Here is a 72,089-nt window from a genome sequence, read left to right as displayed (position 1 = left end):
TTCAATACCTCAAAATCTTTTCCTTTTTTTCTGAAATAGAACAAGAGGCACAAAATATGCAGGAGTTTATCATAGTTGAAGTAGATGATGGTGAAGGAATTCTCCATGTGGAAGCTTGTGGACAGTGACCATGGTTAGAGAGAAAGAGAGACAGAGAGAGAGAGAGAGAGGAGGGGCTGCTTCACTACCAAGCATGTGTTTGTGGTACTTAAATATGAAAAACCCAGCAAGTTCTTTTATATTTTTTCAGTCTTTAGTTTTATCTGTGAAGATCTGTAACTGCTATTGAAAAGGTGAAATCAAATTCTTCAAGCCAGTAGCAGCTTGCATTTGTAGAAGGTGAGACTTTGAACCTCATTGCATGTTTTTCGTTTTCTATTCTTCCTTTTTGGGTTTTTTGGAAGTTGTAGGTTAGGATGTTATCCTTGGCTTTGCTAGGCAGCAGATACTAATTAGTCTAGCTATCTGTGTACACCTATCAGATTAAGAACTTACCTTATTCTTATTAAGAATTTGGCCACAGCTTGTCTAATCCTCATTTGAGAAGGTTAGAATTTTTTTTAGAAAATAAAAAAAAATAAAAATAAAAGATTTTATATTAATAAAAGGGTGAGGCATCTACCTTGCGCAGATCTTCCAACCCCTCAAGAAACCTGGTGGTTCCATTCACTTATTCGCCCCCCCCCTTCGAGGCCTTCAGTTGGCTGCTGGAACTTCAGGCTTGCTCCCCTGGCCCTGAACAGAGTAGGTCGGCCAGATGGCCCATTCTTGATAAGCTTGTCATGATGATCCTCAGTCCTCCTGCCTAAAGTTAGTTTCTTCGGTCTAACCACGTTCTTAAGTTGCTTTCCTTTTTCTGATGATCGAGGCTAGGGTTCCTTCTCTCTTCGTGGCCTATTGTTGGTTTCCGGGGCCCCGCCCCCACGCCATTTGGTGACTTGGAAATAATGATTGTATAGGACCCTTTTAATAACCCATCAAGCATTTCTACTCCAAGAAATACTAAAGTAGTTTTGGGTGTTATTAGAAACAGAAAAAGTTTTATATTAATTTGGTAAAACTTGTTTCTAGAAGCAAAAATAGTATCTATTAAGAAACAATCTCAATGGGAAAAATGGTTGAATGATTTCATATGAGAGAACCTCAAATATATAGGCAGCATACATCCCATGCTGTTAGGTAACTATGAACAATAAAAGAAAGGTATAAACATAGAAATACAATACATGGAAATGTTTGTATGTAAATATAATAGATGCCTAGATGAAAATGTTTGTATGGAAATGATTTAATAGAGAAACCTAATCAAGCCGAAGTCAAATTAGGACATTGATGAAATGGAAGGATGAGATGGTATGGAAAGAATTCAAATGAGAAAATGAAATGATATGGAAAGAATTCAAATGAGATGATGAAATGATAAGGAAATAATTCAAGTTAGAGACAATTAGGGAAAGGACTCCTTGTCACGCCTAATAGTATCAATAGAAGTTTTATTGCAATAACTGGAAATAGAGAAGATGAATGCAAGAGCAAGAATCCTTTTCGTAGAGATAAGGGTTAAGGTCTCAACAGAAATAGAGAAAATGAAAAGGAACTTTGGTCATTGTAGATAGAAAAGATGAAGAATTGAGCAATCTCTATCATTAGAATTGAAAAAACAGCAAATGGAAGAGTTCCATCGTAATATGAGAAAGTTTTAGGAAGGATCTTAAGTTTAGGATACAAAATTCTATGAATCCCTTCTTTAAAATTGTTTTACTTAAACCCAGTGCGCCAACTTTTGCTTCTTTGTTTAACGCAAATGCATCAATAATAATTTGTTGTTGCCAAAAGTGTTTTTTGAAGTAGAGATTTCATAAGTTTTAATTTATATTACAAAAATCATTATAAAGGAAACAAATTTTCATGATTTTTTATTTTTCAAAACAAGAAAAATAAAAAACTGTTTTCTGATGAATTATCAAACATGTCATATGCTTTTTTTTAAATTTTTTGGAAATCCCAGTGGAGATTCTACTAATGATATAGTAAAAAATTTAGTTATTACAGTGAACTAGAATTGCGTCTATATGATCCGCAAGGTGTAAAGACTTTGACCACAAAAAGTTAAAAAAAAAAAAAAGAAAAAAAAGTCAAAAGATAATTTAAATATAAGGCAGGTTTTGAGAAAGTTACAAACTCTAGCCTCTCTCACTTGGAGGTTTTAGTCTTTTTACCAAGTGACACACCCTGAGGGTTAGCTGGAAGGTATTTTTTAGAAATACAAAAACTTTGTAACGTTTGAGAACCGTATGGTAGTGGAACGAATCATATCTCTTTTTTTTTTTTTTTTTTTTTTTGGTAAAGAAGACATTTATTGAAGACTACTGGAGCTAGTACAAACATTGACTTCTTCATTGCATATCTGAAGAAGCCAAGGATTGGTGTTATGCCAAACAGTCGGTAGCTCAATCGAGAGGGCCACCTTAGCCAAGGAATCTGCAATTAAGTTGCAAGACCTTGGAATGAAAACAAAAACACAAGATACAAACTCTGTTTGAAGCTTATGTATATCATGATAGATCTGAAGGATTTCATGATCTGGAGAGGAAGCATTAATTTGCTTAATCATGTCCAAACAATCAGATTCGATTATAATCTCTTTGACTCCACATCTAATGGCTTGGAGGAGACCCACTCAAATAGCAACTGCTTCTGCAACTAGTGTTGACTCACAGTTGATTCCTTTAGAAAAGGCTGTGATAAATTTACCTCTAAAATCACGGATGATACATCCCACTGCTCCTTTCTTTGAATCTTTGGACCATGCACCATCACAATTAATTTTAAAAACATGCTGAGGTGGAGGAGACCATTTGCCAACATTTGGATCAGACATTGATACTTGCTGCCATTCAGAACAAAAGGAGTTACCTTTTATCCTAGCTACTGCAATGAATTCAGAGAAAGCACTGTTGGCAGCATTCAACACATCTAAGGGTGAGCTGTCATTCCCATTAAAAATGAGCTCATTTCTAGCCTTCCATATAAACCAAAATAAGAAAGTGGCCATAGAGAATCTCTCCTCCGCAAATCTTTTATTTTCCTTAAACAATGGATCCCAACAAGCAAACCATTATTTCAAGGAAAAATTAATCATTTCCTTGAAGCAGAATTAATAGCGATCATCGAAGGCTTTAGGTTGGCTTGGAGTTTGGGGTTTTGTCAGATTCAGGTCGAATCGGATTCTAAGGAGGTTGTTGCTCTCCTCGACCCTTGTAGGCATGCACAAGGGAGTATTGTTCGCCTCATTGAGGAAATAAAAACCCTTTCAGGCGTTAATGGAAGGGTGATGTTTGTTCATCTTGGTAGAGAAGCAAACAAAGCTGTTGATTGGATGTCTAGGGTGCAACTTTGTCCCTTAGACCCATGGGCTTTCTTCCCAGATCCTCCAGCTGGGTTAGAAGGAATTCTCATGGTGGATAGAGAGTCTTGTTTAAGTTAAGTTTTCTGTTTGTTCCTTTGGGTTGTTTAACCCCGTCTTTGTACCCCAAAAAAAAAAAAAAAAAAAAGAAGAAGCAAACCATACCCTAAATGAACGAATCATATCTTGGAAATTAGAAATAGAAACTTGTAAAAATTAGAGGTGCAAACGAATTACTGAAATTTACTTCTAAATTCGCATTTGTATCTATTTAGGGATATTGAATCTATCTAATTACTAATTGGATGTAGTATGATAAATACTCCTTTCTAACTGATTATTATCCGTCCGATGAAATAATCTGATGAGGTTACCTTTTTTTCTTCTTCCTATTTTTATAAATTTTTACTTAAGATATATAATAAATACTTTTGTAGATTTTCTACTAAAATAAATACAAAGGAAACTCATTCTGTCAAATATAATCTTCACAAATAAAATAGTAAAGATGTCAATGGTAGTTGAAAATTTACATTCAATCTATATTCTTACCCATTTAGAAAATCCCATTTGAAAACAATAATCATCCAAATGTCATCCAAAAAATGTGTTTTAAAAAAAAACTACCGAATTGCACCCGAATTTGACTGAATCCTTTTAAAACTCGATAGGATATTCTTCGAATCCGTCTGAATATAATAAGATACGGATATATGGTATTACTACTATTCAATCCGAATCAGATCTGTTTAGGGCCTGTTTAGTTATGCGAATCCAGATATTTGAAATCTCTAGATTCACAAATGGGAGATTTTTACCCGTTTGGTTGTGTGAATCCATAGATTCATGAAATCTAGAGATTCACATTTTTACACTAAAAACGTGAATCTGTAGATTTATGGGTATGAGGTAAAATCCAGAGATTTCACCCCAACTATCAAAGTGTTAAACATTTGAACCATAGTTCAATAAATATTTTTTTAAGATGAATCTATAAATTTCATTCCAAAAATTCAAGATAACAAAACAGTTAATTTTATAAACCATAATTCTAGAGATTTGAAGTCTATAAATCCACAGACTCAAGTAACCAAACAGGCCCTTACAGCCTTGGTTAAATATTATAAGCTTGAACCGCCTGATGGGAGTTGAACCCATGATACCTTCACAAACATCCAAGATACGAATCATAATCCGTACAGAATTTCAAAGGTTGAAGCTGCAGGTGCTTTTGTTTAATCAATTGGAAAACAAATATTATATTAATTTTAAACTAAAGCTGTTTTATTAGAAATATGCTAATAATATGATTTTGAAATGATGAATTCATCCAATCCAGATCTTTCATCTACAAGGATAAAGATTTGTGTTTTCCCAAAGGGATAATTACTATTGCCCCCCTATACTTTAATTTTATTACTAATGTATTCCCTGTATTTTGCAAAATTACTAATCCAACCTTTAACTTTGTCTATAATTACTAATGCCCCCTACTGTTAAGTTCCGTTAGTTTACTGATGATGTGGCATCTCCATATTTTTTAAAAATCCCAAAATACCCTTTTACTTATCTCTTTACTTATTTACCTTTTTGTCAAGTTACAGTAATACCCTTAATTAATTGTAGAGAAAAAAATAATCATAATCTGTTTTACTCTAAAAAAAAATCACCAAAATAAAGAAATAAAATTAAAATAGAAACCGAAGAGGAGGGAGATAGAATTCAACTCAAATTTGGAAACTGAATATCACCTACTTCGTTAATTCCTTCTCTGGCAAGATTTTGTGGTGTCGTCAATGGTGGGTTAGTAAAGTGGTTAAAAGTCTAAACTCCCATGGGGAGGTGTTACGTTTCGTTTCCAATATTAAAAAAGCACCAATCCCCCCCCCCCCAAAAAAAAAAAATTTTGTGGTTTCCTTCCCTACGTATGCTAGAGGAGAAGGTGGGAAACCAAATCGAATTTGAATTTTGCCAATTTCTTTAATTCAAAATAAATAAGTTTAGTGAAGGTGGAAAACCAATATTTTTTTAATTCAAAATAAATGAAGTTAGGGTAAAATTGAAATTTAATCTGGTTTTTATAAATGGGGTAGTATCGTCTTTTGATTTCTTAATTTTAATGAAGGACAAAGTGGACATTACATATTCAAACTTAACGGCTACTTAACACCGTTATAAGGAAGGGGGGCAACAGTAATTTTGTAAAGAACAGGGTTTTATTAGTAATAAGATCTAAGTACAGGGGGGCAACAGTAATTATCCCTTTCCCAAATTCTAAGCAACCAAATTCAATCATAACTCACAAAAAGTATTAAGAAACAATCTCAATGGGATATAGTTGAATGATTTCATATGAGAGAACATCAAATATATAGGCAGCATACATCACATGCTGTTAGGTAACTATAAACAATAAAAGAAAGATATAAACATAGAAATACAATTTTTGGAAATGTTTGTATGTAAATATAATAAATGGAAATGTTTGTATGAAAATGATTTAATAGAAAAATCAAATCAAGCCAAAGCCAAATTAGGATATTGATGAAATGGAATGATGAGATGGTATGGAAAGAATTCAAATTAAAGACAATTAGGGAAATGATGAAAAATCATCTTTATCACGCCTAATAAAAAGGGTCAGATTTGGGCAATAATATGATCCGTGTCAAATTGTGAGTTACAAAAAATGAACATAAAGAATCAGGTAAGTCCCTTTTTTTTCTTCTATTTTATGGGGTTATGGTCATAACCGTATGTTTCATGCCTCATCTCAAATAATATGATATTCTCAAAAAAGGTGAAACCATATCATATATATATATATATAAGAACTAAAATCTTTTTATTATATTTTTACTCTAAGAGGGAAGGCTAAGATATTATTGCTTATAATGGTAAAAAATGTAGAAGAACACAAGAAAAACCATTCAACCTCTGTCGAATTTGAAAATCTTATTCAAATCATTAGTTTCCATCATACATTTAATTGGATTGTAAAAAATGTTTTGACACCAGTTATTTTTGTTAACTAGAAAAATGAATGATTAATTTTGTAAACATAAACCTAATAATAGCTAATTAAGTAATTTTTTCAAGGAAAAAAAATTTTATATATTTTTAAATTTGATAGGGTAACCAACGGGGGTTGGTCCAAGTGGTAAGCAGCTTAGTCCGCTTAAGCAAGGTTCCGGTATCGAAACCTTGTGGATGCAAAAAATCTCCGCTGGAAGACTCACCCACCACAGTCAGGTGTGCGACCCGGGTCGAACACCGGATTAGTCAAGGCAAAGCCTTGAAAACTGAGGTTGGCAAAAAAAAAAAAAAAAATGATAGGAATGGTTGACTCCCCCCCCTCAAAACACAAAAAAAGGAGGAAAAAATGTAGCCTGGTTTGATAGTTCAAATCCTCTCCACCTAGCACTCTAGTTTGACTTATGGTACCAAAATCCATATCATCACCTACTTAAAACCGATTGCTATAATACCAATTCGAAATCAATATGAATCAATCATATCAAACAAATTTAACTAAAGCATAAAATTGTAGATGGTTTTATCCCTTGTTTGTATTATCAAGAATAGGCTCATGTGTGAGGGTAGGGAAATGGGAGGAGGGGAAGTTGAGTGGAGACGATTTGCACTTTGCTTAACTTCAGGGTACCAGATTCATATCATCACCTACTTAAAACCGACAGATATGATACCGATACATTGTCAACATAGATCAGTCATATCGAACAAATTTAATAACGGTTTTATACCTCATTTGTGTTGTCTTACCAATACATTTTCGGTCTAACTGATAATCTTCAAAACAATACATTGTTAGTTTATAAAGGAACGATCCTCCACCCTCAAGCACTACCCTAATGCCCTCCCCTCTTCCCCTAATTACACATTCAATAGATGGACTCACCTCTAAATATTGATAAGGTGAATAATCCTTAAATGTACGATGAAAAACATTAAGGGTAGTATTATCTTTTATCTTCAAGAATAGAGGAACCAAATTTCATATAGAGTCTATAAACCATGAAGAGGAAAATGGAGAGAGTTGGGATCTTCACTGTGTTTCCCTGACACATTTTTATAATAGCTCTGCCTATGATTTACCAAACCTCAAAGATTCTTCAAACTACCGACCGAAACGGCCGGGGTGTTTGGGTGTTTGGGTGTGGGGGTGGGGTGGGGTGCGGGTTGAGAAGTCCCCTTCCCGTGTTTGTTACTCACATCACATGACAATACGTCCCCCCCAATCAATGCGTAAATTATTATTATTTTCAAATCCAATGAATTAAATAATATAAAAAATTAAAGCACAGTGAATCTTTTTGGGTTTCAGTTGCAGATAAAAAACAGATTTCATAGATATAAAAAAAATACTAAAAGGTAAAAACAAGAGAAATAGAATATAGAAATCAATTTTGCTTTCAAAAGGTGGGACTTGGGAGTTCAGAAAGGAAATCTATCGTTTTCTCTCTTCAATTGTCGCATTTGATGTTATTCAGAGAGGAAGAAATTAGGGTTTTCGTGATTATTATCAACAACTGACCTGTCCCTGTTGTCCCTACTTGTTAAAAAAGGTTTCTGGGTTATTTTATTTTTTGGGTTTTGGATGTTTGGTTCTTAAAAAGTGTCGGCACTGAGAGAGTTGGTAATGAGTGTGATAAATTGGGAGATCTGGAGGTGGTGAGTGTTGAAGCCTAAAGATTTCCATTTGGGTTTTTTTTTTTTGCTGTTTGTTCTGGCGGAATGGCTGTGGATCCGAAGCAGATTGTGGGTGCTATCCTTACTTTCACTATGTTTGCAATGTTGGCGAACATGATTAAGGAAGATCATTTTACTCCGCCTTCGTCGTCTAATGTAAGTACAATTTGAAATTAGAACTTGAATTGCTTCCTGGATCTGTGCATTTCTCTTACCTTGATCTGATTCTAGTTTAACTAATGCTTTTCATGTCTGTGAAGATCTTATTTTGACACAAGGGAAGCTTAAATTTGCAATCTTGTGGTTTTATTTAACCCGGTTGTCATCTCTGCGTTTTACTTGATGTTATGTTAATGGAATTTTTGATTTTCTTGTTTAATGTTTGGAAATGGACACGATTGCTATTACCTAATCTGTTCAAATGGCATATGCATTGCAATGCTTCCGCCATTCAAAGTTTTCCTGTTAAGCACTCATTCTGTGGGAATGATGCAGAGGAAGTTCTATGTAGATGAATGTGATATATCATTTAGACATAGATCAATTATATCTAACTTGTGACATCAAATTTCTCTTCTAATGGACTGCTATGAGTTATTTGCTTCGCTTTATGTATTCATACAGTTGGATCTTTGTGTTTCACTATTGTTTTCTCATGTTTCATTGAAGGGGAAACTTCCAGGACTATCAGAGGTTGACTTTGATACAATCAAGATCTCAGAGCCGAAACAGGCAAAAGGTTCTAAGAAGAGTATGGGACCGTGGTTAGAAGATGATGTAGAGCCAAAACCTTGCTGGACAACGCCAGAACCGAGTAAATTCTTGTCTTGATTATAACTTAGAACCTTCTCAATTGCGACATACTCTGATTAATCTAACCTACTTTTGTGTCTCTTACAATTTTTCCTCTTTGGGCTTGCAGAAGAGGCAGAGAGTTCTGCATTTGTTACGTTCTCATTGACACATGGTCCAGAGTACCACATGTCACAGGTATTTCATTCCATTCACTTTAATAGTAGTTATTTTGTTCATTCTTTCTTGCTGAAGTTTGTATTTTCTAAAAACAAAGGCATCCACTGAAGTTATTGTATATGCAGAACTGAATCCAGTGTTTTGAAGGCACAATTATTTGGTCCATCCAGGGAATTGTAAAAATCAACCTGGTTTGCTGATCATATCAATGTACTGATCTACTGTATCGTGTTTCATGGTACAATGATGATTAAGAAAGAATAAAAATAAATTTTGGAGTTGTATTATTTACCAAAATTAATTTTTCCATTTGTGATGCTACCATCACTTAACCGTGGCTCTATTATGCCAGATATTTTTTAATTACTGGAGTTGAAGTTTTGACATTGAAATTCTTGATGATTTAGTCAAATAGCTTTCGGTTTTGGGTTGTCATAATTGTCATTAATCTTATCAAGGGTGCATCATACTTCACTTGGCTTTTCTTCCCTGGCATCAGTATCTTCAAAATTGAAAAGAAATTTCCGAACAAATTCTGGCACTGAAGCCCAAGTAATTTTGGAAGCCTTGAAAGGTGGAGAAGTGGTATAATGAGCTGCAAGAAGCTCTATAACAGCTGAGTGTTATTCTCTGTGCACTCAGATCATTGGAGGGAATCACCCGCTTTCCATCAACTTGTTTCCTTGAGAAAAGAAAGCCAAATGAAGCTCTCTTCCCAAATCTCAAGAAATTAGAAAAGGGAATAGGAAAACAGATTTGGGAACCATCAGAAATAGATACTTCCAATATACCAACCCTATGTTAGTAAATTCAGATTTGGTATCTTCTAAATTAGAAGACTCAAAACTAGAATATTCCAAATTTAGAAACTCTCAGAAAGTAGCAACCAGAAATCAGTACTGGGCAAAATCTAGTGACTGCTGAAAACCAAAATTGAAATTAGTCAAACAAAATAATAGAATTAGAACCAGACTTGAAAGTATTAGTAATCGGTTGTTAGCAAGTGGTTCATGACATAAAAATAAATCAGTTGCTAAAAACCACAAGCTCCTGAGTCTGATACCCCTACCCCTACGTATGCTTCTTATAGTGAAGGCTGCAGGAGAAGCAACCCGATTCCTGAGCGCGGTTCCAAGGCAATGGAGATTTCGTAGTGGGCTTCCAAGTCCCCTAGGAGTAAAAAGAAAAATATAGGCAAAAAACTAAATTTTGTTATTGATTTCTTACATTATTCAGCCCTCGGGCTTTGGTGTTTGGCCTTGTGTCCTCTGTTGTTTCTTGGCTGGGCTTTGCCCTTGTCCACCTGTATACTCCCCCCCCCCCCCCCTCTTTTTTTTTTTCTTTTTCTTCTTTCTTTTGGTAATGAATTATTTATTCATCCAAAAAAAAGATCAGTACTTCATGTTAAGTTGAACTGGGCTGTTGCAGAACAAAACAGCATTAATTCACCTGAAATTGCTGGCTGAACTGAGGAACATAAACTAATTGAACCTGCTTCATAAATAACAGAACTGTTAGAAAGCTGGATCAATTGTGCTTTCTGGCATGGGTAGGATTGGAAACAGAACTATTATCAGTACTGGAGAGGAACAATGTATAGAACTACTACAGGATAATACCTAACAGCATGGTGTTTTTAGAAAACAGAAAATTAATTTGTGGAGAAAAAGAGGAAGAAAAGAATGAAACGATATGACTCTGGAATCACCACTCATCAGACGTACCGAATCATTACAGTAGGGGCTGCAATCGATCGACCCAGTACCAAGTTTTGGATCACCGCAGAACAATTGAACAAAAGTCATCTTAGTGACTCATAAATGATTCTTTGAACCAAAGAAGAAAAAAAGGCTCATAAATCATTCTAGGCTATGATGCCCTTATATTATAATATCATGTTGCTGTAAACTAAAGAAACAGAAATATGAAGTAGAAGAAATTAAAAACTGGGACTTAATCTCATGTACCTAGATGTTACTCATAATATCATCCAGTTAAAACCATCTTCTATTAATAACCCAAAGTCCTGGTTACCAATTGAGGCTTCAATGTCAAGCCCTTTTGGCCTGAGCTGTGTATCCATCTAAGGATGAGCCTGGTGCTGAAGGCTGCCACACAAGCAGATCTTGGGGGGCACTTTTCATACACAGTCTTACCCCCAGCAATATTTATTGAGAGGCTGCTTCAATGCCTTAACCTTAGGCTACAGCGGTGATCCACTGACCGTTGCACCAAGGTCCACCCCTTACAACTGCGTAGCCAAATCTGATCCAAATTTTGAGTCCAGTTTCTGATCTGGATTGAAAGAAGAACAGAAACAGGGCTAGCAATCTTACAGCCAATCCATCAAGCGTAGCCCAACAAGCCAGCCAGCCAGCCAAGGCCTTTGATCCTTAATATTAGTCGGCCAGAATTGAGGCACACTACTATAAGTAGATAGTCCATGCTTGAGAGGCTTCTACTAGTTTTTCTACTAGTTTTAGTTAGTTTCATTTTTTTTATACATTCTATGTTGTAGTAGTTATTAATTCAGGGACTATTTCTATTTTGATATTTAACTACACAATGGCTACTGTTTTGTATTTAGCTTCTAATTACCGTATAGAGATATCCTTTCCCATGCAAAGAGGAACTGGTTACTGTTTATCAATAAAAATAAACAGTAACTGGATTTGAGTTCAAAGAAATTGGCTTCTGCCTTTGTGTGCCCCAGGATACCTAGGGTTGATGATAGATTGAGAAAGGTCATAAGTGAGAGACCTAGTTCACATCCCCCCTTCTTTCCTTCTATTATTTTCTTCTTTTTGCCATTTCATATCTATTACGTTTTTCCGCTACTTTAGGTCCTGCTGAAGCTATCGAGTACCTTTTAGGGGTCTTCAGTTACTGTACTGCTGTGATATTGCAGAAGGTCTATCTGCTTTTATCTACCCTATGGAATCTTATCTTTGAAGTTCTGTTCCAGCTACTATCCATAATATGAGAATTTGCTGAAAGCTTCGTACTATATCCTTTTCGGGTATCCTGACATGAGATGCTCTGCGAGTTAATATCTCAGAATGTGGGTGAGATCTCTGATAATCTTGAAGTTCTACTGAACTTGTACTTTGAGAAAAGCTGCAGCCACCGTTTGACCTGGTTTCTTGGACTACCGAGATCGCCTTGTAAACTGAATTCTCAGACCATGCCAACTGAATATCATCTCTTGTGGTTGGAGTCTGTTTGTTTTCATGCTTGCAAACTGTGTTACATGTTTTTTTCTGGGCCTGGAAAAGTTCTAAGAATTTATACTGATCAAACTTAAAAATAGGGATTGGGTTTGCTGAGATTCTATAATGTGAGGGGGGAAGGAATTGAAGGAGCTGGTTTGATGAATAAAGCTTTTCTTTTGCAGTGTTTGACATGCTACACACTTGTAGCAGATTGGAACATTGTTGGTTGTGTGGTTGAGAATTCCAGGGAGTATTTCAGATACAAACCGTGCTACATTCCAGAATAAATAAAACTAAATACCAAACAACATTTAAATCTTGAAACTCTAAAATAAGAAATACCGTTTTAATGAAGCTTTGGGTGGAGCTGTAGGACAGTCCTGGAAACAATTCAGAAAAGAGATCAGGTTGTACAGTAAGTCTATGACAGATAGAGTAGAAAAGCAAAGAATGTATTTGAAGAGAGAACAAGGAAGTCTACATGCTAAATTTCAAACCCAGTATATCAGCTACTAGAGAAAATGTGTAGAAGATAAGCAAACTGGAAGTTTAGTGAACGTAGTTATCCAGCAACAACTGGAGACGGGGAGGTGAAAAGAAAAAAAGAAAAAGAAAAAACAGATAAACAGAAGAATTAGATAGAGATAGAGTTCAGAACAAGAAGAAAAAGAGAAAAAGAAAAGCAGTCTAATTAAATAAAAATACAAGTTGTGTTTGCAGGGCGCAAAATCTCTTGCAAAAGTCTTTTTTTTTTTTTGGTTCAAAGGGGCTTTATTAAGCTGGGGGATGGGATATTAATAATGCCTTAGCGAGAGTCGAACCCACGACCTCTTCACTAAGAGGTGTTGGTTTCAATCAATAGAACAGCTCTGCGTTGGCCAAAAGTCAATTTTTATTATCATATATTGTCTAATCAATGGTGTTTCTACGCATATAAAACCTTCTAGTTTCTTAAAGTGATTCATGAAATGACACCTAATCACTCTCTTACGCTGATTTGACTAGGACTCAAAACAGAACTGAACTTAATAAACTTAAGTGTCCAATTCTAGCTCAAAACATTGACTGCAAATCCTGTGTTAGCATTCCTTAAAAGGAAAATGATACAGATCACTATGAGGCTCACTAACGAAGACATTACCGGGATCTACATGCAGTTACCATTACTTTCTCCTGTTGCATCTGTGATTTTATATGTTTTTTGGAAATCTGCATAGGTTAGTCCTTATTGCTTGATTTGTTTCTGTTGTTTCAGGTTGCTGATGCAGTGGTGGTTGCTAGATATTTAGGGGCAACACTTGTGCTCCCTGACATCAGGGGAAATAATCCAGGTGACAAAAGGTCAGTGTATGATAGAAATTGTATCATGGCAAAGTCTTGCTTAAAGGGTATACCCAGTGTACAAAGCTCCCGCCACTATAGGGTCTGGGGGAGGGTTATAATATACACAGTCTTACCCTGCTTTGAGAGTGTTTCCTCACTCAAACACATGGACTACTTGGTCATCATGCAGCAACATTACCATTGCACCAAGGCCTGCCCTCATAGCAGTAATGTTGCTGATGTACTATAATTTAGATGTGCAGTTTTATATGTCTCTGTGCTTGTCAATTTTTACCTTCTTGAAAAATTACGGTAGTAGTTTTAAACAAGTACATTGAAATTACCATCAATAAGTGGAGATCTATTAATCTTCTGCATGGGTTGTTGAATGTAAGTCAGTTTTCAGAGGAACTATTGAGCCATGCTTCTTCAACCCTGGCATGGCTTCTCAGAAGGAAGCCCATGTGGATGGCCAGGTAGGGAAAGCATGGTAGAACAGTTCTCTTGATGCACCATTTGGTGGCTTCACCTGATTAATTGGAGTTAATAGAATTCCTAATTTGATATTGTTAGTTTCTTATCTGTTTCATGCTTTTGGATGCATGTTGCACATGTGGATGTTTTTGAGGACGGGCATTTTGGTCTCCTACTCCCACCCCCACCACCAAAAAAATTGAAAAATATAAAATTTCCAAGACAACCTTTTTGTATTTCTTATTTTGTTCCTTGTTTCTTCTTTCATTTTTCTTTTCTTTTTTTACCTTCAAATTGTCCCTGCTTGCATAGCGCCAAGTCTACTAAGCTGTTGGTAATGGTCTCTGAAATTAAAATTATTGATATTCTTCCAGGAACTTCAATGAAGTTTACAATGCTGAGAAATTTGTTAAAAGCTTGGATGGTGTGATAAAGGTCACAAAAGATCAACCTGCTGAAGTAGCTGCAGGAAAACTTGCAGTAGTGAAGGTTCCAAACAGGGTTTCTGAAGACCACATTGCTGAACACATTGAACCAATACTCCAAAAGAAAAGAAACATAAGGCTTGTGACTTACTTCCCTTCTGTAAATATGAGAAAGGCAGAAGAGAAGAGGGATTTGGACTCTGTTGCATGTTTGGGTATGTTTGGTACTCTTGAGTTGGAGCCAGACGTCCAAGAAGTGGTTGACCTGATGGTTGAGAGGCTAAGAGCTTCGAATCGCAAGACAGGTGGTAAGTTCATTGCTGTGGATTTGAGGGTTGACATATTGGAAAACAAGGGTTGTCAAGGAAAGACTGACAGTGGAAGGAAAAGCTGTTATGATGCGCAAGAGATTGCAGTATTTTTGAAGAAAGTTGGCTTCCAAAAGGATACTACAATTTATTTGACTCAGTCTAGGTGGCATGATAGCCTTAATCCTCTGAAGAAAATCTTTCCAAGAACTTATACAAAGGTATTGAAACTTCTTACTTTTGTCCTGTTCTGAGAGTTTGCCTTGATCAAGCATGTGAAGCTTTTGTTTTTATTGCTCTACATACAACTTGACACTTCTACTTGACACTTCTGCATTTGTTGCTTTTGTACTTTCCAGGAGAGTATAATACCTGGAGATAAGAAGAATAAATTTCTCAGCTGGGATACTTCGGAAATTGAGAAGGTTCTCGACTTCTATATCTGTTCTGAGAGTGATGTTTTTGTGCCTGCCATCTCTGGGCTGTTCTACGCCAATGTCGCTGGGAAGAGAATTGCCTCCGGAAAGACACAGATACTTGTTCCATCTAAAATATCCAGCTCTTCTGCTTCTCCTGACAACTTTATTTCCTCTTATGTCTCCAAGAAGAACCACCTTGCACACTCATGTTTCTGCTAAGGTTGCCTAAGTATCAACTGGTGGAGAAGTTTTGAATTCTTCCTTTCAACATATAGCTCTTCAAACATCTGCAAATAGGCAATGCATCAGTTCTCTGATAACTGGGTGATTTGGTTTGTGCTTTTCTTTCCTTAAAATCTATGCCAACCCAAAACCTAGTATTCATGTGGAAGAGTTCAATTGTTCCATAGATCTCATATTTATACATTCACTATACAAGTCTTTGCATTTGTGTTGTGCAACAGAACTTGTATATGTGCATTATTTTGTTGTGTGAAGAAGGATTTGGACAAAAATCCTGAAAACCATAGTCTTCTCCTGTTTCTTGTTGAAACCAACAAAAACTGTACTTGTTTCAAGATAGAATAGTGCTTGTGGAAAGTTTTGTTTCATCACCTATGTTAAAATATATCACAGTTTCAAAATTTGGAATCAGATTGATCAAATCGACAGATCTTTGAATTGTACTGATCTCAGCCTATTTGACTAAAAAAATTTCTTGGTACAGAATTCTAGAATCACAGGATTTTTATATGCAAGGGCCAATAGGCCTTTTTTTATTTATTTATTTAAAGCCACTAGTTATGCAAATAATACAAAATAAGGCATCAAATCACTTTTATATATATATATATATATCTTTGCATACTGGTAAAATATTAACAAGATTGGATAAGAATGAATAACAGAAAAATGCAAGGAATTAAAAAAAAAAATTTAAAAAGAAGAAGATGATTTTATAGAGAATGAATCTAGACAACTGATGATCAGTTTAGTCAACAAGATTAATCCAATAAAATCTTGAAAAAGAAAGCAGGGAAATTTGTCAGTTTGAACAACACATCAAGGACATCATGATGTTGAGAATAGTAGTCTCATCATATGAAAATCATAATTAAGTTTAAGAATATGTCGAGGGCTAGTCATCCACCCCTTATTTAATTAATTAATATGATTTTTGATACCTATGGATCTTCCAACATGAGAGATTTTGTATTGGAATTGTGAGCAATGGCATATTCATGAGCATGTTCTTGTGACCTTTTGGAAGTGCGTGGGTGGGTGAACTTCCATTGGCATCGTCCTTTTCAATATGATCGAGCAACTTTGGTAAGTTCACGCACCAAATGGTGAAAAACACAATGTTGGAAACACGTTGTAACCTCTTAGATATCTCTTATCAGCTCCACGACATACCTAGGAGCTTTTTATTGATCCAATATCATGGCGACAGACCCCCCAAGAGTCTGATCGGACCTGGACCACTAATATGGCATGCTTAATAGCCAAGACTAGCCCTTTGCGGATAGCAACTCACTCCATGTGAAGGATATTTTTCTCATGAAAACCACCGCAGCCGTAAAGAAAACATTACCAAGTGAGTCTCTGGCAAGAATACCATAGCCACCTCAATCCTCAACAATGGAACCATCACAGTTTACAGCAATCCAACCACTGAGTGGTCTGTTCCAACGGAGCGCACATAGAATAGGATGATAAAAATATGCTTGAATAGGATGCTTCCTAATCGCTTCGTGCACACTCTTCAAAGAGTACGAGATGGTGACGGTGAAATATTAAAATATTAATTTTCAAAGTTGACGAAAGCAAAGGACTTTTTTTTTTGGGGGGGTGGAAGGGATAGAAAATCATTTTCCATAGACATTATTTTCTTATGATGAAAACAACCATTCACTTCAAAGTCTAGGACTCTAAAAAAGATCCAATGGTTGAAAGTCGAGTTCTTTAAAATTGAATTTTTTTTTTTTTTGGTGGATGGATATTCATTGGCAAAAAGGTTTGATGAACACGGAACACAAAAATTTATCAGGTGAAATGGACCATCTATTTCCTTGCGATGGGACAGTGTCCCAATCACACAAATGGTGAAACCATTCGGTCACACAACATTCCGAGCGGTCCATTCCTTGTAAGAAATAAACTTGATATTGGTTCCTTGGAACACCGAGAATCAAAGAACCACTTTCCAACAAGTAACTAAGAAGTGAAATTTTGTCAAACTATTCTTTCGGCACGGTATAGAATCTTTTGAAATCAGAAAATCAACAAAGCTGAATTTTGAATTTTATCAATTTGGACTTAGATATTGCATCAATGCATTTACAATATAAAGACAGAATGCACAAGATTTGAAAGTAAACGAATTTGATCCTTTCAACCATCACCATCAATAGTAATCTTTTAAAGGCATTCGTTTGACAATAGGATCTAAAAGTTGAAAATTGTTCCCTTGTTTACTTTCTTGCATATTTTTCTCTTGTGCAGTTAATATGCTTTTGGCTAGGTGCTGTAAGATCAAGTTATTGTTAGCATTATTATTATATTTTCTTGAAGTGGGCCAGGTGCTGTATTGAAAGAGCATTAATCAGAATTGTGGTTGGTATATATATACTTTTAAAACATGTCCATTCTATAAGATTAGTTCTTGAATAAAATTATTTTCCATGTTTTTATATTAAAATACCATTCTTTGTTTGAAATGGACATTCGATGTACCCATCACCGAAAATATCTTTTAAATAAGTCTACAATTACCAATGGGGGTTGGTCCAAGTGGTAAGTAGCTTGGTCCGCTTAAGCAAGGTTCCGGTATCGAAACCTTGAGGAATGCAAAAAATTCCCGCTGGAAGACTCACCCACCACAACCAGGTGTGCAACCCAGGTCTAACACCGGATTAGTTAGGGCAAAGCCTTGGAAACTGGGGTTGGCAAACAAAAAAAAATAAAAAAAAGGTAAATATCACTTACTTCCCCTCTTACAGCAAATATATCAAACACCTCCCCTTTGTTAACTTTTTCAGTTAAATTTAACTTTTATCGTTAAATACTTTTTTAAAACCCCAAACTACCCTTGGATAAAAATATTTTTTTATTTTAAACCCTAAATTGCCATAATCACCATAATAGCTAAAATACTAAATTACCCTCAATTAAAATAATTATTAAAAACCAAAACTAAAATCCAAATTATCTTTAGTTATTAAAAGCCCAACATACCTTTTTTTTTTTTAAGTTTATCAAACAATTAAAAAAACCCAAAATAGTAATACGTGTTTAATTTTATAAACATACCCTTTCTTTTTTAATTATATTTTTTATTTTACTTGGTAGTAGTATTTGTTTTTTCAATTGTTTGATTAAAAAAAAAAAGGCATCTTGGGCTTTCAATAATTAAAGATAATTAGGTTTTAGTTTTGGTTTTGGTTTTTAATAATTATTTTAATTGAGGGTAATTTATTATTTTAACTGTTAGGATAATTACAATAATTTAGGTTTAAAATAAAAAAATATTTTTAGCTAAGGGTAGTTTGGGATTTTAGAAAAATATTTAACGGTAAAAGTTAAATTTAACCGATAAAGTTAATAGAGGGGAGGTGTTTGATATATTTGCTAGGTAAGAGGGGAGGTAAGTGATATTATCCAACTAAGAGAGGGTGTAAGTACTATTTGTCTAGGTAAGAGGGGAGGTAAGTGATATTTATCCAAAAAAAAAAAAAAAGCCTACAATTTGAAAAAGGTAGTTTTCAAACGAGGATGTAGAGTGGGAGAGCACGATAAAGATGTTCACATTTTTAATTTTTTTTTATTATATTTAGATATGAGTTCACATTCAACAAGAAGGTGATTCAGACTTGATTCAGACTTTCAAGTTTCCCTAAGCATAAAATGTAAAATGTATTTACATAAAAGTATAGGAAGTACAATTATGTACCATTGCAAAGGTACGGTTCTTTGGGATTCAAAAGTCAATATATACATTGGATAAATTCAATACAAAAGTCAACTCTTCATTTAGTGAGGTAATATACTACCACTGTGGACGGTGATTGATGCCCCTTGTTTATTTTATTATTATTATTATTATTATTAAAATAAAATATTCCCTTAGGGTTAGATATTTTAATCATAATTTGGTCAAATCATTTTTAAAAATATTATCTAATGTTCTATCAACTAACCAAAAATATTTTCCATCAACCTATTCACGTTGATTACACCCAAAGCAGTCAATTAATATAACTATTTAAATATACAGCAGGTGGTTCAGTTGGCAAAAGACCAATGCTTTCATGTTGGACATCAGAGTTTGTATCCCTTTGAGGTTAGGGACAAGCATCACCTATATTAATTATATAAAGTTTTACAATTGAAATGCATCTAAGCTGGCTGACAACAGGATGGAGATTTTGCCACATATACAAGAAACAATCAGCGGTATGGATCAAAACTCGGGGGTTTAATTATAAATATAATTTTTATTTTTATATTCAAGAGTTTTTAAAGTTTACAAATTTACAAATGGAACCCCTCATCGTTAGAAACCACTGCCTCCAACGGCAATCACCCACCACCCAATTGTCACCTAAAAAAGATGAGAGAGAAAGAGAGAGGAAAGAAAATACATTGACTGTTGAGCGAGATGGTCAGTGGAGGAGGAGGAGGAGCTCGAGTCTTCGCCAGAGATCGGAGAAGAAGCATAAGTTAAATTTCCACCATTGGCATTTGGCAGTAGCGTTGCCGCAAATAAAAATCCCCACAATTAAGGTTTGTTTCCTTTTATTTTATTGTTAGTAATTGCTTCAAAATTTTCTTTTTGATAAAGTTAGTAATTGCTTCAAAATTTTTATAATTAAAAATCCCCAAAATGGAAATGCAATACAGTGTAAATAGGAATGTTGGTATTATTTTAGGGCTTGTTTGGTTACTCGAGTCTAAAGATTTCAAATCTATGGAGTCATGGTTCATAAAAGTAACTGTTTGATTAGCTTGAATCTTTGAAATGAAATTTATAGGTTCATCCTAAAAAAACATTTATGGAATCATGGTTCAAATGTTTAATGCTTTTATAGTAGTGGGGGTGAAAAGGTAAATCTCTAGATTTCATGAATTCACAAAACTAAACGGGTATAAATCTCCCATTTGTGAATCCTGAAATCTCTGGATTCATGTAAGGCATATAGTATTTTTTTATTATTGGTTTGCCAAAAACCGGTTTATAAACCGATGTTCGACCGGGGTCGCACACCTTGCTGTGGTGGGTGAGTCTCCCAGCGAGAATTTTTTACATCCACAAGGATTCAATACATGAACCTCACTTAAGCAGACCAAGCTGCTTACCACTTCGACCAACCCCTGTTGGTTATAGTATTTTTTTAATAATGTATTGGAATATGATAAAATTTTGTTATTCTTGAGGAAAAAAAAAAAAAAAAGAAGGTATACCATAATATCTGATATATTTTGAAAATGTAATACAATTTTGATAAAAAAAAATAATAAAACAAGATTTTTTTAATAAGAAATGTTTTTCTTTTTTTTTTGGGTAGAATTAATAATTGCTTAAATGACAATGGAATATAGTTTTAATAGGAATCTTGGTGTTATTTTAGAATATGAAATTTTTTTAATAATGTAATGAAATATGGAATTTCTTTTCATTCTTGCCCCTATCTATATATATATATTATACTTTTTGAAAAGGCAATATGATTTTGGTAAGAAACATAAAATATGATTTTTATTAAAAAATCATATTTTTTTGTTCTATTTTACTTAATAAATAAATAAAAATTTTCTTCTGTTAGAGATGAGGGTTTCTCCAATGGATTGCTAGAGAAGCAACTCTACTTAGAGCATGACATTAGCAATGATGGTATTATTGAAGATTTCAGTACACATATTCATTTATTCTTCTTTGGTCTTCACTAATTCATCTTTTTTTATGTATTGTCGCTTTTACTTGTCGTTCATCCATGACATAGAAATTTATCGGTGTCTATTGTTCATCATGTGCATCCTAAGAATAATATTGTGTTCTATGCACGCGACGAATCAAAAGAGGAAGCATTGAGGATTGAGAATGACGATCGGAAGAACTATAGTGCCTATGGGGCGGTAAGGAAACAAAACCATTCTTTCCATCCAACAATTAAATTTGGAGTTTCTAGTAAACTTATTAGATGTTTTAAGAATGGCTCAACTACTTATCAGTGAGTAAGTTGCATTTCCTTTTCTGAGTTTGAGATCCATGTTGTTCGTCATTGAAAGTAATTGTATCCTCTCTAATTTATTTAATGACTTAATATTTAGCTTTAGATTGATATCAATGGACGATATCTTTGTTAATTTCCGACAATGAGCAAATGTTGTCGTTTAAGCTTTATTTGTTTGTGTGATAATTTTTTCAGGTTTATAGATGTTTATTTCCTTAATCTCTTGTTTGAAATTGTTAGTCACACATTTTGATTGTAAATGCATTGCTCTACCAGTCTAGATCACTAGGAGTTGATCGTCTTGCATTTTAAGACTTCTTTTCTTGAGTCATACCAATTTATTTTATTTTGTTTGATCCATTGTGTAATTGGAATAATTTTAATTCTCTCAATTTAGTATAATGTTTCATCATCGCTTAATTTTTTGGCAGGTTAATGTTTGGTTGGAAATTTGGAGCATTTTATTAATTATTTTGAAATATTGTGAAAAGTTTATGATCATGGGTTTATTCAAACGGGTGCTCAGTAACACATATTTCATTCCCTATCTATACACCACCATGTGAGCCTCACTCTCATCTCGTCCATTCTTACATTGCGATCCAAAAATGACCTTACTAAAATCGAGAAAAAAAAATTAGTGAACGTTGAACTCCCAATCTCCATGTTGTTTTTTTTTTTGGTGAGATAGATTTCTGAATAATAAATCAAGGGTAGAAAGTGCAAATATGATCCAAGTAAACTCAATTGAAGTTATTATTAAGAAAATCTACAAAGTGAAGTAAAAATGTGATTCTCTATTGCATGCTTTGCATATAGTTTAGTCTGCAATGTTGTTTCTTAAACTGTCTTGTCATATATTTGTCGAAAATGTGATCCTAATAAAAGGCGTTTTAGTTGCAATTTTTTGTTCCCAAATCTGAATTGATGGTAGGGTGCAAGTTTGATTTTTCAATTGAAAAGGGTTTCCTACACAAGTCCTGCTGATTATAAATATATAGAGCATGACTGTAAAGTCTATTTTACCATCCAATAAGTAAATATGTTCAATCATTTTTTATTAGCTTTTTCTAAGAGAGAAAATTGGTTGATAAATCAATAGATTCCCTTCAAATTATTGCTTTTCCTACTTATCTCTATGGATTTATTGCATTGGTTGCCTATTTTTGAAAGATGTTTGTTTTCAAACTTTCGATATAAACTTTCTTATGAATTATTTATTAGGTTGTTGTTCTCATGTATCATCTCTCCATGCTTGAGTTATGTTTTATTATTTTCTTCCCTAAAGCTTCACGAGACATCATAATCCAAGAGCCATCTACAACATATGCACTCAAAAGTCCCCTCTTGATTATTCCTATCAACTTTATGACAAGTATAGTGAGTCCTTCAACTAATGGATTACTTAAATGATGTACTTTCTTCCACAAATTTTGATTCTAGGAAATCCATGTATAACATTGGAAAACCTATTGTGTGACTTCCACTTCTCCAAGCAATATAGACAACAAATGGATTACCAAAACTCGGCGTGAAGGTTGGCATGATGAAATTTTGAGGAAGAGGCATATTCATGATTTCATCTGAAAAGGGTTCCCGATCAACCACATCCAGATCCTCATCATGATCCCGATTCCTCCAGTTTGCACTCCACCTCCGCCATCCTCTTATGAAGGCGATTTTGCCTTGCTTCATTTCATCGAATTCGGCAATATCTTCCCTTCTGGAAACGCGTCCGAGCGACTAACATCCTCAATCGGGTTGGCTGTGGATGACTTTCTCCTTGGTTCTCTATCTCCTCTCGACGACTCCTCTGGGGTAAGGATTTTGTCTTAGAAGGTATCGAAATACGATCTAAGGCACGATCCTGGTCCCGTTTGGTGTTCTCTGACGATGGTCATGACCAGTATGAATTGGTCTCTGACCCTCGGCTTGTCTACCTCTTGGGACGCCCCTCCTCGGTCCGGATCCTCTTACAGTCTGGAAAGCTCTTAGCAGCCTTCCCGCTTGGGTATTTCGCCTTGGTCCCTATTCAACTCCAATTTGATGAACCAAGTTTCGCAACACCCCTTGCATCTTGAGCATCCCCTTTCGAAGTTCATCTACATCTGTTGTAGTAGCATGCCCCTGGGGGCCTTTAGACGTATCTTTTCCGTGTGGATTTCCTAGAATTAGGTTGTCCTCGGGAGGATCCCGTTCCATGGTTCGTCGAGCGTTCGACCCCTTCTTCTTGACGTGTTTGATCGTCCAAGTGAGTGTTTTCATCAGCATTTTCTTGCCTAGTATGTCCATTGTTTGCTCCTCGCCTTGCCGTGACTTGAAAATTGTCGATTCCCACAAACGGCGCCAAACTGATGCGTCACAGTTATATTGATGCTGCTCCCAACTAAACCTCCTTTCGTGTCGAAGACAATAAGTCCTGCAAAAAGGATTAGATGTGGGCCAGCTAGAATACCAGGCAACCGCCTCCGATGGCTAAGATAATGAACAGATTAAGGTCCCGTGCAAGGATTACACAAGATTATGCTCAGGATGTATTGGATGCTTACCGGAGGGGAGTGTCTTGGTATTTATACTATAAGTATTACCTTTTATGTACTTGGTAAGTTCACCCGATGAAGGTTGTTGTTTCTCCTGAGATTATGCCTCCTTGTCGTTGGTCCCGTTTGATCGGTGACTGGAGTTGACCTTCTCCATTGAGAATGGTTGCCATATTAGTCCAACCTACGTTACACCTTGATCAAGCTAGTTGGTTCTTGTCCCGACTGTGTGGTGTGTGGACCCCGGCTAGGTCTGACCTGGTCGGGTAGGAAACTTCCGTATCTATTACCTAATAGTTTATAGTATAAATTCTGATTCAAGCATCCCCATATTATATGGTTGAAAAATCATGATGAACATGAACCCACAATACGAGGAAGTAAGGCTGAATGTACATAAACCCACAAAAACGGACCTTGCTTGGGTCCTACGCAATAAATGCACAGGATCATCAAGCCATCCACTTTGGGCGGTGGGATCGGAATTTCGGTCGAAATTTCGGCTTGATGATCCTGCGCATTTCCAAGCTTTTTCGCACAAAACCACATGAAGACACTTTGCTGTATTCCCATCACATATCGGGATAAGGTTAACAATAAAATCAGATATGTACGGGTTCTACATCTCAACATGATTAATGCTTTTGCATGTGAAGGTACCACATAACTACTTAGAGTTAGTCAATCTTAAGATCTATGATCCATAACAATTAATAATGTCTTTAGCAATAAAAACATCATTAATTTCAATTTTATCTCATATTTCTTTTTTTTTTTTCTCCACCTATCAAGTCATTGAGACTTTTTTTTTCCCCGTTTTTGGTCAAGCAAATTTTTTGGATTTGAGGTCCATCCGGGCCAACTTGCGTGCACCATGACTATATCTTCAAGGCGCTTTTTATATGATTAATTAATATAGGCGGGCTTCGCCCCTAAAAACAAGGAAAAAAATATCCAAAAAACGAGGTGGAGACTGACACCATACATCAAAGCCTTAAGTCATTGAGAATGCATTTGTTATGTTAATAGGTATTTGTAAAAAGGTTTGTTCTTTCATTCTTAAAACAGGTGAGAATGAAAAATGCGATAAGAACAATTTTTATAGAATATGTAAGATATGTTCTATTAAGAAAATAGATACTTGATTACCACGTCAAAAATTTCTAGTCGCAAACCCTTTCCATAGAAAAATGACCACCTTCACAAGCTTTGATGGTCATAAAAAAACACATTAAAAAAATAATAATAACAACTTACTCTTTGTCAACGTGATCCCAACTATATAAGAGAATATGCACGTACCATACGATACTAGCCGATATACTAGACCTCAATCTTCTAATTAAAGTTTAAAGTATCCATCCCACGATACCATATGATACTAGCCGATATACTAGCTGATACGTATCTATTTTTGACACAACCGAAACAATACATCTTGATATGTCTCTTTATTTATAAATTGCACTAAAATACAATACTAGATACGGGACGATATGTCTCTTAAAATCACATGACCCGATACGATACTTGATGCCAATACTTTAAACCAATCCATCATAGCTTGAACGTCAATCTCAGCTACATGTCATTGGAATCTCTTTACAAGCTTAAAATTGTTTCCTTGTTTACTTCTTGCATATTTTCTCTTCTATGATTAATATGGTTTTTGCTACGGAGATCTAGAGTTAATATCAATCCAATATTAGATCAAGTTCTTGTTAGTATTATTATATTTTATTGAACTGGGCTCTGCTGGTGTATCGAAAGTATATTAGTCAGATGTTTGGTCAGTATATATGATGGGACTGATATTCACTCCACTTCTGATAACTCTTTGATGTGACTTGTAAATGGACCTCGATGTGATGTTAGGACACATGTCACACATTTACAAGGAAATGGACTGGTTGAAGTACTAAATGTTCATTTTGGGAGACTAATTTTTATATAAAATCATTTTACTTATTTTTATACTGAGACATCATTCTTTGTTTCGAAATTGGCTTTTGACAAACCCTTGGGAACATTTCCTAATTAGGCCTACAGTCTAGAAAATCTAGTTTTCGAACAAGAATGTGAGGTGGGAGAGCAAGACAAAAAGGGTTTGAGAGGACGGACGGGGTGCGGGAGACCTTCATCATTGGACCATTATATCGAGCTTTTGTTCCCCTAAAAAGACATGCCTTACATGTTTTGCAACATTCGTTCTTCAAACCATTTTTAACAAATGCTTATCACCAGTTCTTTTATCCTCTTGTAGCAAAATTGTTATTCACAACCATTACCAAACGCATCCCTTACTATTCACTGATCACCCTAACCATTCAGGTAACACATAGATGGATACTAAATCCCTTGCTTATAGAGAGACTTCTCTTTAGCGTAGGACTTGTGAGAAGCACTCTCTTAGAATGCTTTGGTAACATTCTCAGAAAACAGTTTTGGCATTCTTTTGTTCTTAGAGAATAGGAAAATAGTCGACACGTGTTTCTTAAAATGGTTATATTTATTTATTTTTTATTTAAGAACAGATCAATAAGAGAAATGGCTGGAGGAACGAATTTGCAGAACATGTCTTTCAGTTAAACAAAAACTTGATACGATTGTCCTAACATTGAAGGTCTCTCGCAACCACCCCCACCCCCACCCCCACCTCGGTTTGCAAATCCCCTTTATTTTATTCTCACACTTCATATCTCTTATTTATTTTTTCTTTATTTCTTTATTTCTTTTGGTAAAAGCACTCGATGCCCTCTCTTTCTTTAGTAAAATAAGAATTTATTAATATTACTGTGTATTACTAGCCAGCTTAGAACAGACTAATCCATCACAATTCAAAACAATCCACCCTATAGGTGGGGTATTTTTTTTTCTTTCTTTCCGGTATACAACACATCAAGGACCCAAGGGAAAACCAACAAAGACGAGAATCACAATTAGCAAGAAGGATCTCCTCTAATCCAGGAGAAACATCCTGAGAGAACATACAAGAGCACTCAAGATTAAGAATAATTTTAAACATCCAATCAGCAAGTTTATTTGCGTCATGCCCAACTTGAAAGCACCGAATCCAATCCACCCCCACAAAGTTAAGATCTAATCTCTTCAATGAGTCGACCGAACCTAACTTGATCCAACAACAATGAACCAATGGCTTAATTGCCTTGAGAGAGTCTGTCTCGTGCTGAAGAGGCAAACATCTCATGTCCACCGCCACCCTCGGCCCCTCGTAGATCGCTTTCGACTCCACTTCAAGCGCACGACCAAGGGGAATTTTTCTAACAAAGGAACCCTCATAGTCACGGAAGACACCACCCACTTTGGCCATTGTCACCCCTTGGGTTCACATCAGCATCAATGTTGGCCTTGAGCCATCCAACAAGGGTAGTCGCCACTTAACTATTGGCCTTGTTAAAGCAATATGATTGCGCTGATCAGTGCAACTAACACAGGCATCCACCACTGAAGTACAATACTCCTATGCAATTACTAATTTATTTTTAGTAAGGTTCATCTAGTGCAGCTTACGTGCACCTCAACTACATTCTCTTAGAGATAAGTTTATATAATTATTTAAATATATGACAGATTGTGAATATAATTATTTAAATTTATGGTACATTGTAAAACCATGTCGTACAAATAAGAAAGATCATGTTGAAAGGCACCTTAATGTTAGAATATAAAACCAAGTATTATAAATGAACATTTTCTAATGAAATATAACATTATAAAATGAAATCAAAGTCAAAGATTATCAAGATTTCTTTAAAAAGACCTGCCTTCCCTTACCTGAAGTTTAAATTTATTATTTTAACGCATGGGTCTTCTTAGTAGATCTTAAATTAATATTGGATCTCTTTAATGTAATGTATTACGTCTAGATGCCAACTAAACTAACACTGTCAATCACTGTTAAATATTTTTCAAATATGGAGGGACAAAAATACCCCTCAAGTTGTTTTCTCTTTACATATCCTATTTTCTTTCTAATGCCAACATTCCTAATACCTTAGGACAACTTAACACTTTTGATTCTCAACCAACCACTACCAAGACGCAACATTAATTTAAGGTCTAGCAAGAGTAACACTTATAAAAAATTCTTAAATGTATTAAGAAAATTGAATGTTCAATTATTGATCATAATCATCTCACATCAAATTATTTGGAATGGTAAGCCAAATGATTTTATATTAAATAATCAAAGATTATTAGTTGGGTATCTTCATGAAGAAGAAACGTAAAATTACTTATGTACCCCTCCGAAGTTCCCGGTCAAACATAAAGTGATTATATTAGGGCCTCTTTGGTTGTGAAATTTGTACCTGGCCGTTTGGTTGTGAAAATCACTGGATTCATGAGATCTAGAGATTCATTTTGTTACACTAAAAGATGAATTTGTAGATTTATGGGTATGGGGTGAAATCCAGAGATTTCATCTCTACTATAAAAGCGATAAACATTTGTGCATTTACAAAAATCGCAGATGAATCCACAGATTTCATTCCACATATTCAGTTAACCAACAATTAATTTTATGAATTATGATTCCATACGTTTAAAATCTATAGATTTGAAATCTCGAGACTCATGTAAATCATTTGATTATTTTTTGGATCTAATATTAAATCATTTAATTACCTGTTAATCTGTTTTTATATTGAGTTGATATGAATGCCACCTGTGAATAACTTATAGGTGAATTATTTTTATGTACATCTCCTCAAATTGTAGGTCTGGTGCTGCAATTCAATTGTTAACATGTTTTATTGTTTCATGTAATTTTGATGAAGAAGATAGAAATGGTGGTAGTTTTACAAAGAGGTTTCTGTGTCAATGTTGATAAAAGTTCCTCTAATGTATTTTATAAATTACTGAAAAAAATCAGGAAAAAAAAAATTATGTACACAGGTTATGCTTGTATTTTGCTAATCATGTAAAATAAGACGACTTGGGTTGAACACTGGATTAGTCAGGGCAAAGCCTTGGAAACTGGGGTTGGCAAACCAAAAAAATAAAAAATAAAATGTTATAGTAAAAAATATGAATAGCCCTATTCAGTAGAAGTCTTTAATTTATAAATTAGATGACAGGATAAATCGAAGAAAAATTATACCCCATGCACAAGGTTTCTACAATACTTAGCAAAGTTCAAAAATGAGAATCCACCATTGAACGAATCATATGTGGTAGATAATTATTAGGATCCACATCCTCTGTAATTATTATCGTTGTTGTCGTTAAATATAAATATTGTGCTCTTCATTTCTTTTTGTTAGTATAGATTCTAAATTATTGACTTTGACTATTTTCTGAAATCTATATTAATTTCACAACAACATGAACCGAGTCATAGCAGTGTAAAATGAAGATTATACAACTTTCATTGAAGAGCGTTAAGTACATTAAGTACGTAGTCCTCTGTGAGTGACCTAAATGAGAAGTTAAACTCAACATCTTATGTTTTGTTAGGTGATTATCTCTTGTCAACTCGATTATCTCTTGGGGTTCAATTTAAATATTGTTTTTACATGTAAAAATAGTAAAAATAATATTTATAAAACTATAAATGAAATCAACCATCTCATATTATATGGTTGAAATATCACGATCAACTTAGGATCCTGAATACGAAGATGTAGGGTTAAATGTACCACTTATGACAGATAATGGGACAAATTTTGGGTGAGCTACGTGATATTGATGGTTTTCTTATTCTATATATAAAATTGAAATAACTAGTAAGTGGTAATATTTTATATTGGTGTTTCATCTCATATCAAGGATTCAAGATAAGCTTAAGAAGCTTAACAATCAAATCAAATCAAATCAAATATATACAAAGTGACATCATATACATGTACGGATGTCAAATCAATTAAGCTATGGAGTTAGTAAGACCTACGACCCAAATCATTAAGTAATGTCTTCACCAATAAAAACACCATCAATTTGAAATATATCTCATATACTTTTTCTTATTCTTACAAGAGAAAATGCACATACAAGTATATCTAGAGAATGCATATTATACTAGTAATAACCTCCATAATCCTAACCCAAAACCTAAATTACAGATCCGAAGACCTGAGCCTCTAGTTGGAAGAAGCTTTGGCCATCTGAATTGAAGCCCATATTTTGGCCCCGAAACCCATGGATCTAGCTAAAAATGATGAAGAACCTGCCTTATTGGGAACCGGAAGAAGGGCCAGTTGGAACCCGGATGGTTTGGAAAAGTGGATGTTTAGTGCAAGAGAGTCAAGGTGGGAGGCTGTCAATGAGCAAGGTAAAAATGTTTCTAGTTTACTTAAAAATAAAAAATTTAAAAAATGAGACAAAAAAGAAGAAGAAATGAGAGCCTTCTACATGATGTTTAAGCCTGCAACAGTGTTAAGGATCAACCGAGAGTACAAAACACCCAAGTATTAAAAAATACTAGAGGTGGTTGTTTGAAGCAGTTCATTGGTAACTGCCACCCTGAGCAATCGGTTGGAACATTACCAGTATAATGCCTATTTTGCCCCTCGACACCCTATTTATACCCCCTAAACCCTACTTTCACATTCTTTTAATACTTTTGACTGTTGGGGATAGCTACAAGGTCAGAGATCACGTGAGTGGAGAAGGAAGACCTCTTTTTGTAGAGAATCTTGTGGACTTTCATTAACTTTTGGATTCTAGAAGAAGGTAAACTAAGTATTCTCTTATTGCATTATTTTTCTCCTCTTTTAGAGAGTGGTATTTTACAAATATTTGCTGGAAGAAGATTGGAGATGGGAAATAATTATTTTTCTTTGTTTCCTATCAGTTCATTGCCATGAGAATAGATTTCATTTCTATTTTAATGGCAGTTACTTTCAAAGAGAGATCTAAATTTCCAGATCTATGTTGTGTTTAGTTCTTTCATTTCTCGTGATTGGAGAGGCTTGTGTGGTGTTCTAGGAACATGATTTAGGCTTAGATCATCCCAAAAATTTGTTGAAGATGGGTGATTAAAGGTCTGAATGTCAGACTTGGAATTCTTCCAAGTGATCTGGCAGTTGCTTAACCTAGGGTTTAATGGTATCTACTGGAGTATTTGGTTGTGAGCTTTTTGGCCATTATTAGTATTTTTTCGTTAAGTTAGGTAAGGACACAATTGCATAGTATCTTGGATTGTTTGATGTGCTAATCTGTTTATTATTCTAAGCATGTCTATAATGCTTTATTATGTTGTAATTACTATTTAAACATGATTATTTATTTATTATGGTTTAAGAATGATAATTATTTTGCTTTACTTTAGTATATAATGTAAGATGATGATTGGTGTGACTTTGACTTGGGAAATCCCTGGATTGGTATCCGTAGCTTCGAACATCAAAGATTGTGATCTGGACCATCGTCCTTGGTGCTTCTTGCACTTTTCTTAGTTCTTGTCCTTCATGACTAGGATGTCTAGATGTATGGTTAGGTTACCCATCACATGTTACTTGTGAAATTCCTCATAATCCTAACCCGAAAATCCTTATTGTAAATCCAACAACCCGAAGTGTGAGTAGAAGGCAACTATGAGCCATCCAAGTAGAGACCATTGGATTGGAATTTGAACCAATGGAAGTGGATAGAGATAATGTTGAGTTGGGAGTTCCTGTCGAGTTTGGAAGGAGATCTAACTTGAATGTCGACGGATTTGTTAGATGGATCAAGTGTTTATTGATAACACATGTGAAAGGTCCCGAAAATCAGGTAAGACCCTTTCGGAGTGTAGAATAGGAGCTAGGGCAGAGCCATGGGCTTTGATTCTACTCCTAAAACTAAGTTTTAGGGGCTGGTCAATTGGTCGATCTGGTTGCTCCAAGCGACCTTCCTGGTTTAGGGTGGAAAAGGGCAATTTTGGAAAATTAGATTTTCAAAGCCCTATTTAATGTGCTTTCATTCTAAAACGTGTCATTATGATTTATAACCATCAGAGGACGTCAGAGCTTGTCAGAGAGTGCTCCACAAAGGTGAAACGCAATGTGAAGATCTTCCGAAAAGCTTTTCGTGTGGTAAGTAACTTTCTCTAAGGTTAGTACTCATCCTCGTTCTTTCTAATTCTCTTCCGCGATTGATTTCTTCTACTATCTAGACCTAGTAGGAGCCTCTAGTTATTGTATCAATCTAGTTTATCTCTTCTCTTTGCCCTACAGTGAATGCTGATTCACTTTGCTTCCATTTGCTTGTGGAAACTGTCTGCAATCACCTTGCAAAGAGAAATGATAAGCGATCGGGTTTACAATTTATTTATTTTTTTGAATAGTTAGAAAAATAATAGAAGTAAAGTATGGAACTTACTTGATCGAGGAGTTGACGAACTCCTCATCTGTGGAAGAACTGAGGATCTTTCTCTTAGCAGGCATTTGGGAAAAGGTCCCCCATTCCAACACCAAATCAGAGTCCCTGGAAACAAGATCAGTCTCAGTTACTTTTCAGGGAGAAATGTACACATTCCCCTTCTCTATTCGGGCCTTCTTTGAAGCCGCATCATTGTGGAGGTCATGCCTCCTCTTCGTCAACACCACGCCATCTTGGGGTGACTTTGCAAAGTCAATCGGAGACTTCCCTTGTTCGTTGCACCTAGAAAATTTTTCAATACCCCCTTGGGGGCTTGGCTGGAGCCCTTCGGGGGTGGAGCAATAGTTTTGGGTTCTTTTCTTCTAGTCCTCATAGCTCTATCTTCAGCAGCTTCCAACCCCTAGGAAGCTAGAGCCTTCACTGCCTTCATGTTATACTTTGGAGGCACTACAAAAAGGAAGGAAAAAAGTCAATAAAATATACACATATTGCAAAACTAAAACCGAAAGCTATAAGGGGATCGGGAGCTCACTGGGGGCTAAACCCCACATTTGAAGAACAAATTCACACTCCATGGCCAGACCATAGATCTCCTGACACGCCGGAATAGATTTTATCTTCTTGACTGCACTTTCTTCATCGGGAGACAATGGTAGAGCAAGATTTGCCTGGGTGTAGGAATCAAGCCGATTTCAGGTGATAAGGAAGCTAAGTTAGAAGGGGGTGCTCGGCAAAAAAGGTACCAGTGGCACCACCCTTTTGATTAGAAGCACAAGTACCCTCAGTGAGGATACCGCTCGACCACCCTAACTCTGTTTTGGGGCGCTTGGAGAAGAAAATCCAACCAGGAGGGTTGAATTTGCTGAGGTAATAGAAATGTAAAAAAAGAGGGAGAGAGGGAGTAATTTCCAATTCGAAGTAGAGGCCAAGAAAGCCAACGATGTGACCCCAGCTATTCGGGAGAAGCATCCCTCGGTAAATTTCCCTGTGATTGAGAATCTCCAAAAATAAAGGAGAATGAAAAGGGAATCGAACACCGCTTTTCAAGGTGTGATCGTGTCGCTAACCAATCAAAAATAAAATCCTATACTAATCTAGCAAGTAGAAAGTACGGGGTCGAACTATGGGGAACTAAAAGGCTAAGTCACTAAGATTGAATTCAACAAAACTAAATTTAAACTAAATCTACTAATTAATGCAAAAACGTTAACTATGAATACATGAAGATCTTTGGGATTTCGAATCTCCAATGCTTTTCCCTAACCGATATAACTCTACACTTCAAAGTAAATTAGGGATGGTCTTCCTAGATATGCCCTATCTTCGCAAGACTATCATCCTTCGCGGAAGCTTGGCACGCTTAGTTCGCTGAGCTATAGAACATCTATGGCCAAACTCAAACACAATCAACTAGAAGAGATAGAACAATCAAATTAATGAAATAAGCATGGTTCATCTACATCCCAAAGAAAAGGAACTAGCTACTCATTATCACAAAGTTCATAAGAAAAATAAAGATGAAACATAGGGAGAGAGAGAGAGAGAGAGAGAGAGAGAGAGAGAGAGAGAGAGAGAGAGAGAGAGAGAGAGAGAGAGAGACAGAGATGTGGTCTTCTTCTTCAGCAATGAGAGAGATGAGAGCCGCATTCGCCGTCCTCTTTTCTCTGTGGCTGGCTTCTCTTTTATGTCTCCCGCACACAAGGAATCCCCTCTCTTTACCCGTCGATTTGATCTTTATTATTTTGTATTTTGGAAAAACTCAAAACTGAAAAGTTGTAGATATTTTCAATATCGTTCCATATCATCTTGAATCATTGAAATCCAAGCTCATACGAGAGAGATGTGCCCAAAATACTGAAGGTAGGTCTATTTACCCGATTTTCAGATTTATTACCAATTTTGTTCCTTAGACCTCCACCTGTTTCCAATTTGGCTAAGATCTTACTTTTCATGATTTCTTGGGCAGCAAGATTGAATGCCATGATTTACAATCTACCAATATCTAATATATTTGCCAACTTTACTCCATATTATTTCTAATATCCAAAATCACCTTATTCTTGAAAAATATACAAATATACTCAATTAGCTCTCTTTAATTAAATAATTATGGGGAATTAAATCAAATAAATAATGGTAAATGCATGCTTATCAAATACCCCCACACTTGAGTGTTTGCTAGTCCTTGAGCAAAATGAAAAAATAAAAGTAATATGGAAAAAAAGAAAAAGAAAAACCTAACTCACTTTCGGAGGAATCACGGTTGCACTTAGCATGTGCAACAAGCCTTTAAACCCCTAGGTTACCCTAGTGGATGAGTTGTGTCTCGTGAGTGTTTGCAGGGAATATACACACAAAATTCTCAAGTGCTCTTCTAATTATTCTGGCAATAGTAAGAGTAGAAAAATAGATTCCAAGACAAAGACACTCCACTAAAGATTAAAGGGAATATAGGCACCCCCACACTTAAGCTCTTTACACCCTCTCTTGAGTCTAGCTCTAGGCAAACAATTCAATCGAGAAGTCTCTTCTTATCTTCAGTCTACCAGTTCACCCTCAGATAAGACTAAACTAGGTACCAAATAATGCCAAGAACTCAAGATCTAAGCAATATTGATCTTCTTAAACATTTCACCTTTATAAGCACATTAATTCACTTCTTTTTTTACTGGTCACAGTTCTAGTCCGTGCAATGTCTTGCCTCTTAAGCTTTCTAGATGGCCTATGTAACGAGTGTTGGGTCAGCCGCTCTCAAGCCAGATGGCCTTAAGGGACTAGGTGTAGAATACCCCTCGAACTTACTTACTCAAGCTAAATAGGCTACAGGCTAAGACTGGACCAAAGACACCCCAACTGTTTGATACGAGGCACGATGTTGGTGACACCGAGACCCGGTTACTAAGGAGGAGGTCTAACCTTTAAACTTCAGCATTTTTTTTCTTCACATTTTACTTCAATTCACTTCACATTTAAATAGTCTAAAATCCATCTCAACAAGCACAAGGCAATACAAGATAACTAGATGGTCAAACCTTTTGGACTACCTGGAGTTTCTATTTTTCGATTCAACCTCAGTCTCAAAATGTAAAACCCATTACTATTCTCTCAAGAGGGTGTTCATTACATTAGATGGGATTTCTAAAACACTTAAACTCTCATTTTGTATCTAAGCAAGGAGTTAAAACATTTATCTTACCAAAGCCAGAAAAAATTGGGCACTTTTTATCTTTGTGACAATGCTCTACCAACTATCAACAAGTCTTACTCGAGTTGACACCCCCCCCCCACTTAATTATGCAATGACCTCAGTGCATACAAGATATAAAAAAAAAAAAAAAAAACATGATAGAAACAAATAGAGGAAAGAGTGTACCCGATGTTTGAAAGCATGATAGAGCACGCAATAGTAAAACCTAACAACAAACAAAGAAAAGAGAAGAAAAAGAACAAGAAATAACATCTAAACAAATGGGTTGCCTCCCATAAAGTGCTAAGTTTAGAGTCTTTAGCCAGACTCAATGAGATGCAGCCAATGGAGGTGGATGCTCAAATCTAAATGTGAATGGTGATTACTCCAAAGAAGTGGAAGAGTCCAACAATGTGTTGAATTCCTCAATATTTAGGTTAGATTCCCCAAATGGCAAGTAATACTGCAGGGGATCATCAATAAACATGTTTGGAGTATAATCAGCCACTACCTCATCAATAAAGTTAATCGCAAAGCACTTTTCATCCCTATTTGAGCTTAAGGATGCATTGAAGATGTTGACTCTAAGTTTCTTCTTGCCAAATGATATGTCCATGACACCTGATCTACAATTGATGCAAGCATTCGCAGTGGCTAAAAAGGGCCGTCCAAGAATGACTGGTGGTAACTTATTGGTAGTTGTATTGTCCATATCTAGGATAAAAAAATCAACAGGAAAATATAGATCCTCAACCTTTACCAAAACGTTTTCAAGTAGACCACGGGGTCATTTGATTGAGTGGTCTGCCAATTGTAGAATCACATCAGTGGATTTCAAATCTCCTAGACCAAACCTATCAAAAACTGAACCGGGTAAAATATTCACACTGGCTCTCAAATCAAGCAATGATTTACTTATAGATAAATCTCCAATGACACATGAAATTAAAGGTGTACCTGGATCTTTAAGTTTAGGGGGATGTTGGTTGGAAATTACCGAGCTGACTTGTTCAGTTAGGTGCACAGTTTTAGGTGTTTGAGTCTTCAACTTACGCTTTTGGGAGCACAAATATTTTAGAAACTTAGCATAACCTAAGACTTGCTTGATAGCATCTAATAGTGGGAGATTGATACGAACTTGTTGGAATAAATCAATCATCTCTTGCATCTTTGGATTCTTTCTAGAAAATGGAATTGAGGACTCAAGAGCTTCAGGGAAGGGGGCTTTAGGAGTGTAAGATTTAGGAGTAGGACCCTCTACAATAGGAATGTGCAACCCCTTACGAGGAAATTGATGGGGAATACTCACAGGTGGTGTTTCTTTACTAGGCTTGTGTGCATCATTGCTAGTCTCATGGGTCAAATCAACCTCCTCTTGACTCTTAAGATCAATGGGCAATGGCTTGGGAGTAGGCAAAGGTGCATAATATTCCTTCCCACTACGTGTCACAATAGAGACTGCTTGGACTTGTTCTTTCCTAGACCCAATTTGATGATTAGGGTTAACTATTGGTTGACTAGGTAACTGACCAACCTCCCTCCTACTGATGGCATCAGCTAGTTGACCAAGTTGGGTTTCCAATTTGTTAATGGACTAAGAATGAGAATGCAACAATTGAGTGTTTTACTCTAATCCGCTAAGTGCTTTTAATACCATCCTCAAATGATGAATTATGTGAGGGTTGTGGAGATGATGGTTGCTCATTCCTATAGGCATTTTGGTGCATATTAAATGGAGATGGCCTATAAGGTATTTGATTAGAGGGATTGGGCATTGAGTTTCACCATGAAAAATTGGGGTGGTTTCGCCATCCTGTGTTGTAGGTATTGGAATATGGATCATTGCCCAATTTAGAGACTCATTGGGCCAAATGTGCATGCTCCTTAACAAACTCAGGGTGTTGTGTAGCCAAACAACAATCAGTGACATGATGGGTTAGGCTAGAACATAAAGCACATGCTTCAATCTGATTAGGTGGAGAGAAACTTGTAGGAAGTGGAGATGGGGTTTGTTGTCCTAATGACAAGAGATGGTCCAATTTCTTTGATAATAAGTCAACCTTAGTGCTCATCTCAATGGTATGATTGATCTCATAGAGACCGCACGCACCTCTTTGGTTGCCCAATGGATGGAATCTCAGTCCTATCTGCTGAAGCATGTTGTTGGGAGTTTTCACTAAGGGTCTCAAAAAGTTCCCATGCCTCATTCTCATTCTTGTGCATGAAAGTCCCACCACAAGAAGAATCAACCATTTTCCTATGTCGGTCTCTAAGGCCATCATAAAAGGATTGAACCAATTGCCATCTAGGAATAGCATGGTGGGGGCACTTTCTAAGTAATTCTTTTAGTCTTTCCCAAGCCTCATGAAATTGTTCTCCTTCTTGTTGGGAAAAACTCGTTATCGCTCTCCTAATGCTATTGGTACGGCCAATGGGGAAGAACTTTTTAAGGAACTCCTGTTGCATTTCTACCCAAGTTGAAATTTTGACATTGTCCAAAAACTGAAGCCGATGCTTAGCTTTATCTTTAAGGGTGAATGGGAAAAGAAGTAACCTTAAAGCATCAACTGAGAGGTTTTAAATTTTAACCGTGGATGACACCTCTAAAAACTCATCTAAGTGCTTATAAGGCTCTTCATTGGCAAGTCCATAAAAAGATGGTAGCATTTGAATCACACTAGATTTGATCTCATATTGAGCCGCCTCTATGTCAGGCAACTTAATACAAGAAATCGGAGTATATGTCGTAGGAATGAAATGCTCACTCAAGGGCCTCATTGGAGGCTCATAGTTTGCCATGGTTCTTTTCCTGCTAAGGTTGGCCAAAGTCTCTTCTAACTCTAAGTCAATGGGAGTCAACTCAGGGTGTAGGGACGGACGACCATGCATACACACAGAAGAAGAAAAAAAGAAAAAGCTAAATAAGTAAAATTCAAAGAAAATAACTATAGCAAAAGGGAGAGTTTAGGATGTACCTGAAGTGCAATCCACATGATCTTTCGAACAAAAGTTACACATGTGGGATCTGAGAGATGGGGATTTTTAAAAATTAACCTAAACAACCCAATCTAATGCAAAAATTACAATTGAAAAGTCCTAAATACAATTATATCTAAGAAAGAAAAGATAACAACCTAAACTAATTATCGAATCGCTACTCTTGCAGTTACCTACAAAACAAAAGAAAAAGAGATTAGCTAAATAAGCAAAGAAAAATTAAAAACACTAAAATTACTCTAAAAATTATGCCTAATTGACAAAAATCAATCCTAGCAACCGTGCTTTGATTCCCCAGTAACGGCGCCAAAATTTGATCGTGTCGCTAACCAATCAAAATAAAATCCTATACTAATCTAGCAAGTAGAAAGTACGGGGTCGAACTATGGGGAACTAAGAGGCTAAGTCACTAAGATTGAATTCAACAAAACTAAATTTAAACTAAATCTACTAATTAATGCAAAAACGTTAACTATGAATACGTGAAGATCTTTGGGATTTCGAATCCTCAATGCTTTTCCCTAACCGATATAACTCTACACTTCAAAGTAAATTAGGGATGGTCTTCCTAGATATGCCCTATCTTCGCAAGACTATCGTCCTTCGCGGAAGCTTGGCATGCTTAGTTCGCTGAGCTATAGAACATCTTTGGCCAAACTCAAACACAATCAGCTAGAAGAGATAGAACAATCAAATTAATGAGATAAGCATGGTTCATCTACATCCCAAAGAAAAGGAACTAGCTACTCATTATCACAAAGTTCATAAGAAAAATAAAGATGAAACATAGGAAGGGAGAGAGAGAGAGAGAGAGAGAGAGAGAGAGAGAGAGAGAGAGAGAGAGAGAGAGAGAGAGAGAGAGAGAGAGAGAGAGAGAGAGAGAGAGAGAGAGAGATGTGGTCTTCTTCTTCAGCAATGAGAGAGAGAGAGAGAGAGAGATGTGGTCTTCTTCTTCAGCAATGAGAGAGATGAGAGCCGCATTTTCCATCCTCTTTTCTCTGTGGCTGGCTTCTCTTTTATGTCTCCCGCACACAAGGAATCCCCTCTCTTTACCAGTCGATTTGATATTTATTCTTTCGTATTTTGGAAAACCTCAAAACTGGAAAGTTGTAGATATTTTAAATATCGTTCCATAGTATTTTGAATCACCGAAATCCAAGCTCATACGAGAGAGATATGCCCAAACTACTGAAGGTAGGTCTGTTTACCCGATTTTTATATTTATTATCAATTTTGTTCCTTAGACCTCCACCTGTTTCCAATTTGGCTAAGATCTCACTTTTCATGATTTCTTGGGCAGAAAGATTGAATGCCATGATTTACAATCCACCAATATCTAATATGTTTTCCAACTTTACTCCGTATTATCTCTAATATCCAAAATCACCTTATTCCTGAAAAATACACAAAAATACTCAATTAGCTCTCTTTAATTAAATAAGTATGGGGAATTAAATCAAATAAATAATGGTAAATGTATGCTTATCAAGGTGTCAATGTAAAGAGAGAACTCCTCGGAGAGTTAGAGTTAACTCTCTTGTTCGGATTGGGTACCAAAGGAGATAAGAAAAAGGAATGGAGTAGAAGTCAGAAGCAGAATCTATCTCTTCATTCCAAAGGTGAGAGACAAAGAAGCTGGGACCCTAGGGTGGCCTTTCTGACTGTCGAGAACTTCCAGCAATAGCCTGTTTAGAGGCTTTTTGCTTTCATGAAGCTGGAAGAGAAGCAATCCTTTTGCTTTCCATTTCATTCCCTGGTTGTTCCCTAGGGGCAGAACAAACGGAGGATAACCAACAGTCAGTAATTGTCTCGCCCTTATCACCTGATAGCTCAATCAAAGCCGAAGGCCTAGGTTGATTGGCAGAATCAAGATCTTTCGATTGATGGAATCATCATTTGAGGCTTTGCCACTACCCATTGAAGCAGGAGAAAGTGGTCTCTAAAGGTTTTTCGAAAGAAAGGCAAAGGACAGGAATCCTAAGTGAACTATGGCAGAAGTCCCAAACCGAAATAGGAAAGAAATGGAGGGATAGTGTCACATCCACCTAGCCGGTACCCTATTTGGCATACCCGAGTGTGTGATCCACAGCCCCAAGGATTAGTATCAAGGAAATCAACCTCCCACATTCGCAATAGTATAATAAAAACAAGAATAAATCAATGTTAACAATATTAATTAAGAGATCAGAACAATATAACGAAATAACATCAGAGTGCGAAAATGATACCAATATAATAAATCAAAATGTAGAGCGAGGTGGAATGACACTCCACAGTTACAGTGGAAATGTAGCTTGAAGGTTAAAAAGAAGATTACAACCGATTCCAAAAGAAAGAAAGAAATAATCTAACTAAACTAGACTTTCTTCTACTTTATAAAGAATGTCTTCATAAACATAAACTTTAGAAACTAAGCACGGCCGCTTCCACTCCAATATAGGGCTAATCCTGGTACGCAGCATGATCACACAAGGGATCATCACCGTAATCTTCATAACTGCTAGCACCTTGAGTGAAGTATGCTTCATCGGTTTGTGATTCCTTGTACTGGCCGTCATAGTCATCAATACCTATAGAATAATCTAACAAAAGATGTTTGCACAAAAGTAGTGAGTTCAAGAGAACTCAGCAAGGCAAGTTATTCTATAACAACATACATAACATGATAGAAGAACATAGCATGATACAATATGATATGAGACAAACAATGCATGTATGAGTCTAACTCTATGTATGTTGGTCTCTATTGGCAAACATGCTTTAACTCATAACACCATACTTCTTTGGGGTAGGTCTCAAATCACTCACTTTCGGTTGGTAATGGGTCCTGGATCCCTCTTGGACATTCTATGGCTGGGGTTTAGGTTACCACTCTCTCACATCACCATTTGGTCTAAGTATTGATGCATGTCAAGGTAAAGCCTAGCCAAATGCAAGTCATCTACTTAGTTATATCAACTCAAATCCAAATACGTCCATTCCTCCCCTCTTGGGATCCTTTCCGGTATCCTTCTCACTAGAGTCAGCGAATCCCTCTTGGACTATGGACTCACTAACCCTGTTGGTCATCCACAAATAGCAAACGGTAAGCTCTCATGTCCTCTCACGGATATAACTCACCGGTCTCGAGCACCCATGAGCCCAAGTCTACTATTTGCAACCCTACCAATGAATGGTCCCCACAATGTGATTCATGTCCTCTCACGGATATAACTCACCAGTCTCGAGCGCCCATGAATCCCCATTGCTACCACGGGTTACTCGGTCTCAATACCCTTCCAAATCGGGTCTGATATAACAGGGACATCCTAGCCAAACACTGCTAAACAAGCCCTAGGTATGACAATCAATAATCTGGGAAAGCGTCAAAGGGCACCATCGGAAATATCCCATACTATTCCCACTGATGTCCAAGGACAGAAATGTCAAAAGGACATTCCCCAATCCCAAATCATACCTAATCAATCACATTCCCAATTCAATCATAACATACACAACGAATATCTCATCATATAGAAAGATATATATAAACATGATCAATTGCATATGTAAATGAAAAGGATAAGTAATCATACATGATTCAAGTAATAAAGAAATACATGAACAGGGTACTACTATACTCGAAGTACTTACAGTTGTAGCATCATATTAAGAAAGTATAAGAATGGTAGTGAATCTATGAAATTCCCAAAATAGAAACTAAGATTCACGCAATCTATGTTAATATGGAAACAGCTGTCCTTACCTTAATTAGCTTCTAAGATATTCTGGGTGAACAAGAGAATAGATCCAAAGTTAGCAAGCAAACCCTAAATAAGCATTATACAGTCATAGGGAAACAATCCTAAAAGAATAGGCATCAAATGAATCAAGACGAACGAAGAAATCCCTTGCTGTCATCCTGGGAAGATTGGCTGGGTTGATTGGTCTAGTCGACCCAGGCAATCGACCCAATGAATAGTACGCAGTAGAAATCTGATTTTTTATCCGAAACTCATTCTATAAGATTCGAAACACTACGAAACTTGGAGGGAACCTCCTCAATTGTTTGTCTTTTTCCTTCGGCTCTACTCAAGTTAGCTTCAGCTATTTCAAGAGTTCGCTGAGCTTTTTGCAGATCAATCTCATTACCCCTTTCTGCATCGTTTACTAAAATGGTGATCTCATTATTGCCTATTCTAGCGAACCCACCCATCAGAGCCATCGTTAACCATTGATCCTTAAGGCGTATTCTCAAAACACCTATATCTACTGCTGTGGAAATGGGGGCATGATTGGGTAATACGCCAATTTGGCCACTATTAGTAGATAAAATGATTTCTTTCACTTCTGAATCCCACACAATTCGATTAGGAGTTAGCACACAGATTTAAGGTCATTTCTTCAAATTGCTCTCCACTTCTAAGTTCATAGCCTTCGCGGTAGCTTCATCGATGTTACCTACCAAATAAAAGGCCTGCTCAGGAAGACCATCTAATTCACCGGAAAGGATCAGCTGAAAACCCCTAATTGTTTATGCTAGAACAACATATTTCCCTAGAGAACCCGTAAATACTTTTGCTACGAAGAAGGGTTGTGATAAGAAACGTTCAATTTTTCGTGCTCTTGCTACGGTTAAACGATCCTCTTCGGATAATTCGTCCAACCCAAGGATAAATAGTAATCTAAGACTAACTAGCATAGATTAGACACCAAACAATGACCAAAACCAATACTTACTAATTTGGAAACATGACTTTCTAATTTAGTGAAAATCATAGTTTTCAATGAAAACAAGCTATGAACTCAAGAGAAAAACTAGAGATGATGAGATCTCATTCTAGTAGATTAAAACAGTAGATCAGGGATAAGAATAATCATGAAGATGTATCAATCATGCTAGAGAAATCAAATCAAGAGTATGATCATAGTTTCATGAAGAAATCATAAGAGTCATGGTTAAGAACAAGTATGAAGATCATAGCACCATAAGAATGAATGGAGATTGTAGAAAAGATAATTGTAAGGATGCAATACCTTTTTCATAATCTCAGTACAGAGAATAGATCATAGTAAGAGTAGATCAATATCATGTAAGAGAGATTACTAACCTTTGATTGAAGAAACAAGAGAGGAACTTGAGAATTTGCAAGAGTTCTTTACCAACACCAAGGAGAGGCTTTGAGAGGAGTTCTCCATGTTCTCTAGGATTTTTAGAAACAAAGGAGGCTAAGAAATATGAAGTTATATTATATAGAGCATCATAAATCTAAATAGAAGATCTTAAACAGATTCTGTCACTGTGAGTCGATTGGCCTAGTCGACCCAGGCTGTCAACAAAGCCTAAGTCAGGGAAATGAAAGTCCAACTCTTATCAAAATCAAATGGGCTTCCAACTCATCTAGCATAGAGAAATGCCTTCAAACCATGTCTAACCAAGCTCTAAGATCATCAACCATGCTTCTCTTCATCACGGTGTAGTCTCTTTTCTAATTCCATCGAAGTCTCCAAGTATGGGACACCATCATCAATCTCCATGGGTTTTGGATCAAACACCATGTCTTCCATTGATATGGCTCATAGTTGACTTCCACTTCTACTTCGGGTATTCGGACCTACAAACAATAGAGTTTTTAGGTTAAGGTTAGGGCCAGGTTTCACAGATAAAAAGCAAAGAAAAAAGGGTAGAGAGAAGTAGAGAAGACTTACTTGTAGAAAATATGAGAAAGGAATTGAAGCTTGAATTGAAGGCTTGAAGGGAACAAATCGTTTGAAGCACGCGCATAGAGTTTCTTTAGACACAGGCGATTCATAATTTCAACAAAGTAAAGAAGAAATGAGGTTGTGCAAGGATTTAAATAGATTTAAAAGAATGGTTTTTACAAACGAGATGCATTCAAATCGACGGTGGAGTTCGAACGACGTTTCGAGACATGATCCAACGAATAAGGTTAACCCATAATCAAAGGTGGGATGAAGAAGATGGTTTGAGCGTGGGGCCATCATGATGGCACCTGTTCCCTAAGGTCACGTGGCGTAAGGAGCGCGGCTTACGAAAAGTGAGTGTGGCTCGATGAAAAGTACCGTTGCATAGATGAGAGCAATAAATGCGGCATTTGGAGAACGGGAGGACATTTGTACTTCAGCCTACCATCTCCGATGCTCACGATCGAGAAAAAGCAAATCAAGCAATCAGTCGTTTCATCTCGATCACTTGGCCTGGGGGTTCATGATAAGGATAAAATAATAGCAAATCGGGTTCAACGATGATCGGGTTAGGACTACGGTCGGGATTGGTTCGAAGGTTGAACCAATAAGTAGCATAACTATGGAGGAACTTGATGGCTATGGAAAGAGATGTGCTCCCGTTAAATTTGGGATACTCAATTGTGCCATACATGGAAACTACAACTGACTCAAAAAGAGGGGGGAAATGATCAGATAGCGACCAAGAAGGATCATGAACGAATCCAACAACAAAAAATAAGAGGTGAATCCTATATAAACTAAAGTATTGCATGAACCAGAGGTATCTGAATTGTTTCCTTCCATAACTGTTACTCAATTAAGCTCTACAACTAGTCAAAGCTCTAAGGTGATTCATTATTGACTTAACCTTCGGAGGTGGCTTCCCGATTGCTGAGTCGGCCTACATCTAACCTTGATTTGCAAGCAAGCATTAAGGAGTGATCAATTTTTTGACACATTAGGAAGCGTGAGCATATCCTCTAAGTGTCTTTTTGAGTTGCAAAATAATAGCAAGGTGAGGTTGTTCACTTGTACATAATCCTTGTCACTTTCTTATTTGATATGAGACTTGCATATTGATACACATGATAATGTTTATGTTAAGAAATTACTTAATACAAGTCAATTGTTATTGATATCAATGTATGGATTAAACTTGAGGCATTATGGACTTGAACTGGTTTGTGGTTTGTGAATGTTGATTTGGTCCTTTTACTTCTTTGTGGGAGGTTATCGTATGCTGTGATTGTGAATTGGGGATTACCTATCTGGGTACTCCTTGCTTGGGATATTAACGGAGTTGGTATGAGACACTGTCCTCTGATGTCCTCATTACTTTTCAAAGTTACTATTTGCCATGACTAGGAGGTCTAGAAGAGTATGGTTAGGTACCCTGTCATATCACTCTATCGGCATGGGTATTGATGCCAAGTGATACATGGCAGCAAATCACTTAGCATCAATGTGGGTTGGTGGGCGCTCAAGATTGGTAACCAACCTATGAGAGGACACAACCACATTGTGGGACAATTCATTGGTAGGGTTGCATATAATAGGCTTGGGCTCATGGATGCTCAAGACCAGTAAACCCATGAGAGGTCATGAAAGCTTCCCGCCATTATATGTGGATGACCAATAGGGTTAAGAGGAGGTGTAGTCCGAGTTGGTTGGAGCCATAAGATACGCTGACTCTAGTAGGAGAGGATATTGAACCAATAGTGTGAGATACATGAGGGGAGGTATTTGAACTTAGGTTGATGCGACTAAGAAGTTGACCTGCATTGGGTTAGGTATATCCTTGACACACGCCAGTTCTCAAGCCAATGGTGTGAGAGAGACTGGTGACCTAAACCCAAGCCATAGTAATACTCTGAAAGGGATGCCTTTACCCCTTACCTAGGATCTCAAGACTAGTAACCAACCCGTGAGAGATCAGAGTAACGAGACCTACCCAAAGGAGGTTGGTGTTCTATCTTAATGTGTGTCTACCATATAGAGACCAGCGTCAGTTAGAGTATAGTAACAATGTTGCATTTCACTCCATATCATGATACACTATATGATGTTTGATTTAAATGGTGATTATGATTATATGCTTGTGAACTACTTGTTGAGTTCTTTTGAGCTCACCCTTCGGAGAATTCGTTGCTTTAGATCTTATTGCAGATACAGATGCCGCATATAAAGATTACGAAGCAAGACACATACAATGTACAAGACTTTAGTGACTGTGACACATATGGTGAAGAATGTTCATGTCATGACTACGGGTACTAGGATTAGTGCGATTAATGAGTGGTTAACACCATTCGTGAAACAAAGACTTGGGAGATTCGTAGTTACATTTTGCTTAAGGAAACTTACTTTTTGTAATCTAAGAGTTTTGTCTATACTTTCCTTTCAATTGATTGTTTCAGTTTTGACATCACTTCCGCACTCTGATTTGGTTTTTTGAGATCCTTGTTATTTGATTTACCTCTTTATTATTATATATGTTGTTGATTATTCTTGCTCATGATTGGTCTATCGTGTGGAATGGTATGTGATGAGACCTGATCTTGTGACTGTGATCACTCCCTTGAGTATTTGGGTGGATGGATACTGTCTGGGTGGATGTGACATCACATTCTTTCGGCAAGGGTATTGTAGCTGAGTGACCCATGTTGGCAATGATGTGATCCTATGGGCATCCAACAGAGGTAACCGGTCTGTGAGGAGACACAGAACCACTGTTATCATGCAATGGTCGGGTTATATATATTGAAGGTTGGACTCATGGGCGTCCAAAAGACAACTTGGGTGACATGAGGAGACATGAGAGAGATTCACCCTAGCATATGAGGATGACTATAGGGTTAATGAATGTTGTCTAATAGAGATAATCAATCTGTGAGGATTAACATTCCTAAGTGGAAAAGGATACTGAACCAACAGGGCAATAGACATGAGGAAAAAGTATCTTAACCACATATAGTGTACATGTTGCCAATGACCTTGCATTGGGTTTAGAATCTCCGACTTGTATTAATACTTAGACCAATGGATGTGGTGAGAGAGTGTAGACCTATACCCCCAGCCATGGTGGATGATGTGGACCGTACCCCTTTACTCAGGATTTCAACAAAGGTAGCAAGTCTGTGAGGGATCAGAGTGACAAAGACCTACTCAGATGATGCCTGATATATATCTTAATGCGTGTCTACCTAGATAAAGACTTGCATAATTAGATTCCTTAAATGCATACATAACATATCATTACATTATTCATCACTTTATTTTTATGCGACCATAGTATATGTATATGATTGTTGTCAAAGAATTCATTCTTTATGAATTTCTTGTTTTTCTCAAATGGTTATGCAGAAATAGAAAAAGCTTCGTATCTATGAGAGAACCCCACTAAAAAGATACTGGAGATGCTAGTGGGAACTAATTACAAAGATCATGAAACTTCCCGTGGATGCTTGGAGTGCTCTTACAACATCCATTCACAAGAATAGAACATTAGTTGTTTATTGTTGGGATAAAATGATGAAGAGGGACTTATGACTCCTTTCATAGAGCAATTTGAAAAGAAATCTTAAAAAGAATTGTAAACAACACTGATAACATTTTGACTTTGCTTCCGCTCAGATATTGTATTCATTTTGGAATTTTGGAACTTTTTATTTATTATTAATTGATGAACTGTTCATTTTTTGCTCTTGATTATGGGATCGTGTGCCTTATTTATTATTGATAGCATAACCTGATCTTGTGGCTGTAGATCATACCCATAAATTGTTGAAACATGTTCGGTACTATCGAGTAGGTTTGACAATATTGAAGCAATCCAAAAGAAACACAAGCCTTAGAATAAAGTGTCAACATAATAGAAGATCCTTATTGGACCAACATATTCCAAATGCTCAAGATTGATGAATGAACAAGCAATAAAGACTTTGTACATAAAGCCCTTTTGTACCCAAAAAAAAAAAAAAAAAAAAAAAAAAAAAAAAAAAAAAAAAAAAACTTTGCACTTAAGGCTAGGACCAATGGTGCATTGTAATAGCATGAATGTCATTTTCATAGTTTAGTCCTAAAAGAGCCACAAGTCATTATGACTATAGACCATTAGACAGCTGTGAATCACTATATTGATATTCGTCATCTCTCCCCTCATTTTACTATCAGTGCAGCTATCAATGACCTTATAAACACTTTTTTTTAAAATTTTTTTCTTTCGGTAGAACTCTATGAACATTTTTTTTTCTTTTTGTTCAGAACGCTATAAACATTTCATACGATAAGTTTTTTTTTTTTTTTTGGTAGGAATACCATAAGTTATGTATGCATGACAGCATCAAAGACTTTACAACCATATATCTAATATAATTCTCTACAACATAACCCATTGGAAGAAGCGATTTTTTTTTTTTGGGTTTGCAAGAAGCGATTTTTTTATGAACGGATAGAAAATTGAAAAATATTTTAAAATAACATTAAAAAAACTAAGATAATTTGACCAAAAGAAATAATTATGATTAGTTATAAATCCGAAATTAAAGGGGAATCTTTTTTATGTAAATAAAGAAAGTTAATTGACAACCAACGGCATTAGTCACAAACCACCGTGATAGTAAAGAGTACAATTGTACAAATACGTCCAAAAAGAAAGCGTTGACTTTTCTACGACAAAGAGACGTGTCGACGCAACCCTCTTACTACGGATTTGTACTTCCTGATGTCATGCACACGTGTCGTGGAAGAATCCTATCCGTACGTCCTCTTTGTGGTGCTTTCCAAAATCTAATCCCCCACTTGTTCTCTCTCCTCCTCTCCTTCTCTCTTCTTCTCTTCCTTTTATAAGTCGTAACGCCTATCATTTCTTTCCTTCCTCGTTTTCTCTCTCTCTCTCCCTTTCTGTAAATCTCTGGGTCTTCTTCTGTGGGGTATCCGGGCAAAGATGATGTATGGAGGGCAGGCACAGAGGTTAGACGTGAAGAAGTCGCCGGAAAGGAGAAGAACCATGAAAGAAGAAGAGAAGCTCGAGAACGTCGATCTCAGCGGCATGTCTTTGGAATCTCTCCCAAATCCTCCTGTCAACTTGGCCATCATTAGCACTTTAGATCTCTCCAACAACCTCCTTGAGGTTCTTATATTCTTTCCCATCTCTCTCTCTCTCAACGTCTGCTGTTCATCTTATCGTGCTTTTAGGGCATTGATCACTTAGTTTCTCTCTCTCTCTCTCTCTCTCTCTGATATATATCTCTGTTGTTATCATCTCTAACGAAGATTGTTTTGATCACCAGAGCATTCCAGAGTCTCTGATAGCGAGATTACTAAACGTGGTGACGTTGGATGTTCACTCAAACCAGATTGTTTCTCTACCAAACTCGATTGGCTGTTTAACAAAGCTCAAGGTCCTTAACGTTTCTGGCAACCTTCTTGAGATCTTCCCCAAAACCATTGAGAATTGCAGGTCTTCATTCTATTCTTTCCTTTTCTCTTTTTTTTTTTTTTTTTTCTCTTTTATTTTATTTTTAATTTTAATAAGTCGTACTAACAAGAAATAATGGCTACAATGTTAGAAAGTTTGACTACGAGGCTTGATCTATTTTGTGTATGACTGGTTGACCATATTTTGCTCAGTATTTTTTTAGAGCTAAAGTTCATTGTGCGCACCTTGACTACATCCTCAGGAGAGATGCCTTGATGCTAGTTGAACCCACAACCCCTTCATTAAGAGGTGTGGGTCTTTTTGAGCTACCGTTATTTTGTTTAAATATGTTTCACACAGTAATATTAATAAATCATTATTATTGTCCAAAAAAATAGTACAACCCTAACGTAACCCATGCAAGGTCCTAGTCTTGAATTTTATACGGTCAGATTGAAGAGTTCCTCTAAATTATAGCTTGCCATGCTCTCTTACCATTCATCCAAGTCTTCTTTCTTTCTTCTTCTTCTTTTTCTTCTCTTTCTTTCTTTCTTTCTTTCTTTTTTTTCTTCTTCTTCATTTCTTCTTCTTTACTTCTTCTTCTTTCTTTCTTTCTTTTTTTCTTTTTTTCTTAAGAATTGGTAGCTTTTTATTAGGAATTATACGTACTACCTAGGAGAGTCAAACCCATGGTCTTTTCATTAAGAAGTATTAGTCATTGCCAAGTCAGCAATCCTTTTATGGTACAAAATATTTGTATAAAATATTACTAGACACGCATAACTTTCTCTGGGGTTTTTGGAAATTTTGATCTTTATATGGAAATAAATAATAATTACTAAGTATATAAGGTGATTATATATTTACACAAGATGACAATGCTAAACACATGCATGCGTTGTTGTTTTTTTTTTAAAGTGTCAATAACCCAATTCCAGAATAAGCTTGTCAACATGCACGTCGCATGGTGATGAAGCCTTTGCTCCAAGTTTAGAGTACTAAAGGGAGTTAAAAATCCTTTATGACTATGCTTTTGTACTTCTCTTTATTACATGTTTGCCTTTGCTCCAAGTTTAGAGTACTAAAGGGAGTTAAAAATCCTTTATGACTATGCTTTTGTACTTCTCTTTATTACATGTTTAGGAGGGGGTCCACATCTGATTTATCTTGTCTGGGTTTAAAAATGAGTCCCTTCCTAAATATAAGGTGTGAGAGAAATACAGTCTTCTACCCTTACGGACAGAAGAACTGGAATTTATGAAAACAAAATACCAAATGCTTAGGCATTCAACATGAGATGGGGTCTTCATTTGGCTGCCCATGTATAGCATTAGAGACACATCGGGTTTGATTTTTTTTTTTTTTTTTTTTTTTTTTTTTTTTGTTTTTTTTTTTTTTTTTTTTTGTTTTCTTAATTTTTCTTATTTTTGGGGTAGGGCTTTGATTTTTAATCACCGACATGCACGATTTACCCTATCCTTCCTCTTACATTAAAAAACATAATCATACAACACCCACTCATTTTCTTTTATTTCTTTTCTTCAATAAATCAAAGCCATCCAAACAGCAAAGCTCAACCTAGATTGAGATATACATATGTAGCCCGACCTAGTGCTTGGCTGGTGTACTTGGGTTGGTAAGAGAGCTCAGGTTTGGGCTGGGTTTTAAAAGTCTCAAAGCCCAGCCCAGCCCAGCCCGTGACAACACTTCTCACGTATTTCATCTCAATAGGGCTACAAATGTCATTTTATAAGAGAAGAGTGAGATAATCACAAACACAGGCTCCTAATCAACGAAGAAATCTTTAAGGAGAAGAAGAAAAAAAAAAAAGGGAAAACATCATCAGCGTTTAGCATATATGACAACTTGACTAGTCAGATGAGAAATATTCTATAGATAAGAAGGCTTCCATCACTGGCAAATTTTATAATAAGGTGTCGGTTTGTCACATATGTCGTGCTACTTAGTAGGTTGAACCTAAATATCTTCTGATTATTTTTAGATAATACGTAATGTATTAATGATATGTATAAAAAATTGACTTGTTTCCATGTATGTACAAAAAGTCAAAGACAGAGGATTCAGATAGGACCCACGTCCGACTCTACAAACCAATCTCATGGTATCCATCATGGAACTTATAGAATAATGGATAATGGATTCCATTTGATTGATTTTGGGATTTTGCTTCAGTTCAGTACTAAACCGTTAAACGAGAAAAACATGGGCCGTCGGGTCAAAATCTCGGTCGGGATTTCCATCTCCATGGAATCTCAACCATTGGACCTCGATCGAAGGACCTTAAAACTTGCTTAACTGTTAAGCGCTATTAAATGATGCTGAACCAAAGCAAAATCCATGGATTTTGACATTGATTTTTATTTTTTTTAAGGTACAATTTGCATTTTTTGAAGTCAGGTCAAGAGCAAAAGTAATAGCTAGGGTTCTTGTATGTGCAGGTCTCTGGAAGAACTCATTGCCAACTTCAACAAGCTGAAGAGGCTTCCTGACACCATTGGGTTCGAGCTTCTCAACCTTAAGAAACTCTCTGTCAACTCAAACAAGCTACCCTTTCTGCCCAGTTCCCTTTCCCATTGCACTTCTCTGCGTGTCCTAGATGCACGCCTCAACTGCCTTGGTTTCCTTCCCGAAGGAATGGAGAACTTAGTCAACCTTCAAATCCTCAATGTGAGCCAAAATTTCCAGTACCTTGACACTCTCCCATACTCTCTAGGCCTTCTCTCTTCCCTTATCGAATTGGATGTAAGTTACAATCAAATCACCACCTTACCTGAATCTCTCGCATGCCTCACAAATCTGAAGAAGCTCAATGTAGATGGAAACCCTCTTGTTTCACCTCCAATGGATATTGTCAAGCAAGGAATGTTTGCAGTGAAAGCGTTTTTAGTTCAGAAGATGAATGAAACCCAGAAAGGCCAAGTGAAGAAGAGGTCATGGCTTGGTAAGTTGGTGAGACATAAGACCTTCAGTGGCCGTACATCTGATAGGGCAAATAATCCTGAGGAGAGGGATAGATTCATCATGGATCATTACCAGTCCATTGATGGTCTGACTTCTCCAAGGTACATGGGGATGTTTTCGCCTCGCCGGCTCTTCTCGCCCAGGAATTTTTTCAGTCCTTGATTGTTAGGTCTTCATTGATGAATCTAATACACTTCTACATGATCAACTTGTTGAGATCATTTTAAGGACTGTGTTGCTCATGGTCTATGTAAATATATCGACTTTGTATCTTTAGGTCAGACCTTGGTGTGTGTTTTGTTGTTTGTAGATTTTGTATGAAGATGTGGTTTTCTTCTTGGATTTACTTTGTAGAGAGAATTGCTTGTTGCGCTGTGTGCTTTGAGTATTCCTCTTCTTGCTTCTTTTCTTTATTGATTTTCCAACCATGTAACTGATGTAAGTTTAACTCATTCAGTACTTAAAGTTGAAATCATTTCTCATTCTTTTGTATCTTTACATTTAAGATGAATTAACAATGTATATGAAGATAAATGTTGATAATAGTACATTAACCCAGAGGCAGAACTTCATAGGGGCCAGGTGGCATTTTTTTTGAAAGTTTTGCTTATTTGCTTCGAAATTTGCCCCCCCCCCCCCCAAAAAAAAATATTGAAAAATAGTTTTTAACGATAAAATAACAGGTATAATTATCTAAGGGTTATAACTAAAACCTATGTTTAAAGAAAAACAATTAAATCCCAATTAGGGACTTCTTCCATCAATCGAAAATTCAGGCTAAATTCAAGCATGGTTCGATCTCGATGCATAAGTGGACTAGACTTCCAGATAATTGGATCGCAATCAATTGCGATGCTTCAGTTGTGGGAACCCGTGGCGGATATGGTTTGATTAGAAGAAATCCTAATGGCCAAGTCCTATTCGCTACGGCAAGAAAATGTGAGGATTCTAATGCTCTACACATGGAGCTAAATGCAATATTATGTAGGCTACAAAAGGAGGCATATGATGGGTACCCATAAATACAGGTCCAATCTGATTCACATCTTGCAATTCAAATCCTCATTAGGAGCATGCAAAGCCCATGGGCAGCAAGAGAGGTATTGTAGAAGATATTCTTGACATCAAACTGGGATTTCATCAATGTGTATTCACGCGTCATGTAAGAGAATCTAACTTTTGTGCTGACTTTTTAGTAAGCTATGTGACTCCCTTGGGGAAACTCACTTGTGCCCTAGCGATCTTCCCCCGGATTTGGCTTGACTTGTTCACCAGGATGCTGGTGGGAAACGTTACCAACGCTTGTAATTTTTTCTTTTCTTTCCCAGTTTAATATAAAGCACATTTTCACCAAAATAATAATAATAAATTAAATCCCAATTAGAAAAGAACTCCTCAATCCCTAAAATTCATTCCTAAATATTCTCCACAGTTACGTATTCTTTCTCTTTTTCAAAAAAAAAATATTCTCTTTCTTATTTTATTTTTGTTATTCTTTTTATTTGATTTTATATTTTAAATGGAGTATGCAAACTTTGTAGGATAATTAACTATCATGATTCGTGTGATTTGCATCTAGTTTTTTACGGTCGAAATCATTTTTTTTATTCCCTAAGAATTTTTTTATGAAAAAAATTCATTAAAACTTAAAAGAGTTAATCTCCAAGATATTTTTTCTATTAGCAATCATCGTGCTTTAATTTACCTATATTTCAGAGTGTTGTGGAGAACATATATCCCGAGGAACCCCCCCTCGGACGAACGTACACCCCCACTTGGGATAGAGAAGTCTTCTTAAGGAAAGTCCTCTTAGGAGAATTCTGAGAATCCCTTCTCGAGAAAACGCATACCCACTCGGGACTTGTGTCTTCTGCATGCTCGGGAGGAATAGTGTTCTCCCTTGAGAAGCACAGAAAACCCCCTTAGGCAGGCTCATCTCTTCGTTGGAGAAGGGTCCCGAGTGCCTCGCTCGGGAAGAATATATATCCAACTCAAGCATTTCTCAGAAGACTCTCTTGACCAAGTCAAGAAGAGTTAGTTATGCATAAACACTCAGCATATCTATTCCGAGAATTGGGGAGGTGAGTCAGCATAACGGCACTATCAGGTGCAACAAAGAAGGAGCCGCTATTCCACTACTCCACTCACTCCTCAACTATCGATCCGAAACTTAAGGAATCGCCGCCTCCAGGTAACCTCTATATAAACCCACCTCCTACATGGAGAAAGGTACGAGAACTTTCATCTGAGTACTTACTCATTACGTTCTTGAGAACTCTCTCAAGAACCATTATTGTTGCCTAGGCTGACTTGAGCGTCGGAGGCGGTTCCCGGCCAAAACTAGGCCGGACCGTTCTTGCTTTCTTTGTGTGTGCAGGCATTCCAGTTATTCCAACTTGGTTGGAGAGCTCTTAAGGTGGTCATCTCAATATCCGGCTCTCGAAGAAGTTCTAGACGCAACAATTTGGCGCCGTGTGTGGGAATTATTCAAAGGCGTTACACTCGGGACCTCACTCGGGTAGCCACTCGGGTGAAATCCCCCACCTCTTATGAAAGTCCAATACAGACTCTCATAAGATGGAACTATTCTAAGGCGTTACACTCGGGACCTCACTCGGGTAGCCATTCGGGAGTATTCCCCCACCTCTTATGAAAGTCCAATACAGACTCTCATAAGATGGAATTATTCAAAGGCGTTACACTCGGGACCTCACTCGGGTAGCCACTCGGGAGAAATCCCCCACCTCTTATGAAAGTCCAATACAGACTCTCATAAGATGGAATTATTCAAAGGCGTTACACTCGGGACCTCACTCGAGTAGCCATTCGGGAGAAATCCCCACCTCTTGTGAAAGTCCAATGCAGACTCTCAGGAGATGGAATTTATTCTAAGGCGTTACACTCGGGACCTCACTCGGGTAGCCATTCGGGAGTATTTCCCCACCTCTTATGAAAGTCCAAATGCAGACTCTCATAAGATGGAATTATTCAAAGGCGTTATACTCGGGACCTCACTCGGGAGAAATCCCCCACCTCTTATGAAAGTCCAATACAGACTCTCATAAGATGGAACTATTCAAAGGCGTTACACTCGTGACCTCACTCGGGTAGCCACTCGGGAGAAATCCCCCACCTCTTATGAAAGTCCAATACAGATTCTCATAAGATGGAATTATTCAAAGGCGTTACACTTGGGACCTCACTCGGGTAGCCACTCGGGAGAAATCCCCCACCTCTTATGAAAGTCCAATACAGACTCTCATAAGATGGAACTATTCTAAGGCGTTACGCTCGGGACCTCACTCGGGAGAAATCCCCCACCTCTTATGAAAGTCCACTACAGACTCTCATAAGATGGAATTATTCAAAGGCGTTACACTCGGGACCTCACTTGGGTAGCCACTCGGGAGAATTTCTCCACTTCACATGAAAGTCTAAGAAAGGCTCTCATAAGATGGAATTTCTCAAAGGCGTCACACTCGGGACCTCACTCGGGAGAATTTCTCCACTTCACATGAAAGTCTAAGAAAGGCTCTCATAAGATGGAATTTCTCAAAGGCGTCACACTCGGGACCTCACTCGGGTATCACCCTTAATAGAGGCAATGGCATCTCTCGGAGAACCCGGTTGGGGGCTTCTCGACTCAACGAGACTTTAGATAAATAATGGCGATCATTTAAGACAACGCATTGGAATTTCTTCAAAAGAAAAAACCTTCAAAGAGGTGTGAGAAAAGCATTCCATACACTCGGGAGACCGATCGCAAGGAATGGGGGGCTCTGTTGTGGAGAACATATATCCCGAGGACCCCCCCTCTGGACGAACGTACACCTCCACTCGGGATAGAGAAGTCTTCTTAAGGAAAGTCCTCTTAGGAGAATTCTGAGAATCCCTTCTCGAGAAAACGCATACCCACTCGGGACTTGTGTCTTCTGCATGCTCGGGAGGAATAGTGTTCTCCCTTGAGAAGCACAGAAAACCCCCTCGGGACATGATTATTCTGAAGACTCGGGAGGAATAGTGTTCTCCCTTGAGAAGCACAGAAAACCCCCTTAGGCAGGCTCATCTCTTCGTTGGAGAAGGGTCCCGAGTGCCTCGCTCGGGAAGAATATATATCCAACTCAAGCATTTCTCAGAAGACTCTCTTGATCAAGTCAAGAAGAGTTAGTTATGCATAAACACTCAGCATATCTATTTCCGAGAATTGGGGAGGTGAGTCAGCATAACGGCACTATCAGGTGCGACAAAGAAGGAGCCGCTATTCCACTACTCCACTCACTCCTCAACTATCGATCCGAAACTTAAGGAATCGCCGCCTCCAGGTAACCTCTATATAAACCCACCTCCTACATGGAGAAAGGTACGAGAACTTTCATCTGAGTACTTACTCATTACGTTCTTGAGAACTCTCTCAAGAACCATTATTGTTGCCTAGGCTGACTTGAGCGCCGGAGGCGGTTCCCCGGCCAAAACTAGGCCGGACCGTTCTTGCTTTCTTTGTGTGTGCAGACATTCCAGTTATTCCAACTTGGTTGGAGAGCTCTTAAGGTGGTCATCTCAATATCCGGCTCTCGAAGAAGTTCTAGACGCAACACAGAGGATAAAAGTGTCATTATTAATAATTTACCTAAATTTTTAACGTGTGGTGAAAAAAGTATTAGTGCTCCGACAAAGAGTTGATCCAAGCTCTCATTTGTTCGCCTCCCCATGTTGAATTCTGGCTCTGACCCTACATCAACAAATATAATAGTAATATTAATATTAATGTATATTGTTTAACTCATTCAGTCATTCCATCGTACAACCAAACTATTAAAACTAACCAAACTTCCCTTTCCCTTGAGAAGATAACACATGTCCAAGCAAGACCATAGATGAACTAGTTCATCTTGCTTTCACTTAAGTTAAGTGGGACTGATAAATTGGTCACCTTAGCTTAGGTACAGTAGTGTCATTCATTTTCCTTTTGCATAATGCATGGCATCACAAATTAATGTCAATAAAAAGATGCACTACTTGTAATATGAGAGAGAGGCCCTTTCAAACATCTCTAATAGCAGTAGTTTATATTCTACATTGATCTATCTACTGCCAAAGACCTATAAAAAGAAGGTAACTCCTTTCATGTTCTTCATTCGCCTCTTCTATCTCTTTCGTGCTAGTGAGAAATTAATCTATTGTTATCTATCCGACTCCAGCATTAGAGAGTTTCCTGCTGCTCGCTGCTGACTGGGAATCCTCATCTTGTTGATTTTTGTGCGTGTAGGTTCAACTTGAATCAATCTAAGAATATTGTGTCACTGTGTGCACTTGGCTTGGAAATAGAGATGCTTCACGTCGGGTTTGACAACAATCATCCACTGGATAAATGATTTATTTTGCAATCATGTTCTTTATAAAAAGTGATTCAGTTACTTGAAGAGTGTATCTTAACCAATAAAAAAGATGGGTGAAGGGATTCATTCCCCTTCATGCATCTTTATGTGTAAGTTTAAATTTTTGAAAATAGGATTTAAGTTAAAGGGTATTTGAATAAATTTTTAACTCACAAGGGGGATGTTGGTCACATTTTGAATTCAATTTGAATTTGGCTAACGGCTTGGAGTGGAGTGGATCCCAATAAAACTTATGGCACAATACCGGGGGGGTCAGTAATTTTGTGCCCAACTCAAGGGCGTACGTAAAAAACTCTTATAATTACACAGAAAACTATTTTTGATTGGCTATTGACTTAACAAATGACCTACTTTCCAATTCGAGCTTCACTTCTTCTGCTTGAGAAATTCTTTGTGAAATATACGCCAATCTTCCAGTTGGATCCCCTGCGGACTAGGGATGTCAACGGTGTGTTTTGGGGCGGTTTCGGGATGAGCTTAATGGTTTTTGGCTCAAAAACACCCAACCCAAATACGGCTAGTTAGCAAAATAACGGTTTCGGGCCGGTTTCAATTTGGTGCGGTTTGGGATTGGGCTAACTAACGATTTGGGCTAACGGTCTATACTCAGGTTGACTAATGGTTTGGGGGTAACAATTTATGGTATGCAAGAAAAAGAACAAAAGAAATAGTTGAGCATCCTGCAACAAGAGCCAAAATTCTATGGAAAGCAAAATTGCTACCGGGCAATTTCCATTAAAAAATGAAAAGTCATTCCACACTGTAGAAATCCCACCCACCTTGTGGAAATCAAGAACACATATGGTAAATAATAACATAGAAACTGCAAGCTTATTCCTGAAGCTACACTGGTAGTCCTCTTGAAACAAATCTTCAAACCAAAAGCCCTTTTAAATTCCAACTTGTGCTATGACTGATTGTCTTCAAGTTGGGTTCTTGTTTTGTGAGGATGTTGATTTTTTTTTTCCCTTCTATGAAATCTGTCTTTTTTTTTGGGTTGGTATTTAGTTTGATATGCAAAAGAAATACCTCTGGATTGGATAAATATTTACTTAATTTAAAAAAACTTGGTACATCCAATTGGGTTCATACTTGATCTTCTAATTGTCCCTTATAATTGTCCCTTACAAGTAGTAGTGTCACACCCCACCCGCCGGTCTCGGTTACTCATCCAACAACCCATGGGTGCGAATTGTCACAGGATCCACGGTCTTACTAGTCAATGATAATAAATGCAAGTATAGATAATCATGAGCAAGAATAAATGCAATATTTAATAAAAAGGATTACAGGATTCCAAATACTCCAATAAAATAATCAAGGAAAGAAAGATTCAAGGTTCAAAAAGAATAACGAATCAGTGGAAGCAAACAAAATGAATCAAATAATCTTCTTTCTAGTTTCTTTCTCTAAATCTAAGAACTGGCTTTCTAAGCTAGCAAGCAGAGGGGTCCTCCAATTCTTCTCCAGACGATCAGCAAAAAGCCTTTTTTTAATTATTAGTAAGATAGGTCGTCTTGGTTCTATAACATTGATAATTTCAAACCAACTTTTCACGAATATAGAACCTCTTGAATAGGAGGCAATAATAGAGCAAATCTTAAAGAGAATACTCCACCACAAGCTACCAAAGTACACTCAACTAATTGTTGATCTCTAGCCCAAAGCTAATTGGATAACCGTGTGTCAACCCACGAGATTTGTCTTGCCTAATCGTCTTTAACCGGTGTATTTGTATCCAACTACAATCTATTCCCTTAGGCCAAAGAGTGCCTCAGCCAGTCGTCACTTGATAGCATAGTCTTTCTTAGGTGATCATAGCGAGGTCAAACCTAGCTACTCTCTTGATTAATTTGATCAAACACTTAATTTTACTCAGTCAAAATAGTTCCCTTTATAGCTCGGTTTGTGAGTCCACTAGCAATGCACTAGTAAGTCAATACAACATTAGCGCTAGCTTTTTTTTTTTTTTTTGATAAACAAAGATAAAATGCATTAATCATACTTAAAAACACTTACAAACATTGTCTATTGTTTTATTACAATCATCCACTAAGTTAGATGCTCTTTCAATAGTTTTTTCAAAGCATAGTTGGAGATTTGGGGATGGGAAGTTAGCATACTTCACTGTTTGTGTTGTCTTAGCAACCATAAGTAACATAGATATTTCACCAAAAGGCCATGTCGCTGCTACTAGTTTAGGTAGGAGAGTTGGTAACCCACTGTAGTTTGTCCAAATCTCCTTTATCTCTCCTCAATAGCTACTGCATAGTCGATACCTATTTGTATCGCAAAAAGTGTTATCTCCAAAATTCCCTTCGACCTTCCTTTTCCAAAATTGATGGATTGTAGATGTCCATCTATGTACATCCCCATGCTCCATCCTGCCGTCCCTATCCGTTTGTTAAGAAACCCTGCACATATCAAAACATTGTTGTTAGTCTGGGAAATATTATTGCGACCATTTTCTTCAGAAATTATGGGTACATATTGGTTTGTTTGTGTTGGAGAAATCAGAATCTCCATCTTTCTTAAATTTAAAGCTTCTATCCATTGATTCACATTTGCCAATACTTTGATGGGGTTGGGTGTTTTCTGAGAAAAAAAAAATTCATTTATTTCCTGCCAAATAAAATAGCAAGAAATGATGAACACAAAAAAAAAAAAAAAAAAATCATTTGCAATCAAACATGTTCAATTGAAGACACATATATATTATGACACAAACTCAGCAATGAATTGTCACTCCAATTTTTCGTGTGTAGCCCCAGTGGCCCCATAGCATGGATTCTCTTTGCCCATTCACATGATATAAAGATATGCCATGTAGTTTCGATCTCCTTCCCGCGTAGACCACATTCTGGTTGAATGTTTGACCATTGCACAATTTTTGCTCGAACTGGCAGTCCTGCATTTAACGCACGCCAAAAAAATACTTTAAACTTAGGATGGATATTTAACTTCCACAATTTCTTCCACCAATCCTTAAATTGGATTTCAGGGGTGGATAACCGTTGTTTGGTAATTTCTTGAAAAGCCTTCTTTACTGTAAATTCTCCATTTCAAGAAAGTAAAGAAATCCATGAATCACTTTGATTCTTAAGTAGAAAGGGAAAAGTAATTACAGGGGTCGGGTTATGTAAGGGTGAAGATATCTCCCTGTTTTGGTTTTGCAAGTCGGTTGCCATTTCCTCCACGGTTGTCTGCTGCAACCATCTTGTAAGATTCTATTCAAATATCAAACCATTTGCTAGGGATGGTGTCCATGGATCAAACCAAAAAGAGGTTTGATTTCCATTCCCCACTTTGCGTTGCACCATTGTTTTTAGCTGCGGGATGATGCTTGTAATGCTATTCCATATCCAAGATCCCTTTTTTTTAAATACCTTAGGATCAAAAATAGTTTTGTTCTTGAAGTATCTTGCTTTGAGGACTTGTACCCACAACGCATCTGGTTGTGAGAGAATTCACCACCCTTGTTTCATCAATAGGGTTGAATTGTAATCTTCCATTCTCTTAAAGCCCATTCCCCCTTCAGCTTTCGGTTGGCACACCTTACCCCATGTGATGAGATTCATTTGTTTGTCCTTTTTTGGTTGTCCATTCCAGAACCTTTGACATATTGAATCTATCTTTGAGCATATTGTTTTTGGAAATCTCAGACATTCCATTTGGTAAAGCGCCATTGACTGGATCGCAGCCTGCATCAGTAAACCTCGTCCTACAAACGAGATATTCTTTGCTTTCCAGCATGCTAGCTTTTGGGACATATGGTTCAAGACTCCTTGTAGTACTTTTGACTTTCCTCTTCCCAGCATTAATCTCATTCCCAAATAGTTGGTTTCCCCTTTGATTTACGAAACCCTGAGAATCGAGAGAATCATGTTTTGCTCTTCTAGGGGAAAAATTTCGGCTAAAAAGGATCCCACTTTTTCATAATTTATCTCCTGCCCTATCAAATCCGCAAAAAGTTCGAGCACCGCTTTAAGGGCCAATGCCTCTTCCGTATCTGCTTTACAAAATAAGAATGTATCATCTGCAAAGAAAAGATGTGATATCTCTAGAGCGCCCCTACCAACTTTGATTCCACCTAAAAGGTTGAGAGCTCTGTACTCATTGAGAAGACAAGATAGGACCTCCATGATAACCAAAAATAGGTAGGGGCTGAGTGGGCACCCCTGTCTAAGTCCTTGGGATCCAAAAAACCATTTGTATGGAGATCCCTTCATTTTGACAGAAAATGATGGAGAAGATATTAACTCATTGACGAGCATGCGACACTTTTCATCAAACCCTAGAAATTGGAAAAGTTTTATCAAGATGGTCCTATCCGCTCTATTATATGTTTTAGACATATCCAACTTTAAGGCTATAAACCCTTTCTTGCTTCGTGTCTTTTGCATAAAAAATGAAAATTTTCATGGGCCACCATGAAATTATCCATGATTTGCCTATTGGCCACAAAGGAACCTTAAGTCTCTTAGCCAGAATCTTAGCAATGATTTTGTAAGATACATAGCACAGGCTAATAGGTCTAAACATTAGCACTAGCTATAATAGTAAATAGTACAACTAGTGTCACAATGAGGACATGAAGAGAGATGGTAATGATGAGATTGTTTATTATGTATCATTTTCCTTTCATTGCTGTTCAACCACTTTATTTTGAATCTTTTAATACCCTTGGATTTCGTGCACTTGTAAAAGTCATTCCTCATAGCACAAGAATATGACTGATTAATCAACCAGAAAAAATGGTAAAAAGGAATAAGATTGATTATTATCAACAAAGAAAAGAAACCTCCCAGAATTCTTATTGTATTAGAGCGTGAAAGACCTACATATTTCATTCCATATAAAGATCAAAAGAAGAAATTTCACTTTCGACTTAATGATGCTCTATAAAAATCGTATAAATTATGAAAGTAAAGAAGAAAGGGGAAAAAAAAAAAAAAAGAAAAGAAAGAGAGAGAATGCTTTTGGTGAACCCCATTGGACGTAGCATACCACATTGGTGTTGAACCACGTTAAATATTTATGTGTTTTGGCTTTTTTTTCTATTTCAATTCGTTATTTCATGGTGTTTGTTTTAATAAGGACAAAGTTGTTATTTTTATGTTTTTTTTTCTTCTTCTAAATGATGATAATTTCTTTTCTTAATTCTAGAAGAAAAAATAGACATTAAACACCTAACCGTAATAGTCTTTAATATTGTTAGACGTGAGGGGGACAATAGTAGCTTTATAAAGAGTACGGATACTTTAGTAATTAAGTAGAGTACAAGGGACAATAGTTATTATCCCTTGATTCTTTCTTCAAAAGAAGAAGTGTTAAGAATGACAGCTGATGCATTATTACCTAGCTCTATATCTGAGACCTCATCTAGTTAAAATTGTCTTGAATAGTCTCCGATACATGAAACTGAGCAAAATAAGTATTGTTAGTGTGATCTAAGCTTTGGGATTATTTGATTGATCAACATGATGAAATTAGGCGTCGTTACATTAAAGTTAAACTATACCTGCATATTCTTGAAGAGTATTCAAAATTAAAACCATCAAGTCATCCTCTACGTTTTCAATCTTCATGGATCAAAGTCCATCCTTCTTTGTTAGATCATTTTCTTTCAAAAGATGCAGTATTTTGTTTATTATACTTTCTCTTCAATAAATCTGAGTAGACTTTAGACAGAGATCATTCACTGTTGATGGATTTCAAAATTGAAAAACATTGGGTGGAAAAGAGCGTGCATGCTTTTGTAAATCATGTTGGATGAAAAATCAACTTATACAAAAAACTACTAGAAAAAATTGTACAAACTTGATGAAGTAATATCAACACATCAACTTAATGCTTGAAAAGTGTACATCTCAATAAGTGAAAAATAATCTATTACATTTGAAAACCTCAATTGAGATAATTAGATTGCTTAGTCTCAAGGTTATGCTCATAGAGTTCATGATAAGAACAAATATTCAACCAATAGAGGTAATTGTATTGAATTTTTAAAATTGATAGCTTAATGAAAAAGTTGGAGTAGTTGTGTTGGATAACGCTCCTTAAAATGTATTGTACGAATCACTTCAGATACAAAAGCAACTTTTATATATCATAGCAAATAGAGTGAGGAGGGAAATTTGTAAAGAGATTGGTGATGAAAAGTTTTGCCTAATAATGAATTGAAAAAGAGTTGAAGGCTATTGTTTTGAGGTTTGTTGACAAAGCAAGATTGTACAACAATGTTTTATTTGTTTTTTTTTTTTATTTTTTTTTTTTTTTATCTTATTCTTATTTTAGATACAAAGGCCTTGACTTTAAAACTAATATTTTTTTCTACTCTTTCTCATCATGGTTTTGACATTCACAATATTCAAGGTTAATGATACGATGGAACAAGATATATATAAGGTGAGTGAAATGGATTACAAGCTTAGTAGTTATTGACTATCCATATGCTTATTATATTCACTGTTTTGCTCTTCGCTTGCAATTGTTGCTAGTTGCAATATCTAAAAGTGCTGACCCAATTGAGAAAAATTTCTCCAAATTGATGTGAATTATCAATCTTATTAGTGCCTCAACAAACAGAATGATGAATTAAAAGTTGCTTATGCTTTTGAAGTTACCTACTTGATCTCCATTGATAAGCTTGAGACTGGTAGCGAGTTTAATCAATTTTGAACTTTATAGTGGCATGGAGATACACGCCAGAGTCCTTTCTTTCTTCTTCCTTTTATTTTTATTTTTATTTTTATTTTTAAATTTTTTATAAGTCTATCTCAAGTTTGATAAACACGTATGGTGTTGCATGTGAGATTTTGAGATAAGGGTATTACTTAATCACAAAAGGTTAAAAAAGAACCGACCTATAATACATTGATCCCCTTTGATTTTATTTTGATTTTGCATCTAGTATAAAGAAATTATAAATTTCACAGATTTATTTTGTCAAGCTTTGCGGCAAAAGTCTGAAGACATCTTAAATGATATTCATCTTGTGTCCACTATATAAAAATAATAATAAAAAATTTGTTCAGAAGTGGGTGAAGTTAGATGGGATGGACTCTTGGCTAAGGTGATTTCTTTTTTGTGCCATTGGTGTTCTTTACATGAGTGTTCAGTTTGTTGGAAGGGTCAAGTTTGCCATTAACAGGATGATTTTACAGTTAAACAACACTATCGAACAAATATTTTTTATTTTACAATTGACAGTCAGTTGAATGAGTTTAATAATAGAATCAACAAGCATGCTATGAAGTTGCTTATTCTTAGTTCTTCTTTGGATCCTAGAAGTGGATACAAAAATTTAATTTGATGACCTTTGCAACCTTATGGCTAAATATTAACCTCAATATTTTATTGAACAAGAAAGAGATCACTTGAAACTACAACTATAACAGTATGAAGTTGATGTAGTCAAAGTTTCAAATTATCATCAGAAGATGTCAACCTTAGTGATTTGTGTCAGTGGTTGGTGAAGTCAACAAAATTCGATGTCTATCTACTTATGTATCGATTCATTGCACTTTTGCTTACTCTTCCCATTTCTACTACAACTTCAAAATGAGCATATTCTGTCATGAGGATTATTAAAAATGAATTGTGAAGCAAGATGGAGGATGATTTTTCGAAGACTCTATGATGATATATATTGAAAGGAGAATTGCAGAAAAAATTAATTTTTTTGGATGAAAATTGTGGAGAAAATTGGTACAAAATCAATTATTAAGGATTTTTGCGATCTCAAAGACTGTCGAGTTTCACTATAATATTGACATTAGAAAGTCGTTTTATTGTTTTTCAGTTGTTCTTGTGATGCCAAACAACAAAAAATTGAAGATAAACAGAAGATTGAATTGATAAAAGAGAAACTCTCTCTCAAAAGTATTTAACGAGAAGAACAATATTCAACTGTCGTCAAAAGAAGCACAAAACACAGTTTTATAGGTTATAAGTAAGCCTATAACATAGCTAAAACAAGAATAGAAAATTTACAAAAATACCACTAAAAATAGAAAAATGCCCAAGACCCCTTAAAACAACCTCGAAAAAATGACATCAGTCACTACGAGGCTGTGAGTCTCTTTTTGGGCTTATATTGGAGTGACTTATCAAATTTGAGTCCAATCTAGGGTATCCTAGGTGTATCATCTTCTTTTTTCAATAATCTAATATAAATTATGAATTATTACCGGGTAAGGTTTTCTTTTAAAGTATTAGTAGTTGAAATTTTGTAATCATTCTCCCCCCCCCCCCCCCCAAGACAATGTTGATCTTGGCTTTGCCCTTGGATAGAAGATAAATTCTTCCTCTTGCGTGACTCTTGGATTTGTTTATGCCCTAAAAATGGAAAGTTTTCCACAAAAAAGAGCTACTGAGATGATGTCTACCATCGTGGTGGATGTGAGTAATTTAATGGATTGGTGGAAAATCTTTTGCAAACTTAATATCCTGCTAAAATATAAAATCCTCATGTACTGCTATTGCATAAGGGCCTACCTTTATGTAACTATCTTTCCAAATGCAATAATGGAACATCCACTTTCCCTTTATGTGGGAAGAGGAATAAATTAAATGACACCTATCCATGATTTGTACTAGATTAAGTACTTGGTTCGAGCGGCCACTTTGAGGAAAACCAATTCTATCCCTCCTAATTCAATCCTTTCTTTTTTTTTTTAATTGACTTCTTTAGATACTCAAAAAAACAATAATAAGGCTATTGGATCTTCTTAGTCTATGCAATTACTTGCTATTATATTTCGATAGGTCGAAACCAAATCATACATAGGAATCTTTTCTTTCTTTCTTTCTTTTTTTTTCTTTTTTTTTTTTTTTTTTGGGGAAGGGGGTGTAGAGTTAAATTTAAAATTTCTATGATAAAGAGAGAAATAGGAAGGAAGAAAAGAATAAGAAAACACTCTAACTTAACGTAGTTCAGTTTAGAATAAACTTGTGTCTACAATAAAATATTTTGTCCCCTATCATTTCCTTTGAATAAAAACATTATTTATAGATGGGATACATTGTCTTATGAAAAAATATTGTTCTTTCACATATGGTGAACCTTATCATTGACCTTTGCCATATCCAACCTTGGTAAGTGATTGGTTGACGTCTCCACTTTAAATGAGTTTTGTTAATTGATTGACACCACACTTTAGGTAAGCCATGTTGATTGATTGACATCACCACTTTAGGCAAGTCTTGCTGACTGATTGAAGTCACCATTTTAGGTAAACCTTGTTGATTGACTGGTATCTCCACTTTAGGTAAGTCTATCTAATTGATTGATTGTTTCAAATTTGAATTTGAATTCAAATTTTGAACATCTTCTATAAGCCCCCTCAAACTTAGCAGTCGTGGACTAACAGAAAGCTTGTCCCTGAGGATCTTGAACATCGGGCCAAGTAAATAATTTGTAAGAATATCAGCTAATTGGTCTTGACTGGTAGACGAAACAGACATACAGTTAATTTGTTCCCTAACAAATTAGTAGTCGATCTTGATGTGTTTGGTACGTGCATGGAATAGAGAATTAGCTACCAAATAGGTTGCCCCAATATTATCACAACAGAAAATTGACGGGGTCCATCAGGACATAGTTCTTGTAAAAATTGGTGTAGCCAAATTAACTCAACTTCTGCACTGACAACCCCCTTAATTTTGACCCTATTAAGGCTTATGCCACCATCTGCTGCTTCTTTGAACTCCAAGAGATCAAATTATCACCCAAATAAACACAATACCCACTGGTGGATCTTCTATCATATGGACATCCAGCCCACATCGGTGTATGCAATTAATTGGATAGGCCTCATGGGCCAAATTTTAAGGCCCGAATTAATTGAATCTTTTAAATACCATAAGATTTGTTGTACTGCAGATCAATTCTCGATTGTAGGGGAGCATATAAATTGGCAAACCTGGTTCATGGAGAATGATATATCTAGTCGTGTCAATGTTAAGTATTGTAAAGCCCCAATACTACTTATGTACAAAATTGGATCTTCAAATGCTGAACCACTTCTTTGGTCATGTTTGGTTGTTGCACTTGGTGTTGATAGTGGTTTTGCTCCTTCCATCTTTGTCTTTTGCAAGATGTCCAAAATGTACTTTGTTTGGGACAAGTGCAAGTCAATAGTATCTCGATAGGCCTCTATTTCAAGAAAAAGATGCAAATCTCTTAAGTCCTTGATGGTGAACTCATTGCCGTGAGTAAGAATGAGAGCCTAGATATTATTGGAGTTAGTTCCTATGATTATGACATCATCGACATACACCAACAAATAAATGACTTTTGAATTGCTTTGTGTATGTAAAGAGCTATGTTAGATGAAGAAGCTTGAAACAGAATTTTCACTAAGAATGATTGAAACTGAGTTGACCAAGCCCATGGTGCTTGTTTTAGGCCATACAAAACATGCTTTAGATGACACACATAAGATGGAAATGCTAGATCAACGAATCCCTGTGGTTGAGTCATATAAATATCTTCAATCAAATTCCCATTGAAAAAAACATTTTGAATGTCAAGGTGTCAGAGTACCCAACCCTCGGCCACTACTATAGTTAGGACAGCTCTACAATTTGACAATTGGGTTGCATGTGTTGAAATAATCAATGCCTTTACATTGATAAAATCCTTTTGCCATAAGACAAGCTTTGTATCTTGATATAGACCCATCTACATTTCTTTTGATCTGGTATACCCAATTGTTGCTAACTAAATTCATTGATGGGTGATGTGGAACCAGTTGCCAAGCTCCATTTCGAAGAAGTGCTTGAATTCTTCACACATGGATTCTCTCCATTTTTTGTCCTTTTTGGCCATGATATATAAAGTTGGTTCAATTTTATAGGTAGTTGTTTGGGTTATGTAGGCTGATGGCATATGATATCTAGTGGTCATGACATTTAATTTTCGGAAAGTTTTAACGATGCTGGACCAAGATCTAGTGGTCATATCATGTTGAAGCAACAGTAGAGGTTCAAAGGGGTTTACTTGTAATAGGTTTGGATGATTAGCTGATTTGGTTATGAGAGGTGGATTTGAAGTGGGCAAATTAGGTGTTGTTGTGGTCGATATAGGAGACTCGATTATCGAGGGATATAATTGTTAAGGATATATAGTTTATTGGGTTATGAGGTGAAGTTGGAATATGACGTAGAGGTTGATTAGTTGGTGGGCTTGGCAATGGGTTCAAGTTAGAAAATGGAAAATTATTTGATCTTTTCTAACCACTAACTAGTTTGGGTTTTGGGGTTTTGAAATTGGGTTAGTAGACTTGTAATTGTTGGAAGAAGGGAAGCACTCTTTATCAAAGATAGAATGACGTGATATGTAGGTTATTCTAAGAGTTGGATCATACCATTTGTAGCCTTTGTGGCTAGTATTGCAACCTGTAAAAATACATTGGTTGAATCTGTTTGCATTTTATGTTTAATACATGGCCTTAGCCATGGATAGCAAGAACTTCCAAAAGTGCGAAGAAGCATGGAATTGGGTTTCTTTTTAAAAAGAAGCTGGTATGGCGGTCAACCATGTAATACCGAAGTTGGCAATCTATTGATGAGAAAGGTTGTAGTTTCGAAAGTTGATTACCAAAAGGCTATTGGTATAGATGATAGGGCCACAAGACTCAATCCCATTTCAACAATGTGGCGGTGTTTTCTCTCAACTCATCCATTTTGTTTGGATGTATAAGGACAAAAATACTGATGAACTATGCATTTCTCCCTGAAGAATTTATTAAAGCTTTGATATTCAGGTACTCCATCAGATTGAAACAGTTTGATTTTTCTATTGAAGAAATTGTCAACATAAGGATAAAATTTCATAAACTTAGTAAATGCTTCTAATCGTTCAATGATGGGAAATATCCATGTGAATCTACTGTGGTCACCAACAAATGACATATAATAATTAGATCCTTGAGTTAATGTCAGTGGTGCTGGACCCCATATATCAGAATGGATGAGTTCAAATGGTGAAGCAGCTACTAGTTTATTAATTGGAAAAGAGAGCTTATGAGCTTTGCCTTGTTGACATGGAACACAAACTGAATATGCTTGCGTGGACTCCTTTATTGGAAGAGCTGAATTGTTTATGATACTTGACATGTAATCGTTAGAGGGGTGTCCGAGTTGATCATGCCATAACATCTTGAAAACTCTTTCACCAATGTGCATATAGGCTTTGGGTTTATTGAATTTGAAATGGAAAGAAAATATTACCAACTTTTAATGGTTCTTTGAAGTAGTTTGTTCCTTGTGTGTGGATCCTTACCTAATAACAGTTTGGGTGAAACTCAAGGATGACATCATTATCGTATAAGAACTTTTTTACTAATAATAAATTTTTGGTAATACTTGGAACATGTATGTAGCACATCATTTAAATTGCCATGATAAATAGAATTTAAATGAGTGGAACCAATATTTTTGATGGCCAACTTGCACCGTTTCCAACTCGAACTTAGTCGGTGCCAATATATGGAGTGTTGATAGACAAATTATCAAGATCAGAGATGATATGGTGTGTAGCTCCGAAAAAGATATTGGAATAGCTAACAAAGTTTCACTTTATATTGGTGCGGTTGGTTGAGGTTGAAAACTTCTTTTTACTTTGGGATGAATATTTGTCAAAAAATTATAAAAACATTCCGTTGCCGGGACTTGAACCCGGGTCTCTCGGGTGAGAGCCGAGTATCCTAACCAACTAGACTACAACGGATTGATGTGAGGTTGAAAACTTGGATTGTGCCATTAGTAACAAGTAGCAAGAGTGTGACAAGATCTATGGCATATCTGCCATGTGGAACCTCCATTATTTGGCTGGTTAATAGTGTTAGGTTGACCATAATGAGGCTGATTTCATCCACGTCCTTGTCAACTAGAGTTATTGTAATGGCTACAAATACGTCCATAGCTGTTGTATGATGGTTTAGCAACAACATTGGCTTCAATAGATGGTAAGTTCATAGCAAAATTTAGTTTCTTTTTCGGTATTTCTTGAAAGTAAGAGGCCAATAAAGTCACCTAAAGGCAATAGATCTATCTGAGTTGTGATAGATGTAGGAAATGATTTATAATCCGGACATAAGCCTTATAAGATGCTAAGAATAAAATCTTGATATGCTATTGGGTTAGCAACAACAGCTAATATATCAATCATATAGAGATGACCTTTATTTTTTGCAATTGAAGCTTGAGTTGCATACCTCGAGCTTGAGATTGTGATGCATATGATTTCTTCAACGTAGATTGTGATGCATATGTTTTCTTCAGCTACGAAGGAGGTGGTGGTGTTAACAACGTGAGCAAGGGTGCTTTGTGTTAAGGACGAAATAATCCAAGAGAGGATTATTTTATCTTGCTATCCAAGCTGAATACATAGAATTTGGGATGATTATAATAACAGAGGTTTCATTTGAAGTGGAATGAATTGTTGATGGAGGGCATAGCTTTTTGTCGTCAACATAGTCATATAAATCATGTGCTTGTAAAAGGGGAAAAAATTGAACTTTTTGAAGGAGGTAATTGCTTCGATTAGACCTAACTGGTAGAAAGAACACTATGTTGTTAGAGGAAAGGTTTGTTCGGTGGGTGATCTCAAAAGCCGTAGGTGGAAGGGATAATCCGAGTCAAAGGCTTTTTATACCAAGTTAAATTTAGAATTTTTATGATAAAGAGGAAAATAGGAAGGAAGAGAAGAATAAGAAGATATTACAATTTAACGTGGTTCGGATTAAGATAAACCCACGTTCATGGCAAATTATTATTTTTCTTTATCATCTCCTTTGAACAGGAACATTATTTATAGATGGGACACATTGTCTTGTGAGAGAGTATTCATCCACATATGAAAAACCTTATCATTTACCTTTTTCATATGACTCATATCCACTATTGGTAAGTGATTGGTTGGGGTTTCACTTTAAGTAAGCTTTGTTGATTGATTGATGTCATCACCTTAGCTAAGCCATGCTGATTGATTGACGTCACACTTTAAGTAAACTTTGTTGATTGATTGAC

The 72,089-nt window shown here is 36.4% G+C and overlaps 3 protein-coding genes and 2 non-coding genes across 5 annotated transcripts; 3 read left to right on the top strand and 2 right to left on the bottom strand.

Moving 5' to 3' along the window:
- Positions 1-2,680: 2,680 nt before the first annotated feature.
- Positions 2,681-3,055, bottom strand: LOC149015949 (uncharacterized). The gene has a single exon (XM_089156638.1). It carries the CDS (start codon positions 3,053-3,055, stop codon positions 2,681-2,683), a length of 375 nt encoding a protein of 124 aa, XP_089012764.1.
- A 4,789-nt stretch (positions 3,056-7,844) lies between these two features.
- Positions 7,845-15,860, top strand: LOC149015948 (protein MANNAN SYNTHESIS-RELATED 1-like). Its single transcript, XM_089156886.1, has 6 exons — positions 7,845-8,272; positions 8,786-8,930; positions 9,039-9,106; positions 13,556-13,641; positions 14,472-15,051; positions 15,190-15,860. The coding sequence occupies exons 1-6, from the start codon at positions 8,162-8,164 to the stop codon at positions 15,466-15,468; spliced, it is 1,269 nt and encodes a 422-aa protein (XP_089013012.1). The 5' UTR covers positions 7,845-8,161; the 3' UTR covers positions 15,469-15,860.
- Positions 15,861-37,842: 21,982 nt separating this feature from the next.
- Positions 37,843-37,949, top strand: LOC149015947 (small nucleolar RNA R71). Its single transcript, XR_016173772.1, has one exon. It is a non-coding gene; the product is annotated as a small nucleolar RNA R71 (small nucleolar RNA).
- An 11,197-nt stretch (positions 37,950-49,146) lies between these two features.
- On the top strand, positions 49,147-53,225 carry LOC149015946 (plant intracellular Ras-group-related LRR protein 6-like). The gene is made up of 3 exons (XM_089155943.1): positions 49,147-49,386; positions 49,547-49,716; positions 52,134-53,225. The coding sequence occupies exons 1-3, from the start codon at positions 49,201-49,203 to the stop codon at positions 52,816-52,818; spliced, it is 1,041 nt and encodes a 346-aa protein (XP_089012069.1). The 5' UTR covers positions 49,147-49,200; the 3' UTR covers positions 52,819-53,225.
- A 17,490-nt stretch (positions 53,226-70,715) lies between these two features.
- On the bottom strand, positions 70,716-70,788 carry TRNAE-CUC (transfer RNA glutamic acid (anticodon CUC)). Its single transcript has one exon. It is a non-coding gene; the product is annotated as a tRNA-Glu (tRNA).
- Positions 70,789-72,089: the final 1,301 nt, after the last annotated feature.

Source organism: Hakea prostrata, chromosome 5 (genome assembly GCF_041222555.1).
Source record: "Hakea prostrata isolate BN-2017 chromosome 5, UWA_Hpros_2, whole genome shotgun sequence".
NCBI lineage: Eukaryota > Viridiplantae > Streptophyta > Magnoliopsida > Proteales > Proteaceae > Hakea > Hakea prostrata.
Note: the sequence above shows the minus strand (reverse complement) of the source record. Positions and strands in the feature narration are given on the sequence as shown.

Bases quoted from the DNA above. Each gene is read 5' to 3' on its own strand.
- LOC149015949 (XM_089156638.1), bottom strand. From the start codon at position 3,055: ATGGCCACTTTCTTATTTTGGTTTATATGGAAGGCTAGAAATGAGCTC.
- LOC149015948 (XM_089156886.1), top strand. From the start codon at position 8,162: ATGGCTGTGGATCCGAAGCAGATTGTGGGTGCTATCCTTACTTTCACT. The intron at 8,931-9,038 runs GTAAATTCTTGT...TTGGGCTTGCAG, and splicing joins CTGGACAACGCCAGAACCGA to AAGAGGCAGAGAGTTCTGCA. The intron at 15,052-15,189 runs GTATTGAAACTT...TGTACTTTCCAG, and splicing joins TTCCAAGAACTTATACAAAG to GAGAGTATAATACCTGGAGA.
- LOC149015946 (XM_089155943.1), top strand. From the start codon at position 49,201: ATGATGTATGGAGGGCAGGCACAGAGGTTAGACGTGAAGAAGTCGCCG. The intron at 49,387-49,546 runs GTTCTTATATTC...TTTGATCACCAG, and splicing joins TCTCCAACAACCTCCTTGAG to AGCATTCCAGAGTCTCTGAT. The intron at 49,717-52,133 runs GTCTTCATTCTA...TTGTATGTGCAG, and splicing joins AAAACCATTGAGAATTGCAG to GTCTCTGGAAGAACTCATTG.